The 72,089-nt window shown below is 39.5% G+C and overlaps 1 protein-coding gene across 1 annotated transcript; it reads right to left on the minus strand.

Annotated features, from left to right (window-relative positions):
* Window positions 1-22,563: 22,563 nt before the first annotated feature.
* YOD1 (YOD1 deubiquitinase) lies at window positions 22,564-32,940 on the minus strand. The gene is made up of 2 exons (XM_089686372.1): window positions 32,678-32,940; window positions 22,564-23,999 (listed from the first exon to the last, which is right to left on the minus strand). The coding sequence occupies exons 1-2, from the start codon at window positions 32,883-32,885 to the stop codon at window positions 23,305-23,307; spliced, it is 903 nt and encodes a 300-aa protein (XP_089542498.1). The 5' UTR covers window positions 32,886-32,940; the 3' UTR covers window positions 22,564-23,304.
* Window positions 32,941-72,089: the final 39,149 nt, after the last annotated feature.

The raw sequence follows: 72,089 nt of genomic DNA on the forward strand, positions 1-72,089 counted from the left end.
TCTACTGCATTCTTTTAGTATTTTCTTTTAAAAAAGGACTTGTCAAAGACTGACTCCTGTCCTTTTTCACACTACACTTTTGTTTTTTTTGTGAATGAGTAGGGGTAACATGTACCCCATACTCATTCAACTGGGGGGGCGGGATCTGGGGGCCCCCTTGCTAAAGGGGGCTTCCAGATTCCGATAAACCCCCCAACCGCAGCCCAGGGTTGTGGGTAAGAGGCCCTTGTCCCCATCAACATGTCACAATAGATGGGAGGGGGGACTCCACGCATTTTTTTTTACATTCTTTTACATTTAGCTGTCAGTGGGGAACCCGAGTTCCCCACTGACACATCGAGTGCAACTTGGCATGCGATTTGCATGCCATGCAACTTGCAAATCGTATGCCAAGTCGCACCCTATTGTCCGCTATTAGAGCGGTCATATGGGTGTGTTTCAGACTTGGTCGGAGCCGCACTGATTTCTAAAGTAGTACATGTACTACTTTTGTGGCGATTTGCATAAACATCTGTGTCAGATGTCTTGCAAATTGCAAGGAAATCGGCATCTCACCGATTCTGAAATTATGCAACTTCACTGTAAGTCACACGATTTCCAAATCAGCTTTGATGTGACCGGGGTGTAAGGTCTTTTTATGTTTGATTTCCTGAGTGTTTTTCTGATTTATGGGAAATCCCGCATACTAGCAAAAGTGAATTGACATTTTCAGTATTGCATGCGAGATGTGGTCATGTGACTGACCTAACTCATGCGATAATCTGGAGTGAATTATGCCCATAGGGCCAATAAATGTTGCCATGGGGTTCCCCTTCACATCCCTGTTCAGTTTTCTCTTGTATGCTGCATAGGTACACTTGTTATACTGTTGCTTTGTTTTTGGCTCTGCTAAAGGACTCTGATTTGTGGGGGGTTAACACAGGTGGAAAGAGGATTTATGCTGGCTAATCAGGTGCAATCACTTTATCTGACCAACTGAATGACAGTGGTGGGTGTGGCCTTCATTGGGCTTGGGCCCTTGTTTGGCAAGCTCCAAATCCAATCCAAGGGCTGCGGTAGCCAGGGTGGCTTGGCCTGGTAATAGGCCAGGTTATTTTCAGCAAGTCCTTGCCTGTGGTGGTTTGAGGGGAGGAAGAGATAATGTGCTGAATTACCCTGTCCTAAGGCTATGATTGTGATTATGATGATACACTGTGGCCCTGATTAACCCTTTGCTTACTGGGCCCTTAAACCCCCTTCATGACCAGAGCGCTTTTTGCAATATATGCAGTGTCGGATTTGTTTTAAATGTTGCAATGGTTTTGCGGCTCCCAGTCTTTTTTTCCCTCTCGGAAACGGGTCCAAGTGGCTCTTTATGTCTTAAAGGTTGCAGACCCCTGCCCTAGACTCTACTCAGGCTGTTTTGATGTGGGCTGTAAATATTTTGCATTTTGTCCTTCTAAAGTGTGTTTTGGTGTGTATTATTGTACAGTGGTTGTGTGTTTATGGTTTGGAAGCATATGAAGATCTTTGCATTGTAATCCTAACAAATGTCAATTGCTCTGCTCTTCCAAATCCGCACTTGGCTATAATTTGCTTGTGTATTTAGACTGAAATGCAGTTTTAGGACAAACATAATCAGAAATACATGTGTGGGGGATTTGGGGAGGTGTTTGTTTTTTTGGCACTTTATTATGTATTTTATATTGATATTTTGATCTGCAGCCTGCTTTGTGGATAGATAATGCTGCAAATGATAGCGTGTGCTAAGTTTATGGCCCTGAAAATGTTGCTTGATTCATATTAACGGTTTGCTGCTGTGCCCTGTAAAAGCACTGTTCATTAGAAGGTATAATCTTTTAGATTGTAAACTCTTATGAGCAGGACCGTTCTATTTTAGCAACATCAATCCTGCTTTTTTTTTTTTCCACCAAGAAATTGAATGTACCTACTTGTTGCTGCTGTCAAAATAAATGTTGAATATGTATTTGGTCAATAAACATTTGGACTATGTATTGTGTGATTTTTTTTGTTTTGGTTATTTCATGTTCTAGTTGAATGTATTTGCACCCATAACACCTTTTTTTTGCTACCTATATAATATGCACAAATCTTCCTTGTTAGAGTGCACATATGGAAGTATGTCCCAAATAACAAACCAAAAGCGCCCTATTACACCACAAGACAATGTTATGTAACAAAGTGCCCCCGATTTTAAAGGATAAAGCACTATTTTGAGGTTTTGTTTATGAGGAATACGGCTGACCCTTAGGCGGTTATCTGGAGGGGGCATCCTGGGAGATATTATTCAGCAAGTTGATCTGCAGAGTCCATACGTTTGGGACCAAAAGTGCAGTTAGACAAAAACATTGTATAATGTGAGGTCACACTGCTGGAGGTGAGCAGATTTATGGTGGAGGATAGTTTGTACTGGAATCCTGAGACAGTTGCCCATGGTAGTCGTTATCTCAAGGAGGGTCCACAGAAGAACACTTAACTGATTGGACTTTGGTTTATATAATTATTTTTTGGAGTACTTAATTTTTTTGGGTCACTATCTCAGTTCTTTTGAGTTCACTGTCCAGTGTTTTCTTTTTTTCTCCTTAAATCACGGGGGGGGGGGGGGGGACACCTATGCGAGAACATCCTTTGGGAGATGACTTCCCATTGGCATCCCTTGTAGCAAACACCCTGCTGTGTCAACTGACTTGCTTGTTGCCTTGATGGAAACTTTGAGGGCTCTCCCTCACATGGACACAGATGTTAGCCACATGCCCTGCTGAGGATTTCACCCCCTTCCTGACCAGGCCATTTATTGCATTAAAGCGCTGCGTTACTTTAACTGATAATTGCGCAGTCATGCCACACTGCACCCAAATGAAAATTACATCCTTTTTATCCAAGAATTGAGCTTTTGGAGTTATTTGCTTGCCTGTGGGTTAATTTCTTGCGCTAGATAAAAAAAAAGTCTGTCACTTTTGTGAAAAAAAGCTATATTTTTGACTTTTTGCTATTAACCACTTGCCCTCCAGAGGATTTACAACCCTTAATGACCAGACCTCTTTTTGCTACTTGGCGCTGCACTAATTCAGCTGATAATTGCGCGGTCATACAATGCTGTACCCAAACAGAGCTTTCTTTCGGTGGTATTTGATCACTTGTGGGCTTTTTATTTTTCGCGCTATAAACAAAAAAGACTGAAAATTTTGAAGAAAAACGATGTTTTTTTTATATTCAGCTATAAAAAATATATAGTGAACTCAAAGTTAGTTATAAATTTAGGCTAAAATGTATTCTGCTACATATTTTTGGTAAAAAAAATCCTAATAAGTGTATATTGATTGATTTGTGTGAATGTTATAGCGTCTAGAAACTATGGTATAGATACTGCAATTTACGCCATTATACAGCGCTGCACTAGTTTAACGGACAATTGTGCGGTCATGCAATACGGTACATAAATTAAATTTATGTCCTTTTTTCACACAAATAGAGCTTTTTTAGGCCAAAATGTATTCTGCTACATGTTTTTGGTTAAAAAAATCCCAATAAGTGTATATTTATTGCTTTGTGTGAAAGTTATAGCATCTACAAACTATGGTATAGATAATGGAATTTACACAGCTTTTACTTTCTGACTGCCCATCACATTTCTTGAGGTGATAAAATACGAGGATAGTAAAAACACCCCCAAATTACCCCTTTTCGGAAAGTAGACACCCTAAGCTATCTACTGAGAGGCATATTGAGTCCATGGAAGATTTATTTTTTTTCCACAAGTTTCTGGAAAATGACCAAAAAAATTTATTTTTACGCAAAGTTGTCATTTAAATGATATATTTCTCGCACAAGCCATGGGTATATGTGGGATTACACCCCAAAATACATTCTGCTACTTCTACTGTGTATGGGGATACCACATGTATGAGACTATTTGGGAGCCTAGCCACATACAGGAGCCTGAAATGAGCACTTTGAAAGCCTGAAGGTGCGTAACTTCCTCATTTCCTATCACAGCTTCAAAGGCCCTGAAATGCCAGGATAGCAGCCCCCCCAAATGACCCCTTTTTGGAAAGTAGACACCCCAAGGAATTTAAAAAGAGGCATGGTGAGTATTTTGCAGTTCTAATTTTGTCTCACAAAGTTTTGAAATAAAAAAAAATAAAAAAAATATGTTTTTGTTTTTTTTCTTCATTGTCCAAAAACTTGTGGCAACAAACGAGATCTGCAAAATACTCAACATGCTTATCAAATTCCATGGGGTGTCTACTTACCAAAAAGGGGTTATTGGGGGGGTTAGGTGCTATCCTGGCATTTCAGGGCCTCCTAAACTGTGATAGGTAGTCAGAAAGTGTAATGAGGAAATAAAGCCCTTTAAAAGCCTGAAGATGCTTATTGGATTTTGGGGTCCTGTACTTGGCTAGACTGCCAAAACGTCTCTCACAAGTGGTACCCTCATACTCAGAAGTAGCAGAATGTATTTTGGGGAGTAATTCCACATATACCCATGGCAATAAATCATTTATGTGACAATTTTGTGTAAAAAAAATAAAATAAAAATGTTTCCAAAAACGTATAGTAAAAAATGAATTCTATTGATTCAACATGCCTCTCAGCAAATAGTTTGGGGTGTCTACTTTCCAAAAAGGGGTCTTTTAGGGGGGTGGGGGCATTTTATGCCCAGCATTAGAAGTTTATGCCACACATCACTCTCTCTTTTAACCACCTGCAGATCAAGCCTTTTTTGACACTTTTTGTTCACATGAAAACAAGCCAGTATTTTTTGCTAGGAAATAAATTTAAACCCCAAACATTATATATTTTTTTAAAGCAAACACCCTAGTGAATAAAATGGTGGGTGCAGCAATTTATGTCAAATAGTATTCGCGCAATTTTTCAAACGCAATTTAAAACAAAATACTTTTTTTACTTTTAATTACACAAAACCACAATATATTGGCCAATTATTTGATAAAATATAAAAGAAGATGGTATGCCGAGTACATAGATACCAAACATGACATGCTTTAAAACTGCGCATGCCCCGTGCAATGGCGACAAACTGCATACGTTTTTAATATCCATAGGTAACGTTTTAAAAGTCTTTACAAGCTACCATTTTAGATTTACAGAGGAGGTCTAGAATTACTGCCCATAATCTGACGTTCACGGCGATACCTCACATGCATGGTGCAACTGCTGTTTATATACCAGCACAAATCAAGTTATTTGGATTTTTTTCATTATTTTTACACTGTCCCTTTCATTTTTTTTTTTTTATCATCACTTTTAATGCTATCACAGGGAATGCAAATATCCCCTATAACTTCAATGGGCATTGTCATATATTCTTTTTTTTAGAAATCTGGGGTCTATCAGACTCTAGATCTCTCCTCTGCCCTTACATTATCTAATCAAACCAAGATCGGTGTGATCAAATGCTTTCTCAATTTACAAATGGCGCCGTTTATATCCTGCAAAACTGAAGTGATGAAATGCTTGTAGCTTCCGATTTCTTAGGCTATAGAGATGATTGGCACCATTCTGGTCTCCAATCAGCTCTATGGTCAGCTGGCAGAGACACTGGCTGCATTCTCAGGTTCCCCCGATGGCACGGTACTGCCCGAGAAGGCTCCGGAAGGCAGCGGTGATTGCTTTTGCATGAAAGCCAATCGCCGGCTGAAAAAAAATGATACCAGGATGATGCCTGCAGCTGTAGGTATCATCCTGGTATAACCAAATTCCAGTGATGTACCAGTACGTCGCTGGTCCTTGTTGGGCATATATGCTATGTTTTTTTTTGTATGCAGCCTGTGGGCTGAATGAAAAAAAGAGCAGAAATCCCTGCCAAAAAAAAAGTGTGTGGTATGCCCACCGTTAGAATATACCGCTCTGCATCCACCCACTTCTAATGGTGAGCACACATTAGATCGCACTGTGCCACATGCGCCAGTTCCAAGATTGTACAAATGTCTAAATAGTGGCACGCTTGAATAAAAATTGTCCATGTATATGTGGTACCCCATATGGAAAAAAGATGACACCAAGTCCCAAACTATCTTGCCACTGCTCCCCATGTAGTCTGGGCAGCTGGGGGGGCTCCACGTGACTATATTTTCCCTCGTAAATCTGAAACTTTTATGTATAGCTTGTTGCACTCACAGGTCTTGTACATCTTGACCCCATATCTGGTACGCTTGCTGGGGAGAATTGTTTGAACGCAAGGCGGCCAGAAAAATTAATGAGGGACTCATCAACGCAGATTTTTTTGCTGGGGAGTATAGATATCTGCAAATTTTTGGTTAAGGTGATTTACGAGGGGCCGAATTTTGTGGAGCCGTTCAAATTCAGGGTCACCTCAAGGATGACAGAGTGCATTGTTGAAATGCATAAAACACATTATACTCTCATATCTATGCCTGGCCATGGCGGCAGAGAACACTGGATATGATGAATCGGGTTTGTGGACCAATACAACCGCAATTAATTTTTTTTTTAGTAATGCCCATGTTGAGGGTTAGGTCCAAAAAAAAATTTTAATTCGGAAACCGTAATGAGTTTCCATGCGAATGGTCTGGCAAGATTTGAATCTGGGTTGGCAGTGATAAATTGTTGTGCATATAAATTGCTTTGATCCACAATCAATGCATACAGATCTTCCGTGAAAAGCAGCTCCAAAAAATCAAGGGGAGTAGTTACATTTACTGGTTCCACCTGAATTCTGGGTTGGGCAGTGAATGGGGGGGGGAAGTACGGGTGCTGCAGAATTTGTGGGCTGCCAATTGGGATTTGCTAGCACATCCGGAAAGGATACTAGGGGCTCTACGGGCCTGTGTGAATTCTTGGTGGTTGCAGGACAATACTTGTGCTTGCCACCGCACCAACTTGTACTGCACTTATGAGACTTGCCACGTCACCAAGTGATACTGCAGTGCTGGTATGTGAAAAACCAGGATGTACTAGGCCGCTGGGGCTAGCCAGTTCACGAAAAGGTAGCGTGGCACTAGTACTGGCACTCTGCTGCATATGAGAGTCATCAAAATTTACCGACAAGTGCTAACAGAGATCAGGCCTGATTCTAAGAACACTGCGTTTTTGTGTGCAATGTATCAAGTGACAGTGACCTACTGACACTGCACTGTGGGAGAAAGGGGGGAAAAACGTAAGGGCTAAAAGCAGGTGACGGGGCTGATCCAACAAACGCCACGTTTTTGGAGACGCTATACTAATGTGAACGCTGGTATAGTGCTGATCTGATCAAAGATATTGATCCATTCAGACAATATACTAGCAATGGAGGTTTATTGTGTAAGAATAATCAAGGGGTTAAATGTGATTACTGGTGTACTGAGGAGCAATCTGACGTTATCTGGGAGGGGCGTGAAAACCACAGGAGAGCGGATCACATATATGTATATATATATATATATATATATATATATATATATATATACACACACACACACACATACACATATATATATATATATATATATATACACATACACACACATACTATATATATTATATATGATTTATATGATTTTGCGCACCCGTGCCGCCCTGTAGCAGTATTTCTGCTATAGGGCGGTCAGCAAGCGGTTACATAAGTGGTTTGTGTTATGGCTGCATTCCTTTGACAATTGCGTGATCATGCAACGCTGCACCCAAATGAAATTTACGTCCTTTTTTTTCCCCATGAATTGAGCTTTCTTTTGGTGGTATTTGATCGCCTGTGCATTTTTTATTTTTTGCACTATAAAAAAAAGTCCGCCAATTTTGAGAAAAAAAAGAATATTTTGGACTTTTTGCTATTAAACATGTCCAGTAAAGACATTTTTAAAAAATCAAATTTAGTCAAATTTAGGCCAAAATGTATTCTGCTACATGTCTTTGCTACAAAAAAAAATAACAATACAAGTAAATTAATTGGTTTACTTCAAAGTTATAGCGTTTACAAATGGCGGTATAGATACTGGATTTTTTTAATACTAATAATAGCGGCGATCAGCAACTTATGGCGGCGATCAGCGACATATGGCAGGACTGCGGTGGACATTCTGACACTGTGGGGGAACTGACTTGGGGTCACTTACATCCCCAGTGACACCAATACAGTGATCAGTGCAAAAAAAAAAGCTTTGACACTGTACTACTGGCACTGGGGAGTAAGGGGTTAACATTAGAAGGCAATCAAAGGGTCACTGACATCCCTACCACAGTTGTGTAAGGGGAGTGTTTTACTAGGGGGCAGGGGGTGTGTTCTTCACCGTAACACACTGATCCAGAAAGCTGAACTCAACTATCCGTAAGTGTGCTGATAACTGACAGGGAGAAGCATTCCTTTGAAAACAATGCAGCTGTGCTCCGTGTCAGTGTTTGCCGGCAATCACCAGGCTCTGGCCGGTAATGACCGGCCAGAACCCCGTGATTGACAACCATGGGCAAGATCGGTACCGTGGGTAGGGTGGTCGTGCAAGCCCCCTACCCCGAAATCAGGATGACATTTCTAAACATGATCCTGTGCACAGGGGCTGCCTTGCCGCAGTATATGTACTGTGGGCGGTCCCCTAGTGGTTAAACATGTTCATTTCTGTAGTGTAAAATGTATGCTGCACCATGTCTTTGCTCCCAAAAATCCCAATACGTGTAAATTGATTGATGTGAAAGTTCTAGTATCTACAAATGGCAGAATATATACTGTTTTTATTGTTTTATTTTTACTATTTATGGTGGCGAACAGCGACCTATAGCGGCACTGCAGTGGGCATTCTGCCACTGGGGGGAACTAACTTGGTGTCCCTGACATCCCCTAAAAAAAAAAAAGCACTGTCACTGTACTAATGGCACTGGGCAGGAAGGGGTTAACATGTGAGGCAATCAAAGGGTTAACTGTGTGCTGTTTTACTCTGTGCTGTGTGTGTGCATCACTGTAAGTACACTGCTTTGAATGGCTGTGCTGGGCACATCCATCCAAAGGAGTGTGCATGAGCTAACAGGAACTGTCTTGTTTACATGCAGTTCTCCTCCCCATCAGAGATGCTTGTGAATCAGCGGGCGCTGGCGAGTAATCGCCGGCCAGGATCTGCGGATTGACAGCCGAGACACGAAAGGCAGCACGGCCAGGGCGGGAGTAGCCCTTTGTGCATCCGTGCCCCCCTGTAGCAGGACATCTGCTATAGGGCGGGCACAAAGCGGTGCTTGCCATTTTAGCCAGTGTGCAGTCAACATGACAAGTTGTCCTGGCCACTCAAACATTACATGAATAAATGCTGTGGCTTTGGCCAAGAGTGGAGAGGGTGTAGAACAGCTGGCCAGTTTTGGCTATTGTCTGTGCCACCTGTAGGTTTATGAAGAAAAAAGAACCTCTGCTATGTATCTAAATGTTTTTATCTTTCTTTCAGCTGATTAACAACTGGAGTACAAGGCAGATGGAGACCCTGGGAAGCCTGTTGGGATTAGCTGCCTGTGGTCACATGTGGGTTTTGAAAAGTGATCTTAGCAATTGTTCCAAAATAAAATAATAAACATGTACGACTTACTTGCTCTGCACAGTAGTTTGCTACAGAGTAGCCCAGATCCTTTATCTTGTTGCTCCCCTGCCAGCATTCCTTGGCCCCTCTCTCCTGTCCAGTGCCCCCAAAACAAGCACCTTGTTCTGGTGTGAGAAGACTCACTTATGAGCCATGGAGCCCAGGGGACAAAGCCCATCAGGGAATCAGGATGGGGCTCAACTTCAAGTAAGCATTAGTGTGCCTGGGGGAGGGACCTTGTGCCTTTCCAAACACAGTAATTGCTCCAAGAATGTTTACTTCAGCTCCTGAAATGGTAACAAAAATGAAAAAGATACTCTAGCTAGCCTGCACTGAGAAGTGATTGTCATGATGAAACATCAATGATTCTTTGCTCTCATTTTACAGGAGTGGTACTGCTTGTGGTTCAAGCTGGGAGAAAGCCACCTTCATGTCCTCCACTCACCTTCTGAAATGGTAAAGAATGAAAAAGACACTCTAGCCACCTTCATGTCCTCCACTAGCCTTCATTTGTGGCCAGTGGATATTTTGTGGCACCAGGCAAGAACTGGCATCAAGGACCTGCATAAACACCCTGGCATGCCAGAAGTGGTTTGGAAGCAACACAGCAACTTGACCATCCCTTTCCTCTATGCTGCTTTTGGGGGTGCATAATTGTTTCTCGTTCCTGAATGAACTTGCACCGGATATCGGAGTCCCCATATTTTACAGATATGTTGGAGCCGTGTGCTGGCAAACAGAGGAGCATGTTTTTGGTTTGCCCAAAAATTGGGAGCTGGCAGCCATGTGTTTACATCAGGCCATGTATTTGCCTTTTTTTGCTTTGTCAAATAAAGACTATTTTTTGGTTCCTTAAAACAGTGTCATATCCTTTTGATTCTACTTCCTAGACTTAAGATGGCCAGATAATATGCAATGTGATGAAAAGTCAGCGCTGTTTCCTCAACATGTAGCTAAAGTCTGTAAAAGGAGGACCTACCGGAACAATGCATTCATTTAGAGTGGGCCAGGCCCATACAGTACATAATAGAAGTTTGCTATGAAGGAACTTTCACATTTGGATACCTTAGCTCATATGGTTTGGGTCCAAATATTTCTGGCCATTGCAACGCATTGACTATTGCAGCTCAACATAGATCAGGCATAAAGAAAAGTGTACCTTAGATCTGGCCCATGCATAATTGGGTACATTCTTGAAAATTTGAATTTGGGATGCTTTATAATACTAAGGGGTTAGTTCATGCTTGCTTGAAACATTACTAATAATTGTATTTTCAGTTGAAAATGTGTACGATTCCTAGATACATCGAGATACTGTACATAGCAGAGGTTCAAGGTATTCCATATAAGTTATTGTTCTTCCTAACTATACAGGTGGCACAGACACAAGCATACAGCCAGGGCCACTGTTAGAAATCACAGGGTCCCTTACAACCTACCTGACAGCCCCCCACCGCCAGAGAAAATATCAAAATTATATTTATGGTAAAAATACACAAAAAATGTGGTTAAGAAATAAAGGTGTGTGTAACTGAGGTCTTGGGGCTCATTCACATGGGTGCTGTGACCTGTAGAGTATGAATCAGTGGTTTGTTTTTGTGGCTGTCGCTGCTTGGAGTCAACCAATGTTACACTATGGAAATGTTGCAGGACCTAATTTGGCAGGCATATAGGTGCAGGTGTACAGCCCTGAACACAGACAGTGAGCATTCAGGGCCACTTCCCCATGCCATCACACCTGTCAGATTAAAACCTGTACAGCTGCTGTGTCCCCATAGTGTAACAGGTGGCTCCAGCCACATGAACAACCCACTCATTCATGCTGTACAGGCCAGAGAACCTGTGTGAATGGGGCATTTTGGACTTTTTCTTTCCTCAGCCCAATTTCAATGGGCTGCCAAACGTGTGGGAACATGCAAAAATACTGTAGGCATATTTTAAAAGTGTGTTGCCCCTAACCCCACAGTAGCGTGGTGTCATGCCTTTTGGTGGCTGTGAAATCGTCTGTGTTTACTAGATGTGTGGAGGTGCAATTAAGTTTTCATCATAGTACCTGCGCACATCTGCAAAGAGCATTGCATTTCTTTGCTGTGCAGGAAAATGCATGCTCTTGCATGCGTTTCTGCACCACCAATGGTGCAAACAAGTCCTAAGATCCGATTCACACTATGAAAACGCAGTCTAGATGTGTTCCAGATGCATTTTTGCATGCACATTTTTGATGCATGTTTAGCGTGTGCTGGATCGTTTTGGATGCGTTTTTGATGCGTTCCAGTGAGATTTTTATGCATTCCTGTTACTTTTTTCTTCAATTTAATTAGGAACATGTGCGTTCCAGTGTGTTTTTGGTGCATTTTACCGTGTTCCAGTACAGTTCTGTACAGAAACAATGCACCCTGTTCTACTTTTTTTTTGCTCCACCCGGAACACATTGGAAATGCAAGCACTGATGTGAACTATGACATTGACAACCATATAACCTTCTGTGCATTTTGGAGGCAGAAAAAAAGCCAATGAAATGCAAGCAGTGTGAAATGGCCCTAAAGGTTATCATAGGTAAGGGAACGGAACTGACCAGGAATTATGAATTCAGACTAGTGGTGAGATACAATTAGGAATCTTATAATAATGCTAGATTTGAGCTGTAGGTGATAGGAAATGAGACACATTAACAAGATCAGTAAATTAAATAAAAACTGTTGGGCAGTCATACATAGGTTTGGAGATGGAACAGGTGATGACATGGGGGGGGAGGGGTCAAGTTGTATAAGGAGAGAGGTTTGTAGCAGCGAACAGAAAAGGATCAGCAGTCTGGGTGAGAGGAAAGAAACAAAAGTTGCAATCAAATATAAACAGAAGGAAAATTGAAAGTTTCAAACTTGTCAGAAGAACAGGAATCAGGTAACATCCACAACACTGAGCCGCTGTGTGATAGAATGACAGGAGGCTAAGAATGGAATTTATCAGCTTTCGATGGGCTTATCAGCGGCCCTGCATACACCAGTCAGCTCCTCTACTCCCACGTCAGTAGCGAAAATCTTCATGACCTCCATATTTCAGGCCTTCACAATAGTCTGTAACGTCAAGGAGCTTACAATCTAAGGCCAAACATTCAGATATATACTAGGCCCAATTAACCAAACAGCATGTCTTTGGAGTGTTGGCAGAGACACACCTGCATAGAGAAAGCATGCAAACTCCAAACAGGTGCAGCCATGACTGGGATTAGAACCCATGACCCAAGTTCTGTAAGCCCTGAGTGCTAACCACTAAGCCACTGTAACAGAGTTTGAGCTGGAATGTACAATAGTAACATGATTAAAGAGAATGAAGATATATAATTAGACTGGAAAATTAGAACTAGACATTCAAATTATTTGTGACAGAAGTATGAAAATGTTTGACACTCGAAAATAGGATGTATAGCTTTCTAACATTCATTAGTCATACATAGATTTGCATATGAAACAGGTGAGGATGGGGAAGGGGGTCAAGTTGTATAAGGAGAGAGGTTTGTAACAGTGAACAGAATGGGATCAGCAGTCTGGTGGAGAGGAAAGAAACAAAGTTGAAATCAAATATAAAGAGAAGTAAAATTGAAAGTTTCAAACTTGTCAGAACAGGATGTAGATAACATTCACAACACTGTGTGATAGAATGACAGGAAGCTAAGAATGGAATTTATCAGCTGTAGATGAGCTTGTCAGTGGCCATGCATACACCAGTCAGCTCTTCTACTCCCTCTCCACTTTCTAGTCAGTAGCCAAAATCTTAAATTGATTGATCAATATTCCTGGCACTGACAGAACCCTGGAAATTGACCTACATATTTTGAGCCTTCACAATAGTCTGTAACGTCAAGGAGTTTACAATCTAAGGCCAGAAATTCAGACATATATTAGGCCCAATTAACCAGCAGCATGTCTTTGAAGTGTTGGCAGAAACACACCTACACAGAGAAAGCATGCAAACACCAGACAGGTGCGGCCATGACTGGGATTAGAACCCATGACCCAAAATCTGCAAGCCCTGAGTACTAACCACTAAGCCACTGTAACAGAGTTTGAGCTGGAATGTAGAATAGTTACATGATTAAAGAGAATGAAGATATACAGGTGAAACTCAAAAAATTAGAATACTGTGCAAAAGTTCATTTATTTCAGTAATGCAACTTAAAAGGTGAAACTAATATATGAGATAGACTCTTTACATGCAAAACAAGATAGTTCAAGCCGTGATTTGTCATAATTGTGATGATTATGGCTTACAGCTCATGAAAACCCCAAATCCACAATCTCAGAAAATTCGAATATTGTGAAAAGGTGCAATATTCTAGGCTCAAAGTGTCCCACTCTAATCAGCTAATTAAGCCATACCACCTGCAAAGGGTTCCTTAGCCTTTAAATGGTCTCTCAGTCTGGTTCAGTAGGAATCACAATCATGGGAAAGACTGCTGACCTGACAGTTGTGCAGAAAACCATCATTGACACCCTCCATAAGGAGGGAAAGCCTCAAAAGGTAATTGCAAAAGAAGTTGGATGTTCCCAAAGTGCTGTATTAAAGCACATCAACAGAATGTTATGTGGAAGGGAAACGTGTGGAAGAAAAAAGGTGCACAAGCAGCAGGGATGACTGCAGCCTGGAGAGGATTGTCAGGAAAAGGCCATTCAAAAGTGTTGGGGACTTTCACAAGGAGTAGACTGAGGCTGGAGTCAGTGCATCAAGAGCCACCACAGACAGATCCTGGACATGGGCTTCAAATGTCGTATTCCTCTTGTCAAGCTGCTCCTAAACAACAAACAACATCAGAAGCGTCTTACCTGGGCTAAAGAAAAATAGACCTGGTCTGTTGCTCAGTGGTCCAAAGTCCTCTTTTCTGATGAGAGCAACTTTTGCATCTCATTTGGAAACCAAGGACCCAGAGTATGGAGGAAGAATGGAGAGGCACACACTGCAAGATGCTTGAAGTCCAGTGTGAAGTTTCCACAGTCTGTGTTGATTTGCGGAGCAATGTCAGCTACTGGTGTCGGTCTACTGTGCTTCATTAAGTCCAGAGTCAACGCAATCGTTTACCAGGAGATTTTGGAGCACTTCATGCTTCCTTCCTCAGACGAGCTTTATGGGGATGCTGACTTCATTTTCCAGCAGGACCTGGCACCTTTCTAGAATATTGCACCTTTTCACAATATTCTAATTTTCTGAGATTGTGGATTTGGGATTTTCATGAGCTGTAAGCCATAATCATCACAATTATGACAAATCACGGCTTGAACTATCTTGCTTTGCATGTAATGAGTCTCTCTCATATATTAGTTTCACCTTTTAAGTTGCATTACTGAAATAAGTGAACTTTTGCACGATATTCTAATTTTGCGAGTTTCACCTGTATAGTTAGATTGGGAAATTAGAACTAGAAATTCTAATTATTTGAGATATAAGTTTGAAAATAGGATGTATGACTTTGCAACATGCATTGGGAAATGCATTAGTCAATCATTTTTGGAGAAAAAAAAAAAAGGCAAGAAAGTTAATAGACAGTAACAATAATAGCAGCAACCTCCCCCCCCCCCAAAAAAAAAAGCCATTAAAACAAACACACCTGCAAGTATTCTCATCTGGCACACAAATAAAATGTGAACGGGACAAAGCCCATGCTTGTGTGCCACCTAGCGACCACATCCAGCATTGCTCCTATAAATGTGTCCATGCAGTTTCCATATTTATTCATTTATTTATTTCAGGTACTTGTATAGCGCCGTCAATTTATGCAGCGCTTTACACATATATTGTACATTCACATCAGTCCCTAACCCTCAAGGGGCGTACAATCTAAAGTCCCTAACTTACATTCGTACAGACACATACTAGGGCCAATTTAGACAGGAGCCAATTAACCTACCAGCATGTCTTTGGAGTAGAGAATTCAGTCTACATAGTTCTGTCTGCTTGCTAGATGTTTTTCAGACCACTGAAAGGTCTTACTTGATTGAATTGAGCCTGGCTGAATGTTCAGCGTCTGCTGTTAGACGCTATTCTTAGTAAAACAGGGCCTGTGTGTCTAATGGATGCATACAGCATCAACTGGAAGTGTACATGCTCAGGAGTCTCCTCAACAGCATGCTTGCAAATAGACACCTGCAAACAGGAGAGGAGTGCCTGTGTCTTGAATGTCATAGATTGCATTAAGGTGAAAAACCTTTCATCTTTTACACTTCACAGGATAACAGATAGTTTTTGCCTGACTGCTATAAGCATTTCACCTTGCAGAATTTAACAAATTTACCATAGTTTACTTTAGCAACTACATTGCTTTGTAAATTATGCATAAAAATTTGCATTGTACAAATACTGCAAAGATATGCTCTGCATGACCCTTCCTAAAGTTTCTTCTGCCAAGGTTTTTTCATTTGCATGCTATGCAACTGGTGCTAAACACAAAAAGGTACAAATTCGAAAGGTTGTTTGTTCATTGCTTGTATGTAAAGAAAAGCACAATCAAACATTAGTTGAAATAGAGTCTTCATTATTTTGTCTACACACAGCCCAAGTAACAGCCTCTACCAGTGGTGAATAAATACAAAAAACAGCTTATTCAAGAGAAAAAGTATTCAAGTACTTATTTTGAATGCAGCTTATACTGTATGTGCACCAGAAATTCAGCAATAAGATGATCTTTCAAGTGGTTTTCATGCAGAAAGGGAAATTAAAGAGCCCTTTCCCTGAAATGGTCTATAGCTGTACTGGACAAGTGATGCTCCGGCAGTTGGCTAAAGCGATGCATTCATGTCTTGGTTCCAGTTTGTAAACAAGTGATCCCCCAAGATGGTGGCAAGGATAACACAATTCTTTAAATCAGTAACATTAAATACAAAATCAGTAACAGTTATAGGTCTCTGTGGAATTGTTTTCACATGATTCATTTTACATGCTTGTAAAATAAAAAGCACTGAAGATTTCCAGAATTGTAGTTTTGTAAGGCTTTGGTAGTGGTGCACAGAAACTTGCATGCATACAGTCCTCTTGTGCAAATTAAAATACAGTAGCAGCAATGATATTTGAAACGTTTAAATGCAGCTCCAGCAAAAGTGGATGTGATGTCGATTCTAAAAACATCAATGAGCAGTTCCGTTCAATTAACAATATTGATATGGTAGCAAATATATTGATTGGCTGCAAGCATTATACCATGCAGATTGTCTATTTATGCTCTAAACATGTAAAAAAAGTCCATCTTTCCAATCTGCTTCAGTCAAATTTGCTTCCAAAACATGACTGGAATATATAACAAATAAATAAAATGTTGCATAATTCACAGAAAGAATGCTTAGCTAATTATATTGGCCCTACAATCTTTTCACATATTGAAGGCTCACAGTGGTGACAAGAGGAGTCATCTTGAGGAGTTTTTAATTTACCTACCTGCATTAGAAATGATAAAGCTTAAAACTGGTGATGCTTTGTGTGCACATCTAGGACAAAATAGAACAATTAAACAACTGGGTTCACAAAAAGCACTGCTCCCAAAAGTTAAATAGGTTTTTTTTTGTTTGTTTTTTTACTCACGGTGAAATTCTTTCTTTGGAGTCCATTTAGGGACACAGAAGTCATTACTGGTCATACTATACTGCCTGTGATGCTCCTGTTCATACCATCAGCCCGCCAATCTAAAGTGTCCAGATCCCCACTGTTCACGTGTGCGCCACCCCCTGCAACGTGCTATCTCTCTGGCACCTAGCTCCTGGCCTGTTGCAAGGTATGGTGTGATTTAATGTGTTTGCCCGCCCCCCCCCCCCTCAGCAAGGTTCTCGCCTCAGCTCCCACCCCCCTGCAACTTGCTACCTCTACCGGCTCCTACTTCCTGCATGCCCTCAAGGTATGGTATGTGTACTGTACTTCAAAGAGATTTACAGAGGCATGCTGATCGGAACATTTTATGTTAAGGGGGCACTCCGATGGGCACATTTTATGTCAAGGGGCACTCCGATGGGCACAATTTATGTCAAGGGGGCACTCCGATGGGCACAATTTATGTCAAGGGGGCACTCCGATGGGGACAAGTGATGTAAAGAGGCACTCCGATGGAGACAAGTGATGTAAAGGGGCACTCCTGATGTGATAGGAACACCGTATGTAAGGTGGCACTGTGATAGGGACACCTGATGTAAAGGGGCACTCTGATGGGCACAACTGATTTGCTGAGGATACCTAATGTAAGGGGGCACTTTGGTGGGAACACCCTATGTAAGGGGTCACTGTGATGGGGGAACCTTACATAATGGGGCACTGATGGGGACACCTAAAATAAGGGGGTACTCTGATGGTGGCAACGGATTTATGAGGGGAACTGATGAGGGCACCCAATGTAATAAATTTCTTTGGTAGGGGCACCTGATGTAAGGGAGAACACTTATGGGGACATTTGCATTACCAGAGTGTGTGGCGGAAACAGTAACAAAAGCACCAAGAGCATGGCTTGCGCCAAAAAAAAAGTAAAGTTAATAAGCCAAAAGGTGCTATTTTCTTTTACTTAAAATATGGATGTGTTTTTTATGTTTTGTTATAGAGGTATTTGTTTCAATGTTATATATGTTAAAGATAGTTGTTTGTATTCCATACAAGAGCAAATGTAAAGCCATCCTAGTTCCAACTGTCCATATGTATAATGCCATAACTGAAACTTAATAAATATTGTTGGAATGCTATGGAAATTGTACATTGCTCATTTTTTGATAGCCATACAGTGACTACAATCTTTCTGAGTCATAGCACAAACTTGAGATTCAGACCTTGGCCAGAATAAAATTTGTGACCAGACCGTCTTGAATTTTAATTCAATAATCCTGGCCTACAGAAAGACTGCCAAAAAAAAATAAATTGTAAACCAGCCCCGGATAACCCCAGCATGCCTCAATTTTGTAGCAAAGCAGCAACAATAGCATGATCAGAAGCATAGAGGGGGTGAGACTTGTTTCCCTCAATGGACTCCATAAAAAGGGTTTTACTGCGAATAAAAAAAAAATCCTATTTTAATTCTCATCCACTACGGAACAATGAGAATTAAAGCTTAATTTCAGTAATTCAGCAACTTTGTGAAAAGTGAAGGCACTATATGACTTCAGTCCAATGAGGTGTCTGCCACCTCCCACCTCCTGGGCTTATCTTTACTATTTATATCTGACAGGTATATTGTGCGTCAGCAGCATAGCTTCTGGAGCTTCTATACTGGACTCAGCTGGTCTTAGCCATGTCAGGTGTTGAATGGGTGCAGCTACCATGCCCGCCCCTCCCCTCCTCCTCCCAATCACAGAAGCCTTTGTTTGGTGTGAACTCATTAACAAAGTACAAAGGCTTCTGTAAATGGGCAGCAGAAGGCGGGGCGGGCATAGCTGCTCTCTGTTTTTTTTCTTCTCTTACACAGACTCAACTGTTGAGTGTATTCAGCGGCAGAGCCATAAACCTGCCATATATAAATAATAAAGATAAGCCCACAAAAGTGACAGGCAGCTATTAGGACTTTACCTAATGTGTGCTTGCACTTTTTACAACGTCACTGAATTTGTGGAATTCAGCTTTAACTGTCCTAAGTCAAAAAGCAATCCAACTGAGGGGTGGGCAACAACAAATAAAACTCCAACAGGCCAACTAGAAAACAACAGTACTGAGGACTGTCCGCAGCTCAAAGAGCTGTCTGATGGACCTTACATAAGAAAAAGACTTAACATCCACCTGGTAGAACTGGGAAAACATGTGAACAGAAGACCAGGTGGCAGCCTTGCAAATATGAGAAACCGTAGCTGATGCTGAAGAGCCCAAGGGCACGCACAGATTGAATAGTAAGTGCTTTCACAGGAAAGGGTGCAAATGCACCCTAAAACCAAAAGCTTGGATAATGGTTTGTCTGAGCCACTGAGAAATGGCAGAACAAGAAATCAGTCTTTCTAGAGGAAGCAGGGACAGAGACTCTCCCAGCCTAAACTGCATCCAGACAATGAAATGAGGCATCAGTTTTATTTAAAGAAGCGGTAGCTTTGAACCACACCCCTCTAACGAATTGGAGCTGGACACAAGGATGAAAGAATGATGTACTGATTGAGACGAGAGACCAAAACTTATTTAGAGTTAGATGATTTCGTTCCAGCATGAATTCTTTAAAGACCTAAAAAAATAGGCTGACTAGTAAGGCCACAAACAGAATGTGCAGAGGGACGACAGCAAAGCATAGATCACTGGTGCGATGTAAAGATGGGTATATGTAGGCACGCATCCTTAACACCCAGACGCCAGTAAGTCTTCCTGACGAAGGGCAGCAATGACAGACCTGGTGAATTCCATACAGAACTTGAATTAAAACATTTGGAGCTTTCAGATGCAGGGTAGGAACTCAAGAGACTCAATCTCAGCAACTGATGGCTCAGAGGCTGATAGACCAGATACAGAACCTGGAAGGGAAGGAGTGAAAACTAGCTTGTGACCTCTGCATTCAGCAAGTCAACAACCATCTGTGCTTCTTGGCCTATAAAAAGTCAAGCATGACTGAAGAAAAACTTCCATATATAGGGCAGAAGCAGCACTCGGTTCCAGTGAAGCTAGGGAAGACTTCAAAGATGGCATACGCTCTAGGAACAGAGAGTAAGAGGATTCCTGGATGCAGAGGTCAGATGCATTAGCAGGCACACTGCAGACAACACCAGAGACTTTTACTGAGTGTGAGCTGAGAGCACCTGAAACAGTAGGGCTGTCGGGTATAGAGTTATTCACCCTGAGGTCATCACAGAGGACAAAGGGGCACTGTTTACGTCTGGAAGAAAAGAAATTTAATCTCCAAACACGGAAAGGTTTCTTCACAGTGAGAGCTGTGAAAATGTGGAATAGACTCCCTCAAGAGTTGGTTCTTGCCAGCTCATTGGATTGCTTTAAAAAAGGCCTGGATTCTTTCTTGGATACACAATGCCTCTCGGGGAATCAGGAAGGATTTTTTTCCCCTGCAGGAGCAAACTGGTTCATGGTTTGCTGCTTTTTTTGCCTTCCTCTGGATCAACTGTGGGCATAGGATTAAAACTTTTTTTTTTTTTTAAATGGTTAAACTGCAAGGACTTCTGTCTTTTTTCAGCCAGATTAACTATGTCCCCACTTCTAGAATCAAACATTTTGCAACTGCTTGGTTATTAGCAGATAAGCTCAAGGTATGGGACAATGCCTCTGGTAACTACAGAACCCAAATGCTGGTAAGCAGGTCTAGGGTTAGGTGGCTGTAGGTGGGCAAGTCAGAGTAGGCAGGCAGTAGGAACAGACCAAAGATTAGCGGTCCATGTGGAAAATTCAAAGCACCCAGATGTTTATCAAATGGTAGCTTCCAGTGTTCAGACCCATTGACACACACACACACACACACACACACACACACACACATACACACACACACACACAAGGGCAAGCACAGAAGTATTTTGTACAGCACTGGACTTGGAAAGTGCTCTGTGCCTAACTTTACCAGAATGGGGTCTGGAAAGCACCTAGCAAGGAACCCAGTTCCTGAAGGTCACTTCCAGGCTAGTCCTGCAACATCTGTACCAGTGGGCTCCAGGTAAAACACTCAAAAGCTAGGCTGAGGAAAGGCCACTCTAGAAAGCAGCCATTGTGGAGACCAGCTCAAACAACAATGTAGCAAAGAATCTTGAATAAAGATAAAAATACTACCGAAAAATGGTAAGATTTTTCCACGTTAAGCTGAAGAAACGACATCCATCCTTCCAGGACACTGGCAATAAACTGAGGCATGCTAGCAGTAAGATGACTTTTTTGTTTACCAGTCCTTTTGTAGACAGTAGTTTAACTCAACAATAAGTGACTTCCTTTGTCTCTCAATGGAAGAGAAAGAAAAAGGTTAGAAATCTAAATTAACGCTGCACTCCAGGCAACTATAAAATACACAAACAAATGAAGCCTTGTAGTCATTAAAAGATACTTTTTTTTTTTAACATCGTAAAAACAGTAGATTTGTACTCAACTGTACAGCAATCAGACTGGGAAAAAAAAAAAAGCACCACAAGGATCCAGTCATTTGTGCTGCAGTGTTCATTGACTACTGAGGGACATGTTGATAGGAAGGGGGAGCAGAGCGATGGATGAGCTCATCTACCCTCTGCTTCTCTTTTCACTGTCAATACCTGTAATTGTTACTTAACTGCAGCAGAGAAAAGACAAGATTCTCTGCTGAGCAGCAGGCTGTGTAACAATCTTCACTGGATGGAAAGAAATGCAAAACCTTTGGCAGGTATAACAGCTCCAATATATGCACTTCATCTGTGCACTTTGCTGTTTGCCCAGAGTTCAGCTTAAGGCATCTAAGCCCAAGAACAAAAATGTAATATACTGTAGCTCAGCAGATCTTAGATGTGGTTGCTGACTAGTTTTCTTCCTCTGTTTTAACCTGGTGATCTTGTCTCAGTGCTCACTCGCTGTACAGTATCCATGGATAAGTAGTATTGTCACCCTAGGCTGCTCTCATTTGCACTACAAACACCTCCTCTTCTATAAAAGAGAGGGTAAGGGTTCTGTAGACGTCAAAAAAAGCTGGGAACAAAACTTAAAGTGCAGCACAAGCAATGGAAGTTATCAGCTCACAAGGTTCCTGATCGGAAGAGGCATTTGTTGCACCTATTGTTAGGATTTATTAAAAACAATGTTATAGAAAAAAAGGAGCCTGGCCAATGTACACCTAGGGATTAGCTAGCTACAGTAATGGTAATATTATATAATTAGGCACCCTAACTGTGCCATGCCATTTGCTTATCTTTTTTTAGAAATCCAGCATGCTCATCTGCTACTGCAACCCAAAGACATACTTAGTAACATATGCAGGACACAATCTCCCAAACTGCAGTACATAATGCTTGGGAGAGGTACCAGACCATAATGTTGTTAGATATGTCAGATAGGTGTATGCTTAGTCCTATACACTTTAAGAATGTTGTATCTACATTGGATTTTCAAAGAACTGAAGAGGTACACTGGGGCAGTACTCAAAAGGCTTGGAAATGACACCCAATAGTACACATATTATAATATTATTTAGTAAAGTAAGTTTACACAAAACTTGTTAAATGCAATGCAAAAAGGGTTTTTCTGTGTAGCCATAGTTATTAGACAGATCGGGGTACTATTTAATATTACATTTAAGTAATTAGTGAACTGGCACCTAGATTATTGGAGGATTTTACAGGTGCACTCTTATTTAGCCCCCAGTACAAGATTAGTTTAAATATGACAAATATTTGTGGAAAAAAATAATGTGTCAACTTTTTTGTCAGACTAAAGTGTAAGAAAGCACTAAAAGTATGTGTGTGTGGTCAGTGACCACACTAATAATTATACAGCTTCTTTGGCCTGGTAATCTCTCTGGCTGACCATGTGCTGTCAAATTCACAAACCAAAACAAACAAACAAAAACACCCTAATACTACATATAAAAGTATTAGGAATACCTATGTCAGACGAAAGAACAGCTGACAGCCTCTGACACAGGAATCACCTAATGTATATGTATATCTTTAGCTTATGACGTGAAACTTTATTTACCCAAAAATCCTTTAAATTAATCTTAAAACTGGCTGGAGTTCAGCTTTGACACCACAATAAATATCCCAAAACCTTAAAAAAAAAAAAAAAAAAAAAGAGAAAGAAGGTGTTGACAACTTTCCCTAGTTGTTTGCAGAATATCACTACATTTGCACTTTAAAACTGGGTTCTGGGGCACGAGGTAGATTTCACCAATTTTTTGAAGTTTGGGATACTACACCTCCCCAAAGTTGGTGTGCCCAGTTTCCTTGGCATGATCTCTTGCTGCCGATTGACCAGTTAATCCCTTCTGGCAAACCATACAGCGTAGGGCAAATCTATTCACATCTGTGAACTTTCTTTTCTTCCTGGCTTCATCTGCCAACTCCAGGGCCTGTACCAGTGCATCATCATCTGTTGTGGAAAAGATGGTCATAGGGGGCATGCTAGGATCAGGAAACTGGCGCTGTAAAGGGTCATAGTGAATGCCATCATAAATTAGCAAAACTCTTCTGCTGTAGCCAGCGTCTTCCCCAAAACGATCTATTCTCACTGTCTGGGTATCTACTACGCAAATTTCACACTGATAAAATTTTGAAAGTATTGAAACTTCTATAGCTCCACCCCATGTGTCATCCCTACGAATCCAAGAGCAATATTCTTCATTACTTTTTCCAAGCACAGCTTCAGAATAACTTGTGGGATCACTGGCAACAATTTCAGCTATAAGACTGCGCATGTCTGGTGCACATGCTGGGTCATATACACCACCTTCCACTACATAGTAAACACTTGTAAAGAGACAGGAATTGTCTGCTGGAACTACTCTACGAACAATCGCTGGAGCTCTTGGCAGAGTCTGATCATTTAAACATTGCTTCACGACAGTAGCATTCCTGCTTTTATCCTCTTCCACAACTAGCGTGTCACCTGTTAACAAAAAAACAAAAACATAAAAATATACACCTTAAATACCTGTCAAAATACAGACCTGTAATAACAATAATCATGTAATAATCATAGACAGTTTATTGCATACACAGTGCATTATGAATACCAACAGCAGTTGAAATCTTCTAAAAGGAAAAGAGAGAGAGAGAGAAAAAAAAACAACTCTTTTGCACCTTATGACATTTTCCAGCTTACAATTGCTATATATTCTAACAGATGAACAATTTTACATTTAGCAAGGATTCTGAGCCACATAAATGTATAGAAATTCTTCCAGGCCTCCTCCCTTGTTCCTCAATACATATATTTGGGTCCCCCTTGCAGCGGTTCTGTACTTAAAGTGGAAAGAAAATCCACAATACTTACCACTGCTCCAACAGTCAGATGAGCACACCAGCATCTTCTCTCTGGCTTCTACCAGGTGCTAGTCTTTTGTTGTGGGATGATGCACAGTTCATACATTCTGACACACCAGAACAGTGCCAGGAATGTAAACGGAGCTGCACATTATCTAAATAAATAGTGGGGTTTGTTAAAAAGGAAGCTTGTTTCTAACAAGCTTAAGTGAAATCTTTTTTATATCTTATAAATGTCACCTCTTGTGATTATATTGTCAAAAGTGGGTTAAATTCAGAAAATTACCCCCATTATTTAGAATAAATCAATACAATGTAGGTTGTGGTGACAAGCAGCAGGGAATAACATTCAGCAGGAGTCAAGTGAGAGGTTCAGACGTGTTAGCAGGTGGCAATTTTTTTTTTTTTTTTTTTTGTGGTTGATGGTCATGATTGACATGGAGCTGCACAACTGGATGAAGTAATTGTCAGTGGATTTATATAATAGATTTGGGGTACTCCTGAAGTGTACAGTGCTCACTCTTAGGTGATCCCAAACCTGGGACATAGCAAAAACTGACCTTATCAAGAGGAATAGAAAGCTAGAAGCTATAAAAGATCCCAAACTCATTTGCATATACCACATGGAGTCTACTAATCTGCACAAGCATAGAATTCAAGAGTCCCAATTATATAAACAACTAATCTGGATTTATATGACAATAAGGTGATGATTAGCAATCTGGATTATGCAACAGATTACAATGTTCCCAGTGGATTCCACACCTAACCCATTATTTTAGGTGTGGAATATGTAACATTTTGTATGTGACATAGAATGGCATAGTCAGGAGTACATGACATACAGCACACTGTAGATACCACACCATTCATCCAAATACACTCAACACACTCTACCATACACATTACATCTCATATATACCCCACAGCTCCCATCAAGAGATAAGTCGACTCATTTATTAGGCAACACACCAAGCTTCCCTTTTACTGAAGTTTCTTTATGAGTTTGTGCTCTATTTTAAAGCCCTGATAAAGAACAAATACATGGCTGCTGCTTTTACCTTTGTTACACTGATACGGTTCTTGGAATTGTTTGCAATTTGATACTTTTGGGTCTCATGAACACTGCAGCTGTCAAATGCCTGTTTTACAGGCGGTTAACGTTTTATTCACTGCCCCTAAATGCCCCTCTATGTTAGCCTATGTGTCCATGCACACATAGGCATTTAGGGACAGAAATCTGAATGTACCAAAATCACATTCAGGAGAGGAACATTTGTGCAGAAAAAATGCCCAATGTGCCTTAACATGTGTAAACATTGCTTAAACGCTAGGCCCATTTAGCGCTTGAGAGTTTATTTCAATGACCAAAATAAATAATATTCTGGCCCATGAAATGATTAAACGCCCAAATGCTTGATGCACCTGGCAGGGTTTAAAAAAGAAGGCGTTAGGAGCATTTTCAGCACTGCTTTTCACCTCTCAGGAGGAAAGCGTTTAGAAGAGCCCAGTGTGCACGAAGCTTTACTTTGACTTCATGAATAAGACTATCAACTGCCATGTCAGTGTCCTATGGGACAGCTTCATTGGTCTGTGAAGGTATGCTCCCTGTAAATGGTGATGGAGGTTGAGGAACTTAGCCATCACGTCATGGAAAGTAGGCCCTGGTAACTAAGTGAAACTAGATCAGAGGCAAAGATCAAGCTTTTCTGAGTAATAGGGAAGTAAATAGGATCTAATGCATGCTTATACACTAGAGATTGTAGCATACCCGGTTAGATTATGCAAGTGTCATGGTTTTGCATTGAAATCTTCTTTATCTTCTGTTTAGACTTGGCTGCTCTGCCAATATGAATTTTCCTGTCTTGAGGTAACTGTCTATGGAGACACAATCTTGTTTCATCTGGCCATTTCCTCCCATCGCAATACAATCTGATGTATCAACACATAGCACCATGTTCAATTTGATTGTTGCCATTGAGAATAGTCTCTTCATTGCCACAGCATAAGCTCTGCTCAAAGAGGTCAAAGTGTAGGCCATGACAAGCACCCGAAGCCAATCAAAAGCTATCACAGCAATCAGGTGACCAGGAACCAGGTCCCAATCGTAGCTGAGATCCTGGTCTCTGTACGGAGAATGCTGTGCGGCACGCTCCCAGCACAAAGACAAGAACACAAATTCAGCAACCAAGTTTAATGCCCACCTCCTGGATGCCGCATATATGGGCGCACTTTGATTTTATCATTCAATGGATGTGCAATTCAATCAAAACAGTTGAACTGGAAAACAACTGAACAGCCATAACATCCCTCCTGATTGATTTCGACTTGGTTTAGATCAGATTCGATCATACTGAGTTGATCAGCCAGGGTAGAAAATTATTAACTGATTTGTATCGATTAGCTGCACTGCTTATACTTTGGTCATGAACGTATTTCGATTGATCACATAAAATTCCTCTTACGATTATAAGTTACAATCATATCTTAAAGTGAAATTCCAGCTTACACCTAACTAGCCTTAAAACAGTCCACAACCCACCCCACATGGTAACTAACCTGTGTAAGAAAGATGTATATACTTACCCATTTTAGAACCCCTCGCCTCTCTGAGGAGGGGGCTGGATAGGAGTCAAGAGTGGGAGCGCTGCTAAGACGGGGTCATGGGAGGTGTCAGACGAGTGGACTGCGGAGAGGGGAATATGGGATGAAATCAAAGTTGCGAAGCTGGAACACAGAGGGGACCATCTGACTGGGCCCTGCACGGTGCACCTGAGGAGAAGTCATTGCCAGCACTACAAGGCCAGTCGGGGGGGTTAATACTGTAAGGTAAGGGGAGCAGTGATATAAAGGTTACCCTTTATATCAGTAACCCCCCTTTTCCTTAGTGTATTCAATCTGCGGAAGTTGGTCTGTAGTCACCAGATCACCCCCTCCCCATGTCAGAGCTCCCAGCTTTCCCCCTTAAATCAGTGTCCTCAGAGTTCCCCTTTACATCGGAGTCTGCATAATCACAGATTAAAGAAGAACTGTGCAGAACCTGATGTAAAGGTGAACTCTGACATAAAAGGGTAATGTTGCAGACCCTGAGTGAGAACTTTGATGTAAAAGGGAAACGCTGCAGACTCTGATTACCAAAGACCATTTTATATCAGCATTCCCCTGTACACCAAAGCCTACAGCATGATCCACAGCATTCCTCTTTACACCATAGTTCCCTTTACACTGTAAGTGGGAATCCTGCAGACTCTGATCTAAAAGGGTAACTCTGTGCTAGCTGGGTGATATTAATGTGACCTTCATATAAATTAAGAAATGTTTTTTCCTTTTGTTATAACTTACAGTGCAACCAGAAAGTATTCACAGCGCTTAACTTTTGCCACGTTTTGTTATGTTATCGTCTTATTAAAAAATGAACTACATTAATTGTTTTCCTCAACATTCTACAAACAATACCCCATAATGGCAATGTGAAAGAAGTTTATTTTAAAATCTTTGCAATTTATTAAAAATAAAAAACAAAAAAAAGCCACATGTACATAAGTATTTACAGCCTTTGCTCAATACTTTGTTGAAGCACCTTTAGCACCAATTACAGCCTCCAGTCATTTTCAGTATGATGCTACAAGCTTGGCACACCTATTTTTGGGCAATTTCTCCCATTCTTCTGTTCTGTACCTCTCAAGCCCCATCAGGTTGGATATCAGTGCACAGCCATTCGGGTTCAAGTCTGGGCTCTGGTTGGGCCACTCCAGGACCTTCACAGAGTTGGCCCATAGCCACTCCTTTGTTATGTGGGCTGTGTGCTTAGGGTCGTTGTCCTGTTGAAAGATGAACCGTCGCCACAGCCTAAGGTCCAGAGCACTCTGGAACAGGTTTTCATCAAGGATGTCCCTGTACCTTGCTGCATTCATCTTTCCTTCGATTCTGACTAGTCTCCCAGTTCCTGCTGCTGAAAAACATCCCCACAGCTGCCACCACCATGCTTCACTGTAGGGATGGCATTGGCCAGGTGGTGAGCGGTGCCTGGTTTCCTCCAGACATGACGCTTGGCATTCAGGCCAAAGAGCTGAATCTTTGTTTCATCAGACCAGAGAGTTTTGTTTCTCATGGTCTGAGAGTCCCTCAGGTGCTTTTTGGCAAACTCCAGACAGGCTGCCTTTTACTGAGGAGTGGCTTCCGTCCGGCCACTCTACTATACAGGCCTGATTGATGGAGCGCTGCAGAGATGGTTGTTCTTCTGGAAAGTTCTCCTCTCTCCACAGAGAAACGCTGGAGCTCTTTCAGAGTGACCATTGGGTGCTTGGTTACCTCCCTGGCTAAGGCCCTTCTCCCTCGATCACTCATTTTGGCCGGGTGGCCCGCTCTAGGAAGATTCCTGGTGGTTCCAAACGTCTTCCATTTACGGGATGATGGAGGCCACTGTGCTTATTGGGACCTTCAATGCTGCATATATATTTATGTACCCTTCCTCAGATCTGTGCCTTGATACAATCCTGTCTCAAAGGTCTACGGACAATTTCTTGGACTTCATGGCTTGGTTTGTGCTCCGACATGCACTATTAATTGTGGGACCTTATATAGACAGGTTTACGCCTTTCCTAATCATGTTCAATCAACTGAATTTCCCACAGGTGGACTCCAATCAAGTTGTGGAAACATCTCAAGGATGATCAGTGGGAACAGGATGCACCAGAACTCAATTTTTAGTGTCATGGCAAAGGCTGTGAATACTTATGTACATGTGTTTTTTATTTTTAATAAATTGCAAAGATTTCAAAACGAACTTCTTTCATTATGGGGTGTTGTTTGTAGAATGTTGAGGAAAAAAATTTATTTAATCCATTTCGGAATAAGGCAGTAACATGACAAAATGAGGCAAAAGTTAAGCGCTGTGAATACTTTCTGGATGCACTGTAAACACATTGTTAATAGCACTAGCTACGTGTTTGTAGCTTAAATATTGATTTTTGCACTGTTTTGCATCAAAAACAGTAATTTTATGTACTGTTTTTAAATGTCAGTTAAAAAAAAATTGGCTCGGTCAGTAAATTTCATGATTTTTGTCAGTAAAAAAATTGGTCCTGCCACTAAATTTTTGGCAACATGTCAGTAAATTTCACTTCAAGGGGTCAGCAACACTGGCAGACATCCTGGTGAAGAGGAGTAAAAAGCTCCTGCTGATGTCTTACTGCATGTGGGATGAGGACAAAGCGCAGGCCCCCGTGCTTTTGGTAAAGGCCCCTTTACCAAATAACGGCTTACGCAGCAAAGGGGTGTCTGTAGATAAGATAAAAAAAAAAACTGTGCAGCTCTGACCAAAGTTGAATAATGCCCTTGCTATAGGTGTAGGCCATTTACGTACCTCCTGAAGCCTGACTGGAAAACTCCCAGGACATTACGTGAGGTCTAGTAATTACTGTAACCGCCACAGGAGTGAGCTATCAGACGCTGAGCTCAGAGCTACCACATGAGGGGAGTGAAAGAGCCGTGGGGGAGGGGGTCTGAGTCAGAGAAAAAGTTCACTGCTGTGATGCTGGGGGTAAGCTGTATTGACTAGGCCTCACTTAGCAACGTCCTGGGAGTATTCCAGTCAGGCTTCATGAGGTACGTAAAAGGCCTACACCTATAGCAAGGGCATTATTCAACTTTATTCAGGGACACACAGTTTATTATCCACAGACACCCTTTATGTACACAGGCAATTCTTTGGTGGTGAACGTTCCCTTTAACCGCTTCCCCTCTGCCCGATAGCAGAACAACTGCTACAGGGTGGCAGGGGTGCGCAAAATTGTGTATATATACACGTGATTTTGCAGTTCAGGGTAGGGGGCGTGCGCAAGCTCTACCAGCACCACCATCTGCAGACTCGGCTGTCAATCACTGGGTCCCAGCCGGTGATCACCAAGTATTACTGACGGGGGAGAGAACTGTATGTAAACAGTACAGTTCTCTCCCGTCAGCTCCTGCACACTGCTTTGTATGGCTCTGCATAGCACATTAAACCTTAAATATTAACTGCTTCCGAGCCACCACGTAGCAGAAATACTGCTACAGGGTGGCACGGGTGTGCAAAATCGTGTATGTATACAAGCGATTTCGCAGTTCCGGGTAGGGGGCGCGTGCGCGCCGTACCTGCGCCACCATTCAGGGCCTCGGTTGTCAATCACCGGGTTCCGTGCGGCGATTTTCCACTGGCACCCGGCGATCTCCGAGTATTACCGATGGGGGAGAGACCTGTATGTAAACAATACAGACCTCTCCCGTCAGCTCCTGCACACTGCTTTGTATGGCTCTGCCATGCAAAGCAGTGTGCTTACAGTGGAAAGCACACACACAGCATACTGTGAACCAGCAAAGTTAACCTCTTGATCACCCCACGTTAACCCCTTCCTGCCCAGTGCCATTAGTACAGTGTCAGTGCATTTTATTAGCACTGATAACTGTATTGGTGTCACTGGGGATATCAGTGACACCAAATCAGTCCCCCCATCGCCGTGTCAGAATGTCCGCTGCAGTTCCGCAATAAGTCGCTAATCGACGCCATTACTAGTAAATATGAATAAAAAACTCCAGTATCTATACCGCCATTTGTAAGTGCTAGAACGTTCACGTAAACCAATTAATTTTCACGTATTGGGATTTTGTTTTAGCAAAGCCATGACGCAGAATACATTTTGCCTTAAATTTATGATGAAATTAGATTTTTACATTTTTTTACTGGACATGTTCAATAGCAAAGTCAAAAATGTTTTTTTTTCCTCAAAATTGTTTTTTTTAATAGAACAAAAAATAAAAATGCACAGACGATCAAATACCACCAAAAGAAAGCTCAATTCGTGAGGAAAAAAGGACGTAAATTTCATATTTCATTTGGGTGCAGTGCTGCATGACTGTGCAAGTAACGCAGCGCCGTGACGCAAAAAAATGGCTGATCAGGAAAAAGGGGGTAAATCCTCAGGAGGGCAAGTGGTTAAGGTCCCGTTCAAACCTGTAGCAGAAACATTTTCTGCAGCTGTGTAAAAAACACTTTCTTAATGGCACCTCACACATACGCCAAAGTAATGCGCTTTTGGCATGAAGAATGCGCAAAAATCCCTGTCGCAAAATGCGCCTTACACCCCGGTCACATCAAAGCCGATTTTGAAATTGTGCGACTTACAGTGAAGTCGCACAATTTCAAAGTCGGGGGACGTGCCGATTTGAGGTGCGATTTGCAAGACATCTGACACAGATGTCTATGCAAATCGCACCAAAAGTAGTGGTTTCACTACTTTAGAAATCAGTGCGGCTCCGACCAAGTCACAACCGCACCGATATGACCACTCTAAGGCTACGTTCACACTAGCCTTGTGTGCAGGCGGCAGAGAGGCGTTTGGGAGGCGTTTTTACCGCTTCCCAAACGCCTCTGCCAATTCTGCACATTACAGCACATGGTGCTGTTCTAACAGGAGCGTTTGCGTTGCGGCAAAACGGACGCCTCTGGTCGAGTCAGGAGGCTTTGAAGCCTCCTATTCTCGTCTATGGTGCCGCTCCGCAAACGCCCGGCCGGCGTTTGCGGTGCGGTTGCGGGGCGTTTGCGGAGCGGTAACACCACTCAAACTGCATTATAGGCGTTTGTGGGGCGTTATTAACGCTCGGCAAACGCCTAGCAACCGCCGCTAAACCGCGCATGCGGCGTTTGTGGAGCGTTTGCCGAGCGTTAAAAAACGCTCCGCAAACGCCGGACCAAAGCTTGCCAAACGCTATAGGGGCGTTTGGCAAGCGTTGGCAAAACAGCCAAGTGTGAACGAGCCCTAATAGCGGACAATGGGGTGCGACTTGGCATTGATATGCAAATCACAGGCCAAGTCTTACCCTATGTTACCTGGGTGTTACTCTCTAAGCCACAGGTGTCAAACTAGCAGCCCTCCAGCTGTTGCCAAACTACAAGTCCCATGAGGCATTGCAAGACTGACAGTCACAAGCATGATTCCCAAAGGCAGAAGCATGATGGGACTTTGAGTTTGGCAACAGCTGGAGGGACGCCAGTTTGACACCCCTGATCTAAGCCAAAATTTGGCATGAGCTTCTTTAGTGCGTTTTTGCAGCAGAGGGAGACCATTCCAATGAATGGTGCCACTCCAAAAACGCTAAAATCGTGACACATCAGTAACGGGCAGGTGTGAATGGGGCCCATAACCTCTTGTGTGCCTTGATAAACACACGACACGGTGCAATGATGTTACAGGCTACACAGCCACCTCATGCCCTCTCATCAGCCCCAGTATCAGGTCCTCACACACAGGCCACTCTCATTACCTGATTTGATTGGCAGCTCCCGCAGGCGGGCGTCAGCATCGCTCAGGTCCAGACAGGCTGGGGGATAGCCTACCATGACTCGCTGTGCGGGCCCGGAGATGCCGCTCACCCCCGCTATAAGGTCCTGCAGCTCCCGGACACTGGACACCTCTGTCAGCCCCTGCAGTAAGTGTGTCCCCTGACGGGTTTTACAACGGAGCCGCATCATCGTACCTGCTAGGAGCGCTAATGGTGAACAACTAAACAATGACCAGGGGAAGCCGGGTAGCCACGCTGAATGACATCAAATCTCGCGAGAGTTTGTGGCTATGATCAAAGCGCCATGTTGGTACTCCCTTGGTTTTTGTTTTTTTTGTTTTTCCTTTTCCTAAATTACCGGTGAAATTATTTTTTTTTTCTACTACAGGATAAAGAATAATATCTGGTTGATTTTCTGGCTTCTATGGGTCACCTCAGACTTCACACCTAAGCAGTTTCTGCAGTGTTTTGCAGAAACACACTACAGTCCATTTAACATGATTTGCTATGATTTCAAATCACCAATAAACTAAATATTTAAATTAAAAAAAAACATGATTTTCTATGGAACAGGTTCTCATCTCCGCGTTTTCATCTGGTGCGGTTTTTTTTTTGTGGAAAGGGTCAGGGACCTTTTTGAACACAAAACATTGCGTTTTAGGTTCTATAGACTTCAATGGGAACGCTGCAGGAAAGCATGTATTGTAGTTTTGATGCTTTTTGCGTTTAAAATCTGTCTAGCAACAAGAAAAAAAAACATTTTAAAAAAAGCATCAAAAACGCAATGCAGAAACGCATCAAACGCAACCAAAATAGGTGTGAACCTAGGGTAAAGCGGTATTGAACTTAAATGTTTAAAAACAAGTGGCAGGCTGGGTTTTTGTAGGGACATACTAAAAGGAATGAAAGCATGGAATGCCCATAGACTTTAAGGCTTGGTTCACATTTGTGTGGGTGGTGCCGCTGTGGAACCCGCACAAATATCTGCAGCCGCACAACACCCACATAGAGGAATGCGGTATCTGCAGGCGTGTGCCATGCAAATTGTAACTTTACTTGGAACCTCAGTTCCTGTGCGGGCTGCGATTTCCAAAGAAGAGTAGGGATTTCTCACCTGCGTGTCCTGGAGCACGAGAGTCCATTCAAATTAATGGGCTCCCATGCCCACGCAAATCGTGGGAGGCACATATGTTAACCTGGCCTAACAGGGCAGTGAAATGCCCATAGACAATATTGGAACAGAAGGGAATGCCCATAGAAAATAGTGGAGTCAGAAGCATTTGACACATCACATAATGACGGCCCCTTGATCCCATAGGGAAAGGGAGCCTTGACTGTGGAGAGCATGGCCTAGTGACAAAGGTGATGCTAGTGGATGAGCCCCAAATGGCTGAAGGTGGTTAGTCAGTCATTTACAGGGTCCGATAGCTGCTTGAGAGGGATCAGGTAGAATGGCTTCTCCCCCTCCTGTGAATGGTGCCCTCTTCCCCGGCTGTGCCCCCGACCGGCAGAGACTCCACAGTTATCCAGGCCGACATCTCCACAGGTGAGGAGATGCTCCAGGCCCCCTTCCAGGCTCAGCCCCAGTCAGAACTGGTCCAGCAGCAGCAATAGAACTGCCTCACAGGGAGCCACTGTCTCTGACGGGGTTGGCTCAGTCTATGCCTCACCACTGGCTTCTCTCCCACCTAATAACTGTCATCCACGGTCCGCCCACTCCCCACACTTCCAAATCACGAAGCCCAGGACACTCTGGACCCACATCTGGGGCGGCCTCCATGTCAGCCACTGCCCCATCTGCCTCTGCTGATGCTTTCTGTCTGGCTGCTTCAGCTATGCTGCATCCGGCGGGGCTGGAACGCTGAATGCACCTCACATCTCCTCAGCCCCTGCTCCTACCATGTCTTCAGAGGATTGAGTTTTCCCTACACCTTCTGGGTGGGAGTTGTTTTTTTTCTGGACAGGATGTCTCAGACACACTGACTGTTCCACCTTATCAGCTTCACATTCAGGTTAGACAGTCTGAAAAGTGGAAGCTCGTGAGCTGCTATGTAAGTGGTAATTGATATTTAAGTGCTAATTGTAAATTTCTTCTGATGAAGCCACGTGACCAGTGGCGTAACGCATAGGGGAGGGGCTTTGACATCACAACGCTCAAGGGAATCATACTGACACCAGCTGGACACTTTAGAATATTCACCATTGAAAAATATCCGGAGGACATTTTTGTGCACAAAGCAGTTTTTATGCAGAGTATATGTAAGTGCATTACTTTTATTAATAAAATGGTTTTATAAGGATAATACACTATGATTTGATTATTCTTCTATATCAATCTCTGTGGAAGGGGAGCCTATCTGTCAGGGCTCCAGGGTATGACCAGAGGTATGTGACTGACGCAGGGAAACGCAGGCTTCAGATAAGTTATAAACAATATAATTTATTAAAGACTAACAATACAAACATAAACGCAGTGCAATACTAGAACATAACACAGTGCAAACAAACCAAACCACCCACAGATAACAGTACATACAATGCAAGCGTCGTCAGGCAGGCCGGGTCAATAACAATCGGGCAGGTAGGTACAGGGGGTCAGGCAGAGAATGGTCGGGGTCACAAGCCAGGGATAAAACAGGAGAAGTCAGCAGAGGTCCGGATCAGGCAAGGTCAGCAACGAATCAGACAGAGACAGGAACAGGGATGCAGGAACAAGATACAGGGCCCAGGAAAAGCACACACCAAGGCAGAGACTGCAGGTCTGGCCATCCCTTAAATACACCTGCATAATCAACTTCAGGTGTTTGGCTGGCTGCAGGGTTGAGTCTCTGATTGCTGGGAGCACCCGCTGGCCAGCCCTGGTACTGCAGCCCACAAGGCAGGTGAGTCCCACCATTACTGGCAAGTCCATTCCTGACACTATCGTTTGATTAGAGAGGGACCCCAAACAGCAAGATACCATCCCATCCATTTTGGCCCATTTAAAGGGACACAAGCGTTATATGACCTCACTTAACGGTTTGGTCATATACTTGAGGTGAGAGCACATCTGGTGGGGGAGCACAATATAAGAAAAAAATTTTTTACACAAGAAATCAATTAAGCAGCACGGGATATTTTATTCAAAAAAGAAACTAGGCACTTTTGAAGAAACATACTGGTGAAACTCAAAAAATTAGAATATTGTGCAAAAGTTCATTTATTTCAGTAATGCAACTTAAAAGGTGAAACTAATATATGAGATAGACTCATTACATGTAAAGCAAGATAGTTCAAGCCGTGATTTATCATAGTTGTGATGATTATGGCTTACAGCTCATGAAAACCCCAAATCCACAATCTCAGAAAATTAGAATATTGTGAAAAGTGCAATATTCTACGCTCAAAGTGTCCCACTCTTATCAGCTAATTAAGCCATAACACCTGCAAAGGGTTACTGAGCCTTTAAATGGTCTCTCAGTCTGGTTCAGTAGGAATCACAATCATGGGAAAGACTGCTGACCTGACAGTTGTGTAGAAAACCATCATTGACACCCTCCATAAGGAGGGAAAGCCTCAAAAAGGTAATTGCAAAAGAAGTTGGATGTTCCCAAAGTGCTGTATCAAAGCACATTAATAGAAAGTTATGTGGAAGGGAAAAGTGTGGAAGAAAAAGGTGCACAAGCATCAGAGATGACTGCAGCCTGGAGAGGATTGTCAGGAAAAGGCCATTCAAAAGTGTTGGGGACTTTCACAAGGAGTGGACTGAGGCTGGAGTCAGTGCATCAAGAGCCACCACACACAGACGGATCCTGGACATGGGCTTCCAATGTCGTATTCCTCTTGTCAAGCCACTCCTGAACAAAAAACAACGTCAGAATCGTCTTACCTGGGCTAAAGAAAAACAGACCTAGTCTGTTGCTCAGTGGTCCAAAGTCCTCTTTTCTGATGACAGCAACTTTTGCATCTCATTTGGAAACCAAGGACCCAGAGTATGTAGGAAGAATGGAGAGGCACACACTGCAACATGCTTGAAGTCCAGTGTGAAGTTTCCACAGTCTGTGTTGATTTGGGGAGCCATGTCATCTGCTGGTGTTGGTCCACTGTGCTTCATTAAGTCCAGGGTCAACGCAGCCGTCTACCAGGAGATTTTGGAGCACTTCATGCTTCCTTCCACAGACGAGCTTTATGGGGATGCTGACTTCATTTTCCAGCAGGACTTGGCACCTGCCCACACTGCCAAAAGCACCAAAACCTGGTTTAATGACTGTGCTTGATTGGCCAGCAAACTCGCCTAACCTGAACCCCATAGAGAATCTATGGGGCATTGCCAAGAGAAAGATGAGAGACATGAGACCGAACAATGCAGAAGAGCTGAAGGCCGCTATTGAAGCATCCTGGTCTTCCATAATACCTCAGCAGTGCCACAGGCTGATAGCTTCCATGCTACCCCGCATTCAGGCCTTAATTGCTGCAAAATGGGCCCAAACCAAGTAGTGAGTACATATGCATGCTTATACTTTTCAGAGGTCCGATACTGTTCTATGTACAATCCTTGTTTTATTGATTGCATGTAATATTCTAATTTTCTGAGATTGTGGATTTGGGGTTTTCATGAGCTGTAAGCCATAATCATCACAATTATGACATATCACGGTTTGAACTATCTTGCTTTGCATGTAATAAGTCTATCTCATATATTAATTTAATCTTTTAAGTTGCATTACTGAAATAAATGAACTTTTGCACGATATTCTAATTTTTCGAGTTTCACCTGTATATGGACTTTTTATTTATATTTTTTTTGACACGTGTATGGACATTACTTTTGGTATATTGTTTTTTTTATGAATATGCGTATTGCTTTTGAATTGATATTGGTTAAAATATTTATTTTGTCACTCACTATTCATAACAGTACTTGGTTGCACTTATTATTTATTTTGAGCAATTTTAGTGAAGCGCGCCACATTTTAGTCAAATAGCATAGATTAGACAGTCTGCACCGGCGGCCCAGCCCCAGCAGTTGGCGCTGTCAGCCTCTTCATCATGTCTTTGCAGCTGCTCAGTGCACCACATCACCCTGGATTCTTCTGAGCCAGTGCACTTTTCGACTCCAGAAGATCTTCAACCAGTTACTTCCCACTGGCCGCCTGCGACATCCGTGTGGTCGGCCCCATCATTGTCATCCATACCCGCTGTGTGAACTTCTGCACAGGAGGATCGATGCCAGATGCTTCTGCGACACACTCTCAAGGTTCTTCAGCTGTTCAAGAAGTTCGTGGACCTTTTGCACAGCCCACAATCAGTATGATTGTAATGTGGTCTGGGGTAGAGTTTCAGATGTCAGCACGTCAGTTTTGCCAGAGGCCCACATAGTTGAGGAAGTTAAATCTCTGGTTAATACGGGTGCCTCATCTTACTCTGGTGGTCCTTTATGGGCCGTTTCCCCTGTCAGGGCACATTTGCATTTGGAGGATAAGGATAAAATTTTACAACAGGAATTTGTTGACTTGCTTTCCCTGATTCCCCCTGACAGGGAAACTGTTGATAAATCCCAGTGTATAGACGTTGGCATCCAAAGCGAGAAACCAGAGCAGCTTCCCCACACGTTTGGGAACTGGCTGCAAGGTTTCTCTGCGTACATCGGTGTACTTTGCGAACAGTGTCCAGATTTGGCCCCGTCCTTATTTTGTTACTTAGTTCTGATATGAACTTTGTTTAGACAGCCAGGATGGCAGCCTCTGGCTGCTCCTTATGTCTCTACATAGGCCGGTGTCTTTTCAGTCCACTGCTAGCATTTTCACCAGAGCGCCGACAGTGTCTAGTAAGGATGTCTGTTGGTTGTTCAATGAGAGCCACTGTAGGTGGTACACTGCGTGCTGCTTCAAGCATGAGTATTCCCTTTGGTTACCCAGCAGTTCACTGCTTTAAGAAAGGTAAGCAGCCGACTGCAAAACCCGCTACAAAGACCGAACTTCCTAAACCTAAGGACTCCTGTGAACATCACAAGGATGTTTCACTGGCTAGACCAGTACTCCTTTCATAGGGAGGCTGTAAAATTGAGAGACGGATTTGCTCACAGTTTTTTGGATTCCCTTTAAGCCATTGGCAAAGCCCACTATGGCAGCCAATCTAAAATCTGCTTTGCAGCATGATGATGTAGTTGCGGAAAAGCTCTGGAGTGAACTGGAATCTGCGCATATGGCCGGAGCCTTTGAGGGTTTCTTCTCTGGGCTGGGTGCCCAAGAAGGAGTTGGGAAAATACCAGCACATACACCACTTTTCCTTCAGTTCTTGCTCATCTGTCAACGATGTTATTGACTGTGAGGAATCCTGCATGCAATATGCATCTTTTGACAGAGCTCTTCACCTGATCAGAGCTGCGGATCATGAGGCATGGTTAGTAAAGGCTGTTATTGAGTCCACTTTCCGCCTTCTTCTCATTGGTGTCGTGGTGGTATGACACAGGGAATTAGAATGTGACAATGCCAATCTGCTGCACCTTGATGGTGTCCATTTGAATGACATTGGCCTTGACATCTTTAACCTTGGCCTTAAGATATTGAGAGGGCGCTGATTGCAATGGGGTGCTCGTCAGCTAAGTACCGACTTGCTGGTGGTGAAAAGCTTTCATTTAAAAGGCTATGCCCTTCAGTGGAAGTTGGACCAGTCTAGGTTTTTCTGGAACAGAAGGTAACGACAGGCCTTTAGACTAGGTCAAGTTTTTGGGAGTACTCACAGTCTAAGTGAAATTTGATAATGCTGTGGCCTTGCCCTTCCAACTTAACACGTCTGAGTGTCAATATTGGGTGAGGTCGAGGGGAACCCCCCCCCACATGGTATTAATGTTTGGACATATGCTCTTCCGCAGTCACGATGGCCCCTTAACCCATAGGGAAAGGGAGCCTTGACTAAGGAGAATAGTATTGCCTAGTGACAAAGGCGGTACCAGTGGATGAGCCCCAAATGGCTGAAGGTGGTTGGTCAGTCAGTGGCAGAGACTTGAGTGGGCAGTGCCTGATCTCTGTCAAAAATGTTGTGAGGTAAAATCTCACTCACCATGGAAACAGCAGGAGGAAGAGTTGCCTGCACACCCGCCTCTATTTTCCTTCGGTTAGGTTGGTTGTCACAGGTTTTTTAATAAAGCTGTGGCCTTACCCTTCCAACTTAACACTTCTGAGTGTTGTTATTGGGTAAGGTTGAGGGAAAAAAAATAAAAACATGGTATTAACCTCCCTGGCGGTATGATTATTTCAGATTTTTGGTGCTGAAAGCGGTACTTTTTTTGCATGGAAATATGTTTGTTTTTTTTATTGTAGGCCTGCAATTTTTAGGAATAACTCACTGAAATCTGTCCGAACAAGAGTCTAGTAAACATCCCGGGTAGGATAAAATTTGAAACACAAAATCATAAATTATAATTTAATAAATAATCATAAAAATAATAATATAATAATAAATGTAATTATATAATCAAACCAAAAACACTTAAATTTGAAATATAGCGCCAAGTTCGCACATCACTGAGCAAAGTCGCAAAATCGTTTTCACTAATGACGAATTTCCCCACAAATCATTATCACTCAATTCTGCAAGTGATTCTAATTTACTATCGCTGTTCTCTAGCTGGTCTAAAACCGCTTTTGACCTAAAGTGATGCTTTTTGGACACCATGGACATTTCTCACTTTCCAGGCAATAAGAACAGTAAAAATGCAGGCAAGGCACAGGACAAAGTACTAGGGACAAAATGTATGTGAAATGGTTTGATACAGTAATGTTTTACTATGTAATTTTAGTGAATGTCACTTTTTTTCATTTTTGAATTTCCCGCCGTTCCGTCCCCCGTACGTCCCGACGCTCACAGGGGACGGAACCCAGATGACAGATGCCGGTATCCGCCGGATTACATTGCCGGGGACACTGCAGGAGGGACATCGTGGGAGCGCAGGACAAGGTAAGTGATGGAGTCGTGGAGCACTGCTGCAAGGTATTCCCGAGTGTAGCTCGGGGTTACCTCTTCTGGTGCTGAAACCTTTCCCCGAGCTACACTCAGGAATACCGCCAGGGAGGTTAAAGTTTGGGCATATGCTCTTCCGCAGTCAATCCTTAGCAGACATACTCTCCAAGTTCAGTGGTGATGTTAAAAATTGAGGTCAACCACTTGTCCTCCAGAGGTTTTACCCCCCCTTGCTGACCAGGCCATTTCAACTGGTAATTGTGCGGTCATGCAATGCTGTACCCAAATGAAATTTGTCTTTTTTTTCACACACATAGAGCTTTGTTTTGGTGGCATTTGATCACCTGTGCGGTTTTTATTTTTTTGCGCTATAAACAAAAAAAGACCGGAAATTTGGAAAAATTATATTTTTCACTTTTGGTTATAAAAAATATCCAATAAACTCAGTTAGTCATAAATTTAGGCCAAAATGTATTCTGTTACATGTCTTTGGTAAAAAAAAAATACCAATACATGTATATTAATTGGTTTGTGTGAAAGCTATAGTGTTTGGAAACTGTGGTATATATATTGGAATTTACTTAGCTTTTACTTTTTGACTGCCTATCACATTTCTTGAGGTGCTAAAATGCCAGGGCAGTAAACCCCCCCCCCCCAAATGAACCCTTTTTGGAAAGTAGACACCCCAAGGATTTTGCAGAGAGGCATGTTGAGTCCATGGAACATTTTATTTTTTGCCAGAAATTTTTTGAATATGACAATTTTGTTTTTGTTCACACAAAGTTGTCAATTTAATAATATATTGCTCATGCATGGCATAGGTATATGTGGAATAACACCCCAAAACACATTCTCCTACGTCTTCAGAGTATGGGGATACCACATGTGAGAGACTTTTTGGCAACTTACAAGCCCCCAAAATCCAATGACCACATTCAGGCTTGCAAAGGGCATATTTCCTCATATCACTTCCCCACTATCACAGTTTCGGAGGCCCTAAAATGCCAGGATAGTACAAACACCCCCCAAAATGACCACTTTTTTGGAAAGTAGACACCCCAAGGAATTTGAGGCATGGTGAGTATTTTACAAATATCATTTTTGTCACAGGGTTTTGAAAAAGAAAAGAAAAAATACACTTTCTGTTATCTTTCTTTGTTTTGCAATAACACGTGGCAACAAATGAGATCTGCAAAACACTTGCCATGCCTCTTAGCAACCTTGGCGTGTCTACTTTCCAAAAAGGGGTCATTTGGAGGGGTTACTTCTACTATCCTGGAATTTTAGGGCCAACATTAGAAGCTTATGCCACACATCACCCACTCTTGAAGACCAAGCCTTTTCTGACACTTTTTGTTCACATGAAAAAAACAGTTTTTTTTGCTAGAAAATTACTTTGAACCCCCAAACATTATATATTTTTTTAAAGCAGAGGCCCTAGAGAATAAAACAGTGGGTGTTGAATTTTTTTACGTCACACAGTATTAGTGCAGCGATTTTTCAAACGCAAATTTTTTTATGAAAATACACTTTTTTTACTTTTAATGCACAAAAAACACAATATATTGCCCAATTATTGGTAAAATATATTAAGTTATTTTGATTTTCTTTATTATTTTTATACTGTTGTTTTCATTTTTTTAAAATTTTGGTAATTACTTTTAGATCTATCACAGGGAATGCAAATATCCTTATAACTTCAATGGGCATGGTCATATATTCTTTTTTGAGAAATCTGGAGTCTACCAGACTCTAGATATCTCTGCCCTTACATTATCTAATCTCACCAAGATCAGTGTGATCAGATTCTTTCCCAATTTACAAATGGCGCTGTTTATATCCTGCAAAACTGAAGTGATGAAATGCACATAGCTTCCAATTTCTTAGGCTATAGAGATGATTGGAGCCATTCTGGTCTCCAATCAGCTCTATGGGCAGCCAGCAGAACTGCTGGCTGCATTCCCGGATACCCCTGTGGGACAGGAGCCCAAGAGAACAGTGCAAGTTAGCGGGGGGGGGGGGGGCGATGTCCTTTCCCGCTGCTCATAAAAACAATTTAGCAGCTAATTGACCACTAGGATTACTTTTACATGAAAGCAGACTGCCAGCTAAAAAAAACAATACCAGGATGATGCCTGTAGCTGCAGGTATCATCCCGGTATAACCATTCAAAGTCCAGTGACGTACCAGTACATTTCTGGCCAATGTTGGGCATATATGTAATAGCAGAGAACACGCGCATATGATGAATTGACTCTGTGGATCAATATGACCGCAATTCATTCTTTTTTGTAATGTCTATGTTGAGGGTTAGGCCCAAAAGAGTTTTAAATTCAGAAACCGTGATAGGTTTCCATGAGAGTTAGCAAGAGCTGAATTTGGGTAGGCGGCGATGTATTGTGCGTATAAATTGCCTTGACCCACAATCAATTGGTACAGATCTTCCGTGAAAAACAGCAGAGGGGCTAAACGCTAGTGCTGGCAGCAAACTGTCATTTTCCAACTGTCAAAAATAACTGTCATTTTCCAACTGTCAAAAATAACTGTCATTTTCCAACTGTCATTTTCCAACTGTCAAAAATAACTGTCATTTTCCAACTGTCATTTTCCAACTGTCAAAAATAACTGTCATTTTCCAACTGTCATTTTTCAACTGTCATTTTCCAACTGTCAAAAATAACTGTCATTTTCCAACTGTCATTTTCCAACTGTGATTTTCCAACTGTCAAAAATAACTGTCATTTTCCAACTGTCATTTTCCAACTGTCAAAAATAACTGTCATTTTCCAACTGTCATTTTCCAACTGTCAAAAATAACTGTCATTTTCCAACTGTCATTTTCCAACTGTCAAAAATAACTGTCATTTTCCAACTGTCATTTTCCAACTGTCAAAAATAACTGTCATTTTCCAACTGTCATTTTCCAACTGTCAAAAATAACTGTCATTTTCCAACTGTCATTTTTCAACTGTCATTTTTCAACTGTCATTTTTCAACTGTCATTTTACAACTGTCATTTTACAACTGTCAAAAATAACTGTCATTTTACAACTGTCATTTTCCAACTGTCAAAAATAACTGTCATTTTCCAACTGTCATTTTCCAACTGTCAAAAATAACTGTCATTTTCCAACTGTCATTTTCCAACTGTCAAAAATAACTGTCATTTTCCAACTGTCATTTTCCAACTGTCATTTTTCAACTGTCATTTTTCAACTGTCAAAAATAACTGTCATTTTCCAACTGTCATTTTCCAACTGTCATTTTCCAACTGTCAAAAATAACTGTCATTTTCCAACTGTCATTTTCCAACTGTCAAAAATAACTGTCATTTTCCAACTGTCATTTTCCAACTGTCAAAAATAACTGTCATTTTCCAACTGTCATTTTCCAACTGTCAAAAATAACTGTCATTTTCCAACTGTCATTTTCCAACTGTCATTTTTCAACTGTCATTTTCCAACTGTCATTTTCCAACTGTCAAAAATAACTGTCATTTTCCAACTGTCATTTTCCAACTGTCATTTTCCAACTGTCAAAATAACTGTCATTTTCCAACTGTCAAAATAACTGTCATTTTTCAACTGTCAAAAATAACTGTCATTTTCCAACTGTCATTTTCCAACTGTTTTTCCAACTGCCAAAAATAACTGTCATTTTCCAACTGTCATTTTCCAACTGTCAAAAATAACTGTCATTTTCCAACTGTCATTTTCCAACTGTCAAAATAACTGTCATTTTCCAACTGTCAAAATAACTGTCATTTTTCAACTGTCAAAAATAACTGTCATTTTCCAACTGTCATTTTCCAACTGTCATTTTCCAACTGTCAAAAATAACTGTCATTTTCCAACTGTCATTTTCCAACTGTCAAAAATAACTGTCATTTTCCAACTGTCAAAAATAACTGTCATTTTCCAACTGTCAAAAATAACTGTCATTTTCCAACTGTCATTTTCCAACTGTCATTTTCCAACTGCCAAAAATAACTGTCATTTTCCAACTGTCATTTTCAACTGTCAAAAATAACTGTCATTTTCCAACTGTCATTTTCCAACTGTCAAAAATAACTGTCATTTTCCAACTGTCATTTTCCAACTGTCAAAAATAACTGTCATTTTCCAACTGTCATTTTCCAACTGTCAAAAATAACTGTCATTTTCCAACTGTCATTTTTCAACTGTCAAAAATAACTGTCATTTTCCAACTGTCATTTTTCAACTGTCATTTTTCAACTGTCATTTTCCAACTGTCATTTTCCAACTGTCAAAAATAACTGTCATTTTCCAACTGTCATTTTCCAACTGTCAAAAATAACTGTCATTTTCCAACTGTCATTTTCCAACTGCCAAAAATAACTGTCATTTTCCAACTGTCATTTTCAACTGTCAAAAATAACTGTCATTTTCCAACTGTCATTTTCCAACTGTCATTTTCCAACTGTCAAAAATAACTGTCATTTTTCAACTGTCATTTTCCAACTGTCAAAAATAACTCATTTTCCAACTGTCAAAAATAACTGTCATTTTCCAACTGTCATTTTCCAACTGTCAAAAATAACTGTCATTTTCCAACTGTCATTTTCCAACTGTCAAAAATAACTGTCATTTTCCAACTGTCATTTTCCAACTGTCAAAAATAACTGTCATTTTCCAACTGTCATTTTCCAACTGTCAAAAATAACTGTCATTTTCCAACTGTCATTTTCCAACTGTCAAAAATAACTGTCATTTTCCAACTGTCATTTTTCAACTGTCATTTTTCAACTGTCATTTTTCAACTGTCATTTTACAACTGTCATTTTACAACTGTCAAAAATAACTGTCATTTTCCAACTGTCATTTTCCAACTGTCAAAAATAACTGTCATTTTCCAACTGTCATTTTCCAACTGTCAAAAATAACTGTCATTTTCCAACTGTCATTTTCCAACTGTCAAAAATAACTGTCATTTTCCAACTGTCATTTTCCAACTGTCATTTTTCAACTGTCATTTTTCAACTGTCAAAAATAACTGTCATTTTCCAACTGTCATTTTCCAACTGTCATTTTCCAACTGTCAAAAATAACTGTCATTTTCCAACTGTCATTTTCCAACTGTCAAAAATAACTGTCATTTTCCAACTGTCATTTTCCAACTGTCAAAAATAACTGTCATTTTCCAACTGTCATTTTCCAACTGTCAAAAATAACTGTCATTTTCCAACTGTCATTTTCCAACTGTCATTTTTCAACTGTCATTTTTCAACTGTCATTTTCCAACTGTCATTTTCCAACTGTCAAAAATAACTGTCATTTTCCAACTGTCATTTTCCAACTGTCATTTTCCAACTGTCAAAATAACTGTCATTTTCCAACTGTCAAAATAACTGTCATTTTTCAACTGTCAAAAATAACTGTCATTTTCCAACTGTCATTTTCCAACTGTTTTTCCAACTGTCAAAAATAACTGTCATTTTCCAACTGTCATTTTCCAACTGTCAAAAATAACTGTCATTTTCCAACTGTCATTTTCCAACTGTCAAAATAACTGTCATTTTCCAACTGTCAAAATAACTGTCATTTTTCAACTGTCAAAAATAACTGTCATTTTCCAACTGTCATTTTCCAACTGTCATTTTCCAACTGTCATTTTCCAACTGTCAAAAATAACTGTCATTTTCCAACTGTCATTTTCCAACTGTCAAAAATAACTGTCATTTTCCAACTGTCAAAAATAACTGTCATTTTCCAACTGTCATTTTCCAACTGTCAAAAATAACTGTCATTTTCCAACTGTCATTTTTCAACTGTCATTTTTCAACTGTCATTTTCCAACTGTCATTTTCCAACTGTCAAAAATAACTGTCATTTTCCAACTGTCATTTTCCAACTGTCAAAAATAACTGTCATTTTCCAACTGTCATTTTCCAACTGTCATTTTCCAACTGCCAAAAATAACTGTCATTTTCCAACTGTCATTTTCAACTGTCAAAAATAACTGTCATTTTCCAACTGTCATTTTCCAACTGTCATTTTCCAACTGTCAAAAATAACTGTCATTTTTCAACTGTCATTTTCCAACTGTCAAAAATAACTCATTTTCCAACTGTCAAAAATAACTGTCATTTTCCAACTGTCATTTTCCAACTGTCAAAAATAACTGTCATTTTCCAACTGTCATTTTCCAACTGTCATTTTCCAACTGTCAAAAATAACTGTCATTTTCCAACTGTCAAAAATAACTGTCATTTTCCAACTGTCATTTTCCAACTGTCAAAAATAACTGTCATTTTCCAACTGTCATTTTCCAACTGTCAAAAATAACTGTCATTTTCCAACTGTCATTTTCCAACTGTCAAAAATAACTGTCATTTTTCAACTGTCATTTTCCAACTGTCAAAAATAACTGTCATTTTCCAACTGTCAAAAATAACTGTCATTTTCCAACTGTCATTTTCCAACTGTCATTTTCCAACTGTCAAAAATAACTGTCATTTTCCAACTGTCATTTTCCAACTGTCAAAAATAACTGTCATTTTCCAACTGTCAAAAATAACTGTCATTTTCCAACTGTCATTTTCCAACTGTCAAAAATAACTGTCATTTTCCAACTGTCATTTTCCAACTGTCATTTTCCAACTGCCAAAAATAACTGTCATTTTCCAACTGTCATTTTCAACTGTCAAAAATAACTGTCATTTTCCAACTGTCATTTTCCAACTGTCAAAAATAACTGTCATTTTCCAACTGTCATTTTCCAACTGTCAAAAATAACTGTCATTTTCCAACTGTCATTTTCCAACTGTCATTTTCAAACTGTCAAAAATAACTGTAATTTTCCAACTGTCATTTTCCAACTGTCAAAAATAACTCATTTTCCAACTGTCATTTTCCAACTGTCAAAAATAACTGTCATTTTCCAACTGTCATTTTCCAACTGTCAAAATAACTGTCATTTTCCAACTGTCAAAATAACTGTCATTTTTCAACTGTCAAAAATAACTGTCATTTTCCAACTGTCATTTTCCAACTGTCATTTTCCAACTGTCATTTTCCAACTGTCATTTTCCAACTGTCAAAAATAACTGTCATTTTCCAACTGTCATTTTCCAACTGTCAAAAATAACTGTCATTTTCCAACTGTCAAAAATAACTGTCATTTTCCAACTGTCATTTTCCAACTGTCAAAAATAACTGTCATTTTCCAACTGTCATTTTCCAACTGTCATTTTCCAACTGCCAAAAATAACTGTCATTTTCCAACTGTCATTTTCAACTGTCACAAATAACTGTCATTTTCCAACTGTCATTTTCCAACTGTCAAAAATAACTGTCATTTTCCAACTGTCATTTTCCAACTGTCAAAAATAACTGTCATTTTCCAACTGTCATTTTCCAACTGTCATTTTCCAACTGTCAAAAATAACTGTCATTTTCCAACTGTCATTTTCCAACTGTCAAAAATAACTGTCATTTTCCAACTGTCATTTTCCAACTGTCAAAAATAACTGTCATTTTCCAACTGTCATTTTCCAACTGTCAAAATAACTGTCATTTTCCAACTGTCAAAATAACTGTCATTTTTCAACTGTCAAAAATAACTGTCATTTTCCAACTGTCATTTTCCAACTGTCATTTTCCAACTGTCAAAAATAACTGTCATTTTCCAACTGTCATTTTCCAACTGTCAAAAATAACTGTCATTTTCCAACTGTCAAAAATAACTGTCATTTTCCAACTGTCATTTTCCAACTGTCAAAAATAACTGTCATTTTCCAACTGTCATTTTCCAACTGCCAAAAATAACTGTCATTTTCCAACTGTCATTTTCCAACTGTCAAAAATAACTGTCATTTTCCAACTGTCATTTTCCAACTGTCATTTTCCAACTGTCAAAAATAACTGTCATTTTCCAACTGTCATTTTTCAACTGTCAAAAATAACTGTCATTTTCCAACTGTCATTTTTCAACTGTCATTTTTCAACTGTCATTTTCCAACTGTCAAAAATAACTGTCATTTTCCAACTGTCATTTTCCAACTGTCAAAATAACTGTCATTTTCCAACTGTCAAAATACCTGTCATTTTTCAACTGTCAAAAATAACTGTCATTTTCCAACTGTCATTTTCCAACTGTCAAAAATAACTGTCATTTTCCAACTGTCATTTTCCAACTGTCAAAAATAACTGTCATTTTCCAACTGTCAAAAATAACTGTCATTTTCCAACTGTCATTTTCCAACTGTCAAAAATAACTGTCATTTTCCAACTGTCATTTTCCAACTGTCATTTTCCAACTGTCAAAAATAACTGTCATTTTCCAACTGTCATTTTCCAACTGTCAAAAATAACTGTCATTTTCCAACTGTCATTTTCCAACTGTCAAAATAACTGTCATTTTCCAACTGTCAAAATAACTGTCATTTTTCAACTGTCAAAAATAACTGTCATTTTCCAACTGTCATTTTCCAACTGTCATTTTCCAACTGTCATTTTCCAACTGTCAAAAATAACTGTCATTTTCCAACTGTCATTTTCCAACTGTCAAAAATAACTGTCATTTTCCAACTGTCAAAAATAACTGTCATTTTCCAACTGTCATTTTCCAACTGTCAAAAATAACTGTCATTTTCCAACTGTCATTTTCCAACTGTCATTTTCCAACTGCCAAAAATAACTGTCATTTTCCAACTGTCATTTTTCAACTGTCAAAAATAACTGTCATTTTCCAACTGTCATTTTTCAACTGTCATTTTTCAACTGTCATTTTCCAACTGTCAAAAATAACTGTCATTTTCCAACTGTCATTTTCCAACTGTCAAAATAACTGTCATTTTCCAACTGTCAAAATAACTGTCATTTTTCAACTGTCAAAAATAACTGTCATTTTCCAACTGTCATTTTCCAACTGTCATTTTCCAACTGTCAAAAATAACTGTCATTTTCCAACTGTCATTTTCCAACTGTCAAAAATAACTGTCATTTTCCAACTGTCAAAAATAACTGTCATTTTCCAACTGTCATTTTCCAACTGTCAAAAATAACTGTCATTTTCCAACTGTCATTTTCCAACTGTCATTTTCCAACTGCCAAAAATAACTCATTTTCCAACTGTCATTTTCCAACTGTCAAAATAACTGTCATTTTCCAACTGTCAAAATAACTGTCATTTTTCAACTGTCAAAAATAACTGTCATTTTCCAACTGTCATTTTCCAACTGTCATTTTCCAACTGTCATTTTCCAACTGTCAAAAATAACTGTCATTTTCCAACTGTCATTTTCCAACTGTCAAAAATAACTGTCATTTTCCAACTGTCAAAAATAACTGTCATTTTCCAACTGTCATTTTCCAACTGTCAAAAATAACTGTAATTTTCCAACTGTCATTTTCCAACTGTCATTTTCCAACTGGCAAAAATAACTGTCATTTTCCAACTGTCATTTTCAACTGTCAAAAATAACTGTAATTTTCCAACTGTCATTTTCCAACTGTCAAAAATAACTGTCATTTTCCAACTGTCATTTTCCAACTGTCATTTTCCAACTGTCAAAAATAACTGTCATTTTCCAACTGTCATTTTTCAACTGTCAAAAATAACTGTCATTTTCCAACTGTCATTTTTCAACTGTCATTTTTCAACTGTCATTTTCCAACTGTCATTTTCCAACTGTCAAAAATAACTGTCATTTTCCAACTGTCATTTTCCAACTGTCAAAAATAACTGTCATTTTCCAACTGTCATTTTCCAACTGTCATTTTCCAACTGCCAAAAATAACTGTCATTTTCCAACTGTCATTTTCAACTGTCAAAAATAACTGTCATTTTCCAACTGTCATTTTCCAACTGTCATTTTCCAACTGTCATTTTCCAACTGTCATTTTCCAACTGTCAAAAATAACTGTCATTTTCCAACTGTCATTTTCCAACTGTCAAAAATAACTGTCATTTTCCAACTGTCATTTTCCAACTGTCAAAATAACTGTCATTTTCCAACTGTCAAAATAACTGTCATTTTTCAACTGTCAAAAATAACTGTCATTTTCCAACTGTCATTTTCCAACTGTCATTTTCCAACTGTCATTTTCCAACTGTCAAAAATAACTGTCATTTTCCAACTGTCATTTTCCAACTGTCAAAAATAACTGTCATTTTCCAACTGTCAAAAATAACTGTCATTTTCCAACTGTCATTTTCCAACTGTAAAAAATAACTGTCATTTTCCAACTGTCATTTTCCAACTGTCATTTTCCAACTGCCAAAAATAACTGTCATTTTCCAACTGTCATTTTCCAACTGTCAAAAATAACTGTCATTTTCCAACTGTCAAAAATAACTGTCATTTTCCAACTGTCATTTTCCAACTGTCAAAAATAACTGTCATTTTCCAACTGTCATTTTCCAACTGCCAAAAATAACTGTCATTTTCCAACTGTCATTTACCAACTGTCAAAAATAACTGTCATTTTCCAACTGTCATTTTCCAACTGTCATTTTCCAACTGTCAAAAATAACTGTCATTTTCCAACTGTCATTTTTCAACTGTCAAAAATAACTGTCATTTTCCAACTGTCATTTTTCAACTGTCATTTTCCAACTGTCATTTTCCAACTGTCAAAAATAACTGTCATTTTCCAACTGTCAAAAATAACTGTCATTTTCCAACTGTCATTTTCCAACTGTCAAAAATAACTGTCATTTTCCAACTGTCATTTTCCAACTGCCAAAAATAACTGTCATTTTCCAACTGTCATTTTCCAACTGCCAAAAATAACTGTCATTTTCCAACTGTCATTTACCAACTGTCAAAAATAACTGTCATTTTCCAACTGTCATTTTCCAACTGTCAAAAATAACTGTCATTTTCCAACTGTCATTTTTCAACTGTCAAAAATAACTGTCATTTTCCAACTGTCATTTTTCAACTGTCATTTTTCAACTGTCATTTTCCAACTGTCAAAAATAACTGTCATTTTCCAACTGTCATTTTCCAACTGTCAAAATAACTGTCATTTTCCAACTGTCAAAATAACTGTCATTTTTCAACTGTCAAAAATAACTGTCATTTTCCAACTGTCATTTTCCAACTGTCATTTTCCAACTGTCAAAAATAACTGTCATTTTCCAACTGTCATTTTCCAACTGTCAAAAATAACTGTCATTTTCCAACTGTCAAAAATAACTGTCATTTTCCAACTGTCATTTTCCAACTGTCAAAAATAACTGTCATTTTCCAACTGTCATTTTCCAACTGTCATTTTCCAACTGCCAAAAATAACTGTCATTTTCCAACTGTCATTTTCCAACTGTCAAAAATAACTGTCATTTTCCAACTGTCATTTTCCAACTGTCATTTTCCAACTGTCATTTTCCAACTGTCATTTTCCAACTGTCAAAAATAACTGTCATTTTCCAACTGTCATTTTCCAACTGTCATTTTCCAACTGCCAAAAATAACTGTCATTTTCCAACTGTCATTTTCCAACTGTCATTTTCCAACTGTCAAAAATAACTGTCATTTTCCAACTGTCATTTTCCAACTGTCAAAAATAACTGTCATTTTCCAACTGTCATTTTCCAACTGTCAAAAATAACTGTCATTTTCCAACTGTCATTTTCCAACTGTCAAAATAACTGTCATTTTCCAACTGTCAAAATAACTGTCATTTTTCAACTGTCAAAAATAACTGTCATTTTCCAACTGTCATTTTCCAACTGTCATTTTCCAACTGTCAAAAATAACTGTCATTTTCCAACTGTCATTTTCCAACTGTCAAAAATAACTGTCATTTTCCAACTGTCAAAAATAACTGTCATTTTCCAACTGTCATTTTCCAACTGTCAAAAATAACTGTCATTTTCCAACTGTCATTTTCCAACTGCCAAAAATAACTGTCATTTTCCAACTGTCAAAAATAACTGTCATTTTCCAACTGTCATTTTCCAACTGTCATTTTCCAACTGTCAAAAATAACTGTCATTTTCCAACTGTCATTTTTCAACTGTCAAAAATAACTGTCATTTTCCAACTGTCATTTTTCAACTGTCATTTTTCAACTGTCATTTTCCAACTGTCAAAAATAACTGTCATTTTCCAACTGTCATTTTCCAACTGTCAAAATAACTGTCATTTTCCAACTGTCAAAATACCTGTCATTTTTCAACTGTCAAAAATAACTGTCATTTTCCAACTGTCATTTTCCAACTGTCAAAAATAACTGTCATTTTCCAACTGTCATTTTCCAACTGTCAAAAATAACTGTCATTTTCCAACTGTCAAAAATAACTGTCATTTTCCAACTGTCATTTTCCAACTGTCAAAAATAACTGTCATTTTCCAACTGTCATTTTCCAACTGTCATTTTCCAACTGTCAAAAATAACTGTCATTTTCCAACTGTCATTTTCCAACTGTCAAAAATAACTGTCATTTTCCAACTGTCATTTTCCAACTGTCAAAATAACTGTCATTTTCCAACTGTCAAAATAACTGTCATTTTTCAACTGTCAAAAATAACTGTCATTTTCCAACTGTCATTTTCCAACTGTCATTTTCCAACTGTCATTTTCCAACTGTCAAAAATAACTGTCATTTTCCAACTGTCATTTTCCAACTGTCAAAAATAACTGTCATTTTCCAACTGTCAAAAATAACTGTCATTTTCCAACTGTCATTTTCCAACTGTCAAAAATAACTGTCATTTTCCAACTGTCATTTTCCAACTGTCATTTTCCAACTGCCAAAAATAACTGTCATTTTCCAACTGTCATTTTTCAACTGTCAAAAATAACTGTCATTTTCCAACTGTCATTTTTCAACTGTCATTTTTCAACTGTCATTTTCCAACTGTCAAAAATAACTGTCATTTTCCAACTGTCATTTTCCAACTGTCAAAATAACTGTCATTTTCCAACTGTCAAAATAACTGTCATTTTTCAACTGTCAAAAATAACTGTCATTTTCCAACTGTCATTTTCCAACTGTCATTTTCCAACTGTCAAAAATAACTGTCATTTTCCAACTGTCATTTTCCAACTGTCAAAAATAACTGTCATTTTCCAACTGTCAAAAATAACTGTCATTTTCCAACTGTCATTTTCCAACTGTCAAAAATAACTGTCATTTTCCAACTGTCATTTTCCAACTGTCATTTTCCAACTGCCAAAAATAACTCATTTTCCAACTGTCATTTTCCAACTGTCAAAATAACTGTCATTTTCCAACTGTCAAAATAACTGTCATTTTTCAACTGTCAAAAATAACTGTCATTTTCCAACTGTCATTTTCCAACTGTCATTTTCCAACTGTCATTTTCCAACTGTCAAAAATAACTGTCATTTTCCAACTGTCATTTTCCAACTGTCAAAAATAACTGTCATTTTCCAACTGTCAAAAATAACTGTCATTTTCCAACTGTCATTTTCCAACTGTCAAAAATAACTGTAATTTTCCAACTGTCATTTTCCAACTGTCATTTTCCAACTGGCAAAAATAACTGTCATTTTCCAACTGTCATTTTCAACTGTCAAAAATAACTGTCATTTTCCAACTGTCATTTTCCAACTGTCAAAAATAACTGTCATTTTCCAACTGTCATTTTCCAACTGTCATTTTCCAACTGTCAAAAATAACTGTCATTTTCCAACTGTCATTTTTCAACTGTCAAAAATAACTGTCATTTTCCAACTGTCATTTTTCAACTGTCATTTTTCAACTGTCATTTTCCAACTGTCATTTTCCAACTGTCAAAAATAACTGTCATTTTCCAACTGTCATTTTCCAACTGTCAAAAATAACTGTCATTTTCCAACTGTCATTTTCCAACTGTCATTTTCCAACTGCCAAAAATAACTGTCATTTTCCAACTGTCATTTTCAACTGTCAAAAATAACTGTCATTTTCCAACTGTCATTTTCCAACTGTCATTTTCCAACTGTCATTTTCCAACTGTCATTTTCCAACTGTCAAAAATAACTGTCATTTTCCAACTGTCATTTTCCAACTGTCAAAAATAACTGTCATTTTCCAACTGTCATTTTCCAACTGTCAAAATAACTGTCATTTTCCAACTGTCAAAATAACTGTCATTTTTCAACTGTCAAAAATAACTGTCATTTTCCAACTGTCATTTTCCAACTGTCATTTTCCAACTGTCATTTTCCAACTGTCAAAAATAACTGTCATTTTCCAACTGTCATTTTCCAACTGTCAAAAATAACTGTCATTTTCCAACTGTCAAAAATAACTGTCATTTTCCAACTGTCATTTTCCAACTGTAAAAAATAACTGTCATTTTCCAACTGTCATTTTCCAACTGTCATTTTCCAACTGCCAAAAATAACTGTCATTTTCCAACTGTCATTTTCCAACTGTCAAAAATAACTGTCATTTTCCAACTGTCAAAAATAACTGTCATTTTCCAACTGTCATTTTCCAACTGTCAAAAATAACTGTCATTTTCCAACTGTCATTTTCCAACTGCCAAAAATAACTGTCATTTTCCAACTGTCATTTACCAACTGTCAAAAATAACTGTCATTTTCCAACTGTCATTTTCCAACTGTCATTTTCCAACTGTCAAAAATAACTGTCATTTTCCAACTGTCATTTTTCAACTGTCAAAAATAACTGTCATTTTCCAACTGTCATTTTTCAACTGTCATTTTCCAACTGTCATTTTCCAACTGTCAAAAATAACTGTCATTTTCCAACTGTCAAAAATAACTGTCATTTTCCAACTGTCATTTTCCAACTGTCAAAAATAACTGTCATTTTCCAACTGTCATTTTCCAACTGCCAAAAATAACTGTCATTTTCCAACTGTCATTTTCCAACTGCCAAAAATAACTGTCATTTTCCAACTGTCATTTACCAACTGTCAAAAATAACTGTCATTTTCCAACTGTCATTTTCCAACTGTCAAAAATAACTGTCATTTTCCAACTGTCATTTTTCAACTGTCAAAAATAACTGTCATTTTCCAACTGTCATTTTTCAACTGTCATTTTTCAACTGTCATTTTCCAACTGTCAAAAATAACTGTCATTTTCCAACTGTCATTTTCCAACTGTCAAAATAACTGTCATTTTCCAACTGTCAAAATAACTGTCATTTTTCAACTGTCAAAAATAACTGTCATTTTCCAACTGTCATTTTCCAACTGTCATTTTCCAACTGTCAAAAATAACTGTCATTTTCCAACTGTCATTTTCCAACTGTCAAAAATAACTGTCATTTTCCAACTGTCAAAAATAACTGTCATTTTCCAACTGTCATTTTCCAACTGTCAAAAATAACTGTCATTTTCCAACTGTCATTTTCCAACTGTCATTTTCCAACTGCCAAAAATAACTGTCATTTTCCAACTGTCATTTTCCAACTGTCAAAAATAACTGTCATTTTCCAACTGTCATTTTCCAACTGTCATTTTCCAACTGTCATTTTCCAACTGTCATTTTCCAACTGTCAAAAATAACTGTCATTTTCCAACTGTCATTTTCCAACTGTCATTTTCCAACTGCCAAAAATAACTGTCATTTTCCAACTGTCATTTTCCAACTGTCAAAAATAACTGTCATTTTCCAACTGTCATTTTCCAACTGTCATTTTCCAACTGTCATTTTCCAACTGCCAAAAATAACTGTCATTTTCCAACTGTCAAAAATAACTGTCATTTTCCAACTGTCATTTTCCAACTGTCAAAAATAACTGTCATTTTCCAACTGTCATTTTTCAACTGTCAAAAATAACTGTCATTTTCCAACTGTCATTTTTCAACTGTCATTTTTCAACTGTCATTTTCCAACTGTCAAAAATAACTGTCATTTTCCAACTGTCATTTTCCAACTGTCAAAATAACTGTCATTTTCCAACTGTCAAAATAACTGTCATTTTTCAACTGTCAAAAATAACTGTCATTTTCCAACTGTCATTTTCCAACTGTCATTTTCCAACTGTCATTTTCCAACTGTCAAAAATAACTGTCATTTTCCAACTGTCATTTTCCAACTGTCAAAAATAACTGTCATTTTCCAACTGTCAAAAATAACTGTCATTTTCCAACTGTCATTTTCCAACTGTCAAAAATAACTGTCATTTTCCAACTGTCATTTTCCAACTGCCAAAAATAACTGTCATTTTCCAACTGTCATTTTCCAACTGTCAAAAATAACTGTCATTTTCCAACTGTCATTTTCCAACTGTCATTTTCCAACTGTCATTTTCCAACTGTCATTTTCCAACTGTCAAAAATAACTGTCATTTTCCAACTGTCATTTTCCAACTGTCATTTTCCAACTGCCAAAAATAACTGTCATTTTCCAACTGTCATTTTCCAACTGTCAAAAATAACTGTCATTTTCCAACTGTCATTTTCCAACTGTCATTTTCCAACTGCCAAAAATAACTGTCATTTTCCAACTGTCAAAAATAACTGTCATTTTCCAACTGTCATTTTCCAACTGTCAAAAATAACTGTCATTTTCCAACTGTCATTTTTCAACTGTCAAAAATAACTGTCATTTTCCAACTGTCATTTTTCAACTGTCATTTTTCAACTGTCATTTTCCAACTGTCAAAAATAACTGTCATTTTCCAACTGTCATTTTCCAACTGTCAAAATAACTGTCATTTTCCAACTGTCAAAATAACTGTCATTTTTCAACTGTCAAAAATAACTGTCATTTTCCAACTGTCATTTTCCAACTGTCATTTTCCAACTGTCATTTTCCAACTGTCAAAAATAACTGTCATTTTCCAACTGTCATTTTCCAACTGTCAAAAATAACTGTCATTTTCCAACTGTCAAAAATAACTGTCATTTTCCAACTGTCATTTTCCAACTGTCAAAAATAACTGTCATTTTCCAACTGTCATTTTCCAACTGCCAAAAATAACTGTCATTTTCCAACTGTCATTTTCCAACTGTCAAAAATAACTGTCATTTTCCAACTGTCATTTTCCAACTGTCATTTTCCAACTGTCAAAAATAACTGTCATTTTCCAACTGTCATTTTTCAACTGTCAAAAATAACTGTCATTTTCCAACTGTCATTTTCCAACTGTCATTTTTCAACTGTCATTTTTCAACTGTCATTTTCCAACTGTCATTTTCCAACTGTCAAAAATAACTGTCATTTTCCAACTGTCATTTTCCAACTGCCAAAAATAACTGTCATTTTCCAACTGTCATTTTCAACTGTCAAAAATAACTGTCATTTTCCAACTGTCATTTTCCAACTGTCAAAAATAACTGTCATTTTCCAACTGTCATTTTCCAACTGTCAAAAATAACTGTCATTTTCCAACTGTCATTTTCCAACTGTCATTTTCCAACTGTCAAAAATAACTGTCATTTTCCAACTGTCATTTTTCAACTGTCAAAAATAACTGTCATTTTCCAACTGTCATTTTCCAACTGTCATTTTTCAACTGTCATTTTTCAACTGTCATTTTCCAACTGTCATTTTCCAACTGTCAAAAATAACTGTCATTTTCCAACTGTCATTTTCCAACTGTCATTTTCCAACTGCCAAAAATAACTGTCATTTTCCAACTGTCATTTTCAACTGTCAAAAATAACTGTCATTTTCCAACTGTCATTTTCCAACTGTCAAAAATAACTGTCATTTTCCAACTGTCATTTTCCAACTGTCAAAAATAACTGTCATTTTCCAACTGTCATTTTCCAACTGTCAAAAATAACTGTCATTTTCCAACTGTCATTTTTCAACTGTCAAAAATAACTGTCATTTTCCAACTGTCATTTTTCAACTGTCATTTTTCAACTGTCATTTTTCAACTGTCATTTTTCAACTGTCATTTTCCAACTGTCAAAAATAACTGTCATTTTCCAACTGTCATTTTCCAACTGTCAAAAATAACTGTCATTTTCCAACTGTCATTTTCAACTGTCATTTTCCAACTGTCATTTTCCAACTGTCAAAAATAACTGTCATTTTCCAACTGTCAAAAATAACTGTCATTTTCCAACTGTCATTTTCCAACTGTCAAAAATAACTGTCATTTTCCAACTGTCATTTTCCAACTGTCATTTTCCAACTGTCAAAAATAACTGTCATTTTCCAACTGTCAAAAATAACTGTCATTTTCCAACTGTCATTTTCCAACTGTCAAAAATAACTGTCATTTTCCAACTGTCATTTTCCAACTGTCAAAAATAACTGTCATTTTCCAACTGTCATTTTCCAACTGTCAAAAATAACTGTCATTTTTCAACTGTCATTTTCCAACTGTCAAAAATAACTGTCATTTTCCAACTGTCAAAAATAACTGTCATTTTCCAACTGTCATTTTCCAACTGTCATTTTCCAGCTGTCAAAAATAACTGTCATTTTCCAACTGTCATTTTCCAACTGTCAAAAATAACTGTCATTTTCCAACTGTCAAAAATAACTGTCATTTTCCAACTGTCATTTTCCAACTGTCAAAAATAACTGTCATTTTCCAACTGTCATTTTCCAACTGTCATTTTCCAACTGCCAAAAATAACTGTCATTTTCCAACTGTCATTTTCAACTGTCAAAAATAACTGTCATTTTCCAACTGTCATTTTCCAACTGTCAAAAATAACTGTCATTTTCCAACTGTCATTTTCCAACTGTCAAAAATAACTGTCATTTTCTAACTGTCATTTTCCAACTGTCATTTTCCAACTGTCATTTTCCAACTGTCAAAAATAACTGTCATTTTCCAACTGTCATTTTCCAACTGTCAAAAATAACTGTCATTTTCCAACTGTCATTTTTCAACTGTCATTTTTCAACTGTCATTTTCCAACTGTCATTTTCCAACTGTCAAAAATAACTGTCATTTTCCAACTGTCATTTTCCAACTGTCAAAAATAACTGTCATTTTCCAACTGTCATTTTCCAACTGCCAAAAATAACTGTCATTTTCCAACTGTCATTTTCAACTGTCAAAAATAACTGTCATTTTCCAACTGTCATTTTCCAACTGTCAAAAATAACTGTCATTTTCCAACTGTCATTTTCCAACTGTCATTTTCCAACTGTCAAAAATAACTGTCATTTTCCAACTGTCATTTTTCAACTGTCATTTTCCAACTGTCAAAAATAACTGTCATTTTCCAACTGTCAAAAATAACTGTCATTTTCCAACTGTCATTTTCCAACTGTCAAAAATAACTGTCATTTTCCAACTGTCATTTTCCAACTGTCATTTTCCAACTGTCAAAAATAACTGTCATTTTCCAACTGTCAAAAATAACTGTCATTTTCCAACTGTCATTTTCCAACTGTCAAAAATAACTGTCATTTTCCAACTGTCATTTTCCAACTGTCAAAAATAACTGTCATTTTCCAACTGTCATTTTCCAACTGTCAAAAATAACTGTCATTTTTCAACTGTCATTTTCCAACTGTCAAAAATAACTGTCATTTTCCAACTGTCAAAAATAACTGTCATTTTCCAACTGTCATTTTTCAACTGTCATTTTCCAACTGTCAAAAATAACTGTCATTTTCCAACTGTCATTTTCCAACTGTCAAAAATAACTGTCATTTTCCAACTGTCATTTTCCAACTGTCAAAAATAACTGTCATTTTCCAACTGTCAAAAATAACTGTCATTTTCCAACTGCCATTTTCCAACTGTCATTTTTCAACTGTCATTTTCCAACTGTCATTTTCCAACTGTCAAAAATAACTGTCATTTTCCAACTGTCATTTTCCAACTGTCAAAAATAACTGTCATTTTCCAACTGTCATTTTCCAACTGTCAAAAATAACTGTCATTTTCCAACTGTCAAAAATAACTGTCATTTTCCAACTGTCATTTTCCAACTGTCAAAAATAACTGTCATTTTCCAACTGTCAAAAATAAATGTCATTTTCCAACAGTCATTTTCCAACTGTCAAAAATAACTGTCATTTTCCAACTGTCATTTTCCAACTGTCAAAAATAACTGTCATTTTCCAACTGTCAAAAATAACTCCAACTGTCATTTGAAAAAAAATTGAGATGAAGCAGGATTGCTTTCTATGGAATGACAAGGGTGAATGGCAAAAGGGAATGCCCATAGAGTAGAAGAGGAAGCAAGATGTGACTTGGAGTCAAAACCATTAAGTATATAAAAAAAAAGTTAGTGGACATACGCTCCACATTCAGTAGTGATGTTTAAAATTGAGATTAAGCGGGATTATCTTTGTTTTCTGTGGAGTGACAAAGGTGAATGACAGCAGAGAATGCCCATAGGGTATAATGGGAAACAAAATATAAACTCATTTGCAGGCAAATCTGAGAAACATAGCAATGTACCCTTTCCCACAGGTGTTCCTTGTCATTGAATGACACAAAGAAATGCCCATAGATTATAATGGGAAGCAAATTGTGACTTTACATCAAAACCATTACACATATCAAATAAATCATTAGCAAACATACTCTCCAAGTTCAGTGGTGATATTTAACCTCTTGCCCTCTAGAGGATTTACCCTCCTTCCTGACCAGGCCTTTTTTTGCTATTCGGCTCTGCACTATTTCAACTGGTATTTGTTTGCGCAAATGCAATGCTGTACCCAAACAAAATGTATGGCCTTTTTTTCACACAATTAGAGCTTTCTTTTGGTGGTATTTGATCACCTGTGTTCTTTTTATTTTTTGTACTATAAACAAAGACCAACAATTGTGAAAATCACAATATTTTTTACTTTCAGCTATAAAAAATATATAGTAAACTCAAAGTTAGTCATAAATTTAGGCCAAAATGTATTCTGCTCCATGTTTTTGGTAAAAAAAATCCCAATAAGTGTATATTGATTGCTTTGTGTGAAAGGTATAGCATCTAAAAACTATGGTATAGATACTGCAATTTATGCCATTTTTTGCTGTACAGCACTGCGCTAGTTTAACTGACAATTGCGCGGTCATGCAATACTGTACATAAATGAAATTACTGTTCTTTTTTCACACAAGTAGAGCTTTCTTTCGGTGGTATTTGATCACCTGTGTGCTTTTTATTTTTTACGCTATAAACAAAAAAGACCAAAAATTTTGAAAAAAAAAAAACAATATTTTTTAAATTCGGCTATACAAAATATATACTAAACTGAAAGTTAGTCATAAATTTAGGCCAAAATGTATTTTGCTACATGTCTTTTGGTAAAAAAAAATCCCAATAACTGCATATTAATTGGTTTGTGTGAAAGTTATAACGTCTACAAACTATGGTATAGATAATGGAATCTACACAGCTTTTACTTTCTGACTGCTCATCACATTTCTTGAGGTGCTAAAATACCAGGACCGTACAAACACCCCCCAATGACCCCTTTTTGGAAGGTAGACACCCTAAGCTATCTGCTGAGAGGCATGTTGAGTCCATGGAAGATTTATTTTTTTTTCCACAAGTTTTTGGAAAATGACAAAAACATTTTTTTTTTTGTACACAAAGTTGTCACTTAAATGATATATTTATCACACAAGTCATGGGTATATGTGGAATTACACTCCAAAATACATTCTGCTACTTCTATATGAGCCTGAAATCCAATGACCACTTTGAAAGTCTGAAGGTGCAAAACTTCCTCATTTCACTTCCTCCCTACCTATCACAGTTTCGGAGGCCCTGAAATGCCAGGATAGCACCAAACCCCTTTTTTGGAAAGTAGACACCCCAAGGAATTTAAAAAGAGGCATGGTGAGTATTTTTCAGATCTCTTTTTTTCTCACAAGGTTTTGAAATATACAGTAAAAAAAAGAAAAAGAATATATTTTTCATTTTCCAAAAACTTGTGGCAAAAAACGAGATCTGCAAAATACTCACCATGCTTCTTATCAAATTTCTTGGAGTGTCTACTTTCTAAAAAGGGTTAATTTGTGGGGGTTTGGTGCTATCCTGGCATTTCAGGGTCTCCGAAACTGTGATAGGTAGTCAGGAAGTGTAATGAAGAAATAAAGCCCTTTTAAAGCCTGAAGGTGCTTATTCGATTTAGGGGTCCTGTGTGCGGCTAGACTGCCAAAAAGTCTCCCACATTTGGTATCTAGCAGAATGTATTTTGGGGTGTAATTCCACATATGCCCATGGCATGTGTGAGCAATAAATCATTTAAGTGCTAGAATTACTGCCCTTGATCTAATGTTCGCAGCAATATCTTACATGCATGGTGCAACCGATATTTACATACTGACATGGGGTCAACGCGCAGGTGCACGCGGGGGAGGGGGGGGGTGAGGGTGCTTTAGGTATTTTGATTTTTTTAAAATTATTTTTACACTGTTCTTTTTCTTTTTTTTTTTGATCACTTTCAAATGCTATCACAGAGAATGTAAATATCCCCTGTGACTGCAATAGGCATAGACAGGTATTCTTTTTTGAGAAATCAAAAAAACTACAAATATTTTTGTTTTTTAAAATGTTTTAATTTTTTTTGTACTTGTACTTTTTATTTTTTTTTTTTTTACTTTTTTTATAAAACTTTAACTAAATCAGATTGTAGGGTCTCTCAAAATGCGATTTCCTGACTACCTAACATCTTTCGAGACTCCGTGCAAGTATGTGCCCTGAACTGTGCCGTGCCCTATACTAATACTCCACTAGTGTGTTGTAGCGACGGAAGCAGTCCTTGAGGCAGAGACCAGGTTGGCCAGGACAGGAGGGATAAAAAAAGAGGGTGTCATGCCTAACTCCATGTCTGCTACAGACACGGCATCTTTTTTGGGGTGTCCTGTGGGTTGGGGTACCAGGAATGGCATCGGGAACATGCCTCTCATGCAGCCGGCTAAACTGCATCTGGGTTGGGGGTTTGGGCCATAGCACCTTTTGGATACAAAAAATTTTTAGGAAAGATCCACTTCATCCAGTTGCTTTATAAAGCACAAAAGCATTATATAGAGCCAATTGAAATAAATAAACCGACACTTTTTTGTACCAACGTCTGGCTTTTCGGGAAACTAAGTACGGCTTCATCATTTGGTCGTTGAAGTCCACCCCTCCCATGTTAAGGTTATAGTCATGCACACAGAGGGGCTTCTCAACAACACCAGCTGTCATGGCAATTTGGATGGTCGTGTCTGCGTGAATGGAAGACAGGATGAAAACATCCCGTTTGTCCTTCCACTTCACTGCGAGCAATTCATCATTTCTCAAGCAGGCTTGTTCCCCTTTTCTAAAATGGATATTTACAAGCCGTTGGGGGAAGCCCCAGCGATTAGGTCACACAGTGCCACAAGCGCCAATTCCAAGATTATACAAATATCTAAATAGTGGCACGCTTGAATAAAAATTGTCCACGTATAAATGGTACCCCATATGGAAAAAGGATGAGACCAAGTCCGAAACTGTCTTGCCACTGCTCTCCATGTAGTCTGGGCATCCAGGGGGCTCCACATGACTAGCTTTTTCCCTTGTAAATCTGAAACTTATATGTAAAGCCTGTTGCCCTCTCACAGGTCTTATACATCTTGACCCCATATCTGGCACGCTTGCTGGGGAGAAATTGTTTTGAATGCAAGGCAGCCAGAAAAACTGAGGGGCTCATCAACACAGATGTGTTGCTGAGGAGTATAGACATCTGCAAATTTTTGATTAAGGTGATTTACAAAGGGCCAAATTTTGTGGAGCCGGTCAAATTCAGGGTCACCCTGAGGACTATGAAATGCATACGGGCATATCATGAATCGGGTCTTTTGACTAATACAACCGTAGTTCATTTTTTTGGTAATGCCCATGTTGAGGATTAGAACCAAAAAAACGTTCAATTTGGAAACCGTAATGGGTTTCCATGCGAATGGTCTGACAAGGTTTGAATTTGGGTTGGTGGTGATAAACTGTTGTTCATATAAATTGCTTTGATCCACAATCAATGCATATAGATCTTCCGTGAAAAACCGCTCCAAAAAAATCAAGGGGAGTAGTTAAATTTGCTGTTTCCACCTGAATTACGAGTTGGGCAGTGAATGGGGGAAGTACGGGTGCTGCAGAATTTGTGGGCTGCCAATTGGGATTTGCAAGCACATCCAGAAGGATACTAGGGGCTCTATGCACCTGTGTGCGAATTCTTGGTGCCTGCGGACACTACTTGTGCTCACCACCACACCAGCTTGTACTGCACTTATGAGACTCCCCACATCACCAAGTGATACTGCAATGCTTATATGTATAAGACCAGGATGTACTAGGCCGCTGGTGCTCGCCAGTTCACCAAAAAGTAGAGCGGCACTAGTACTGGCACTCAGCTGCATATGCGAATCATCATGCGATTGTAACATCTCAGCAACCTGGGAATGGGGTCAGGTACACCTGACCTTAGCAGGGACCTCTTCTCCATCGTCTGAGCTATCTGTCAGGGTGCCGCTGCTGTCTACAGGTTCGTGTTCTGAGGCGGATTCTGTCAGTGAGTCTTCCCCTTCACTCTCACCTGACATGCTCAGAATCCTGTAGGCCTCTTTACTAGAGTACCTTTCATTTGACATTTTGGCCACTAAATTTATAGGTACCTAGTGTGACATACGGGAAAATAAGCACCTGGCTGTTGGAACCACTACAAACAAATTTACCAGCAAGTGCTAGCAGAAATCAGGCCTGATTCTGCAAACACTGCGGTTTTGTGTGCAATGTATCAAGTGACCGTGATCTACTGACACTACACTTGCGGGGGCGAGTAAGCGTAGGGGCCAAACGCCGGTGTTGGCAGGTGCCGAGGGTGATCCCGCTTACGCTGCATTTTTTGGACACTACTAATGTGAGCGCTGGTATAGTGCTGATCTGATCAAAGATATTGATCCGTTCAGACACTATACTAGAAATGGAGGTTTATTGTGTATGTGAGTGTGTTATTGGCAATCAAGGGGTTAAATGTGATGACTGGTGTAATGACGGGCAATCTGGGAGAGATGCTAACTGACGCTAATGCTATCTGAAGTCGCCGGTGACACTAATACAGTGATCAACAAGGAATCTGTACACTGTACTAATGACACTGGTGACAAGGCAGTGAATGGATAACTGGGGGGGAGGGGGGGGGGTGGTCAAGAGGTTAAATGTGTCCTAAAATGTGTTCTAACTGGAAAAGTGTAATGCTTTTACTCAAGGTGTCTTCTTTCTTCTCTCTCTGGGATGGAATGTGCCCAGAGAGAGAAGAATGCATCATTTCCTGTACCTGTAAACACAGGTACAGGAAGATCCCTGATAAGGCAGGGATCGATCATCCGATTTAGGCCTAACATCCTTGGGGATCAAATCACGGCATCTGCGGAATCCCTGGCCCGCGATCATCGCGGGTGCGTGAATCACGTGTATATATATATATATATATGATTTTGCGCACATGTGCCGCCCTGTAGCAGTATTACTGATATAGGGCAGATGGGAAGCGGTTAAAAGTGTGCATTACAAACGCATTGAAAGTAGGTTACATGGTTTCCAGTGGCATAGTTCACATCAGTGCGTCCCAGTTCCAGAAAAAAAGTAGAACATTCAGCATTTTCTTTCTGCACTGAACTATACTGGAATGCAGAAAAACACATCAAAAACGTACTGGAATGCACATGTCCTTATCTAAGTTGAAGAAAAAGAGAGGGGGAAAAGGGAACCAGAACACATCAAAAACGCACCATAACGCTTTAAAAACACGCACACAGAAAAGCATCCAGAACGCACCCGGACTATGGTGTGAACCAGCCCTCAGTGCATTTATTACTGTTTTCTTGTAGAGTATCGGATTCCCAGGCTATATAAACAGTGAGTTTCACCACTCGCAGACGCCTTTTTAGAAGCATCCTGAGGCAGTGATACCATTTTGAGGGTCCTTGAAGAGAACGGGAGCAACAATCTGACCTTACCTGTGAATGAGTGATCTGGCTGACCGATTGAGACTATTAGTGATCTCAAATGCGCATTTATTGCGCACTTCTGGTGAGTGCGCAATTTATTTATTTTCAACCACGTCACCTATCACTTCAGATATAGAGGAATAGAGCACTTTGAGTCGACACCTGCTACAATCCTCAAGTTATCACCTGGACTTTTGATATTTATTTCACTTTAATCACTCATCGGTGGCTTTAATAGTTTGTTTGCACTTTATATGCACATATTTAGTGTATTCATTGTGGCAACATTTACATCCTTTCTGCACTTTATATTTATTGAAGTCACATTACCAGATTCAGGTCATTAGGAATTTTATACATACATACATACATACATATACTGCATGTTGAAATGCGTTTTCATTACAAAATATATGAAAAATATTTTTAAAAATACATTTCAATTATACTGTATGTCTTTAAAAATACAAATCTACATTTTTGGAACGCATTTACAAATATTTGTAAAAATATATGTTAAAATTACTTTTTTATATGTTGACAAAAATCTGAAGGATATATTTAAAAAATTATATATTTTTAAAAATATATTTTTGTAAAATCTATTCTTCAGATTTTTATATGGCAATATATTTGGGAAGAATATTTAAAAAATATATTTCTCTTCCATGTGGGATAGCAGGACTGCAATCTTGCGTTGGACATTTTTACACTAACTGAATTACCTATAATGCTACCACCTCCCCCTCACTCCCCCTCTCTGTTGGGGTCCCTCAAGGCTCTGTCCTCGGGCCCCTTCTCTTCTCCATCTACACCACACATTTACGGCTTAGTTTAGTGATTCCCGTGTCAGGCATGACATCATCACAGTCCAGCCATTTAAGTGGTGGCAGAGATGGAACCTGGGAGGAAGACTGGGTGAAATTGGAAGCACATGGGATTAGCAGGAGCCATGACAGCACAGCGCTGGAGAACTCAGTTTGACAGGTAAAGTCTGTTATAATTAATTATATAATTTACTGCAGATTTAGGATAGGTTCACACTGCACTACGCACTACAACATGATTTCCTATGGAACTTGTTCACATTTCCGCAGTTTCACCTGCTGCAATTTTTTGAAAGGGTCAGGGACTTTTTTAAACGCAAAATGCTGCGTTTTGGTTTAATAGGCTTTAATGGAGACGCTGCAGAAATGCATGTGGTGTGTTTAACACGTTTTTCGTTTTTAATCTGAATAGCAACAAGTTGGCCAAAAAAAACTCCAAAATACATCAAAAACGCGTAAAACACTGCATGCATATTATCACCAGTAAACTCAAATTACTAGCAGGACCTTGTATACTCACCCCTCTAGAAATCTCCTGTGGGGCTGCCGGGATGGTGAAAGGTCGTTTATCATTTATATTTATGCTTCCCTTGTTGATCCACATATTAAGCTTTCTTATATGATTCAGTAGGAAAGGGATTTGAATAGATCTCTAGGTTTGGAAACTTGGTGGACTACAGCCAATGCTTTATCTAAAATTTCGATTAATACTACACTTATTGAATCTAATTATAAAACACTTCTTCTCTGGTATTTAGTTCCTACACGTCTTGCTAAAATGTACCCATCTGTGTCACCCAGTTGTTTTCGACACTGCGGACAAGAGGGAACTATGCTCCACATATGGTGGAAATGTCCTGTGGTTAATAGATTTTGGATCCGAAAATGTAACTTCATTTATTCGATAACGGGAATCAATATCCATAGATCACCTGAAGTAGCCTTATTTCATTTGTTGCCCACTGATATTCCCAAGAAATCAGTTAAAGTAATTCTTTCTCTTTTGTTGGCGGCAGAAATTACTATAGCTAGACGTTGGAGACAGTCAACAATTCCGCTAGACTTGGTCAAACAGAAACTTTTGGATTTAAGAAAAAACTTAGAGTTTTTAGAAACTTAGAGTCGGCAATACAGTTTCTTGTAAAAGTGATCTGAGCAGCTAAACCTGATCACTTTTCAAGCAATAGTCTCCCTCCCACTGTGGTGCTTCACCATTTTCAGGCTCGCCAGTGGCAGTCGTGCATGCTGATGATAGTAAACATGTCCAGTAAAAAAAATTTTAAAAAATCAAATTTCGTCATAAATTTAGGCTAAAATGTATTCTGCTACATGTCTTTGCTAAACAAATCCCAATACGTGTAAATTAATTGGTTTATGTGAAAGTTATAGCGTCTACAAATGGTGGTATAGATACTGGGATTTTTTTTTGTTTTGTTTTTACTAGTAATGGTGGCGATCAGCGACTTACAGCAGGATTGCGGAGGGGATTCTGACACTGGGGGGAACTGACTTGGTGTCACTGACATCCACAGTGACACCAATACAGTGATCAGTGCTAAAAAAAAAAGCACTGACACTGTACTAATGGCAGGAAGGTGTTAACATGAGGGGCGATCAAAGGGTTAACTATGTGTAGGGAGTGTTTTACTAGGGGGTGTGTGCTTCACTGTAAGCACACTACTCGGGATGGCTGTGCTGTGAACAGCCATCCCGAGCAGTGAGCCCGAGCTGACAGGGAGGAAGACTGTTTCTAAACAAATGCTCGGAGATGCTCGGTAATCACCGGGCGCCGGCAGGTAATTACCAGCTGGAGGCTCGGTGATTATCATTCATTGCCGCGAATGGTGGTGCGGGTAGGGCTCGTGTGCGGCTTGCGCTCATCCCCTATCCAGAAATGCAAAATCACGTATATGTACACGTGCTTTTGCGCACCCCTGCCGCTGTATCTGCTATAGGGCGGCACGGAAACGATTAAGTAAAAAGTATCTGTTACTGCGCATGCTATCACAGGGATGTTGTTCAGGCAGTTGCAGCATGCTGGTGCAGGGTTTAGGGGTTAAAACAGGCAGTGAGGAGGCAATATAACGCCTTTTCACCACCTGCCAATTGCTCTCTAAAGAGCAATCCAAACGTAGATTGCTCTCCAGAGGGCACCACATGTGTAAACAAGCACTAAGGGTGTGAATAAGGTTTAGGAGGGCATTATTTTCAATATGAAGCTAAGATCAAGAGCACCAGGACATGACCTAAAACCAGCAGGAGGAAAGTTCAAAATTAATTTTAGAAAGTATTATTTGTTATAACGTATTTTTAGTAGTAATTATTATTAGTATTATGTTACTGAAAGAGTAGTTGATGCTTGGAATAGTCTTCCAGCAGAGGTAGTGAATCAAACAACAGTAAGTGCATTCAAACATGCTTGGGACAAATGTGTAGCCAGGTGCTTGGCTAAGAATGGAGAGGGAGAGAAATGCTGGCTGCAGCTGCTCTCTGTGGCTGCTGCCCTGCAGTGGTTAACAGCTATATCAACAAGAGTAGGGAGCCGCTGAGCAGGAAGAGTTCAATAGACTGAGACAGGTAGCACTGCACTGTGGAAACTGTAGTCCAGAGTAGAGAGAGACTGCAATAAAGAGCTTTTGTTTTGAACTGCATTTCCCAAAGAGAAATTGCCAAGAGGAGAACAGGCTGTATTTTCTCAGGTTGTACAGGACACAACTTCCTTTTGCCATGAGGGAGCCTGAAGAGTGCTCATCGCTGTCCAAAGTGCACCATAACTGCTACATAGACTAGTTATAATATAATTATTCACATGGCAGTTCAAGGTGCTTACAGTAACTTTCATTCAACCAGTTATATCAGAGAGGCTAAGGATGTTCTTGGTGTCGAGGCACAGAAAAGAGAACCCAAATTACCAAGCGGCTCCTGTGGGGGTTGAGCTACACATAGGGGCTTGTCCAAGATGTCTCTGTTCTACAAGCACGTTACCAAGATAACGAGCCAGAAAACCGCCAACATGGATTCCACTGCTGCAATCTAATTGCGTGAGGAGCAGAACATCCGCCTGGAGTCAAGAGTGGTGGCACTTGTTCCTGAGCAGAACGTTCTCATAATGGAATTGAAAACAGACCAGCGGCTCCTGTAGGGGGTAATGATACACATAGATTATACTCAGACAAAAAAAGTTTGAAAAAAAAAATCATATATACATAAAAAAAAAAATAGGGCAGACTTGATGGACCTTTATATGGGACCATGGAGAATGAATGGAGCCGTCCTCCAGCTGGAAGATGGATTACAGTAGCAAAAAAAAGGAATTTGGAGGAGGAGGCTGACAGCAATGTAAGATACTATTCTGAGTTAGGAACACATACGTGAATTGAACTTTTTCTTTTTAAAACAGAATTTACTGTCACATTAAAGGCTAACTCCACCTTTTGCACCAGGGTGTAATATGTAACCTGGTGCCTATGTGCAGTCTCCGCAACCTCTCCACTCCTATGCTCTGGCGATCGGATGTCCCTAACTTCATAAAGACCTATGTATTGCCCATAGAACTGCATTGGATGTGAAGACACCAAGGGACTGTCCACGGCTGGAGAATGGGGGAGTGCCATTTGCTGGGGGAGCAGAGGATTAATTAAGTAAAACGTACCTGTTAGCTTGCATTGAAAAGGGTATTTACTCAAGAGACCAAACTATAATTCTATCACTACAAAACTCTGGTTCAGCAGATATCTTGAGTATGTCATCCAGTTCTGGTCACCAGTCTTCAGGAAGGATGCCCTGGAACTGGAGAGAGTCCTGAGAAGGGCAACAAAGTGGTTTGGAGGATCTCTATATGAGAAACGACTACAAGCATTAAACTTATTCTCCATGGAGAAGAGACGCTTGAGCACGATATACAGATATTTTAATGGTGATTCCAGCATCAGGAGGTCACTGCTTAGGTCACTCTTGAAGACGTGTGCTCACTCTATGAAGGTGGATGAGAAAAGGTTCAACCCAAAACTGCATAAGGCTAGGTTCATGCATATGAAGTTTGCGATTGACCCATTTCTCCACTGCGTTTTGCACTGCGTTTTTGCACCTGCGTTTTTTGCACGTTTTTGATGCATTTTGTGGGATTATTTTCTTGTTGCTAGGCAGATTTAAAACACATCAAAAACGTGGCAAAAACTCATCAAAAACACAACAAAAGTCTATAGAATCAAAAACGCAACTTTTTGCATTCAAAAAAGTCCCTGACCCTTTACCAAAAAATGCACCTGGTGAAAATGTGGAGATGTGACCGTGTCCCATAGGAAATCATGTTAAATGGACTGTAGTGCGTTTCTGCAAAATGCTGTGAAAAACGCGGTGTGAACCTAAAAAAAAGGTGTGGACCTAGTGTAAGGGTTTTTTTACTGTTCGGTAATGTTTGTAATTTCAAAAATCTTGTAGATTGAACACAATATACAGGGATATGGGAAATGGTAGAGACGTAGTACATACACACCCACCCACACAGGTTGAACTGGATGGACTGAATCCTTAAAAACTATGTAACTATGTAAAACTGCTGTTCCCATCCCCCTAGACATAGACAAGCATTTAACCCTTTCAGTGCAGGGACAGCCCCACTGCAAGGGAGAAATTGAGTTCGGCTTTGAAATGCTCGTTTAGTCTTGGGGTTACAGGGATAAGTCTTATTACTCACCTCATTCCTGGTTATGGTGGGCTTCCTCATTGCATGCAAACTGACCCCCGCAGTGTTCTTGCTATGCAGCTTTGGGCTGTGACCACATCATTCCCTTCTCAGATACAATGCTGGGTTAATAGCTCTGCACTACACA

Source organism: Staurois parvus, unplaced genomic scaffold (genome assembly GCF_062004578.1).
Source record: "Staurois parvus isolate SC_StPar_1 unplaced genomic scaffold, SC_StPar_1.0 ptg000395l, whole genome shotgun sequence".
In the NCBI taxonomy this organism is placed as follows: Eukaryota; Metazoa; Chordata; class Amphibia; order Anura; family Ranidae; genus Staurois; species Staurois parvus.

Excerpts from the sequence above, each read along its gene's own strand:
- YOD1 (XM_089686372.1), bottom strand. The coding sequence starts at position 32,885 with ATGATGCGGCTCCGTTGTAAAACCCGTCAGGGGACACACTTACTGCAG. Across the intron at positions 24,000-32,677 it reads GGAGCTGCCAATCAAATCAG|GTGACACGCTAGTTGTGGAA; the intron begins GTAATGAGAGTG and ends TTTTGTTAACAG.